The sequence below is a fragment of the Gossypium hirsutum genome, chromosome A10 (genome assembly GCF_007990345.1).
Source record: "Gossypium hirsutum isolate 1008001.06 chromosome A10, Gossypium_hirsutum_v2.1, whole genome shotgun sequence".
Lineage (NCBI taxonomy): Eukaryota > Viridiplantae > Streptophyta > Magnoliopsida > Malvales > Malvaceae > Gossypium > Gossypium hirsutum.
The window spans coordinates 109,133,064-109,204,203 of record NC_053433.1 but is presented as its reverse complement, the minus strand read 5'-3'; the positions used below and the strand labels follow the sequence as shown (position 1 = coordinate 109,204,203).

The window sequence follows — 71,140 nt, the reverse complement described above, 5'->3', positions numbered from 1 at the left end:
GAGGACGGCAACCGGTCCGGCAGTGGAGGCTTGGGGCTGAGAGAGAATTGGAGAGAGTGGGTTTCTGTTTTTTTTTAGAAGAGGAGAAAACTGATTTTTTTTAAGAAATTTTGGGTTTATATAGTGACCCAATACGGCACCGTTTTGGGCGTAAACTTATAGCACCAAAACGGCGCCGTTTAGGCGCCGACCCGAAGACCCGACCCGCTCCACTAAGGATCCGCTTGTTTTTGGACTGAGGGTCTATTTGCGCCCTCAGTCCCTCCGCTTTTGAGACCGGTTTCAATGAGGTCCCATTCCTTTTTCTCGCCATTTAATTTCGCCCACAAAGTTTCATATATGTTCCATTTTGGTCTCGTACGAAGCACAGCGTTTTGAAGAATGGGATATTTCCCTTTTTAATCCCCCATGATTTTCGTGCCTTTTGAATGGGTCCATCCTCCGACTTTTATTTTTAAATTTGGCCCAGGAACTTTACTCTTGTTTCGAATTTAGTCCTTTCCCATATTTAATGCAGATTTTATTATTTTTATTTTTAATATTATTTATCATTTTACTCATTATTCTCGTTATTATTAGCATGTTTACACTATTATTTAAAAAATTTTATATAAATATTTCATGCATATATTTATAGTTTTCTTATTTATATTATTGTTATTCCTAATGTATATTATGCGTATGTGCATTAAAATACTATACTATATTATACACACATTAATACTGTGTCATATATTTATCATCATTATATCCATTTTTTTACCCTTATTATATTTATTATTAATATTAATATATGTTTTATTGTATATCTTTAACATATATATACGAATACATTTATTGGTTTATGATATCATTGTTTTGTTAATTCATTTGTGTCATATTAATATATATTTATATACTCCATATTGTGCATATGTATATTAATATTATATCGTGTATATCATTTTATTATAGTTCTATATATTGTAAATATCATATTATGTTTTATCATGTATATGTTTTAATATATTATGTGTATATTTTGTTTCGTATGTTATGTATATATTATGTATATGTTTTTAAATATTATTATATATCTATTTTCAATATATATTTATGTAATTTTTTTTTATTATTGCCATTATTATTACTAATATGTATATACACTATGTAATTTTCATTATATTACGTATACATTTTTATACTACGCATATGCATCTTTTAATATTGTACTATTATTATTATCATATATATATATATCTATTTCTTTCATATATTTCTTATAACCTCTATTGTTACGTATATACCTTAACCCATATATGTATATACTTTTATATCATTACTATCGTTATCCTTGTCATTTTATTTTTCCATTTTTTATATCTATTTATTTATTTATTTGCTTGCGTGTTCGATTATTCCATTTTCCCCACGTACGTGTTTACATTTATATGATACTTAGCCTCGTTATTGTTTCATCTTTTATAACTGTTCATGTTATTGTTTTGACACTATCATCATATTATTATACGTGTTAATACTATAATTTGCTTTCATATTTTACTAAATCACATCATGTTTTTTTGATACCTTAAAATAATCCTTTTATAAAAGTGATATTTCGTATTTGAAAATTCGAGAAAATCGTGCCCTAACTTACTGGGTTTCGATTTTTCTCTTTTAACCTAAATCACCAAATATTCTTTTAAATCACAATACGAATTTTAAAAATGCTTATTTTCGGGGATGCGAGGTGTGGTGCCCTAACTTACCGGGTATGGCATTTTGTTACTTCGAAATAAGATTTTTCGCGAATAAAGGCGATATTTGGTGTTCGGAAATTCGAGGAAACGTACCCTAACTCACTGGGTTTCGATTTTCCTCGTTCACCCTAACTAACCGAATATCTTTTAAAACACGTTAATTTTAAATAAAAGGCAAGCTCGCTCTCAAAAATTCAAGATGTCGTGTCCTAACTCACTGGATGTGACATTTTATATTTTGAGACGAGAAGGTCTTTAACATTAGAGCATTTTCATAAAGAAGGATCGTATTTCAAAAGTCTTCAAAGTTTTCAATCTTCGATCTTAAGACATTAATTAATCAACTAGGTACCAATTTTGGGCGTATCGAGGGTGCTAATCCTTCCTCGTGCGTAACCGACTCCCGAACTCATTTTCTGATTTTCGTAGACCCAAAATTATCATTTTAGTAAATCTTTCTTTTATTAAAATGGTTAATTTAAAGGTGACCCGATCACACCTCATCAAAAAGGATTGATGGCGACTCCTATTTTTTCGTTTTCGTTTTCAAATCCAAGTCGATCCCCGTTTTTCAAAAAATGGTTACGACACATATCATATATAAAAAAAATTGTCTTTAAAATAATATTTATTATTTTATAAAATGAATCATTTTAGTCATTTTCCAACTTATTTAATATTCGGCTAGCTTATAACATCAATTCAATTAGATACATTATATATAATATAGATATTTTAAATGACTATAATTAAAACTAAATTAAAATAATGTAGAACTGAGAATTATAGTATATCTAAAATCAAACTCACAAAATTAAAATCTAAAATAAATTTAAGAAAATTCCAACGTAATATTATTTTTTATATATAAATATTCAAGTTAGTTAAGTTGACGAATATTATTTTATTATTCTAACTTGATTTGAAAAAAAAAATTTAATTGAGTTGAGTAAAATGAAATTCAAGTTGAGTAGAATCGAATAAATTTGTTCGAAATAAATTTTAAAAAATTAAACCAGGCATATTGAAATCTTGTTGACAATATGTCTAAATTCTAAGTTAAATAACATAGGTACTATATGTATCTCAATTTTTTTTAATAAGATAATTAGTATGATAAATTTGATTTGATAATTTATTTGTTTAAGCTTAGAATATTTAAAAAATTATAATTTAACATTTATATATTTAATATATTAAAAATAATTTTTTGAATATATGTTTTATAATTTTTTAGAAAAATATTTTATAAATATTTTGAATTTTACATGATTATATTTATTTTTTTAAAATTTTTTTAGAGGGGTCAATTTGCACATTTTCAAAACTATCAGAACCCAAGGGGTATTTATATCAATTATTTATTTGATTTGCAAAGTAAAAATAGACTCGAACTCAAAAAAACCGAATTACTTATTTGAGTTAATTCAAAAGAACAGAATAACTTAGTTCAATTAACTCGAAATTTGAAAAAAAAATATTTTTTTAATCAAATCAAGTTTTGCTTACCGCTATACTTTTTTGAGTTGGGTTATTTTTGTTTTTTTTTTATCAAACTATAGAATAAGATTTTAAATATTAAAATAAGTTTCAAATCTCAGTACTTTTAGTATATTTGGAATTTAGACATCATACTTTTTTTCAGAAATTTAATCTCTATATTTTTTAGATTACTAGCTATTGACACAGTTTTTTTATTTATAAAATCAAATAAGCTAAGCATTGTTCCCACTACTAATTTAAATTTTAGGATTTAGTATTATACTTTAATTTAACATAATTGTCCTTTTATAATATCAAATAATTGACGCTCTTAATTATTTCAGTTAAAATGCTTATGTCGAATTTTTTCTTAAAAATACTCATTTCAACTTATCAAGCCAAAATAGATTTTTTGTGTGTTAATATATATATATTTAAAATTCACATCAACATTTTAACTAGAATCATTAAAGATGTTAACAATTTGGACCAATTAATGTCATTGTAAAAGTAGATTGTAACGGCCTAATTTTCAGTGGTGTCGGAAATGATGATTTGAGATCACTAAATTCGACAAATAAGATTGAACAAGATAGTAATTTAATATTTATGATTCAAGTAAGAATTTAGAAGAATTTGTGAAATGGTGAAATTAGTGAATTAAAAGAATTTATTAGGTCAAACGGGTCAAAAATGAGGTATCGAGACCTCAAAGTTGAAAATTGAGCTATAAATATTTTTATAAATATTTATGGAGTGTCATTGAGTTAGTATTAAAGTTTCGTTAGAAAATTTTAACGTTTGGATGGCTAATTAATTAAAAAGGACTAAATTGAAAATAGCGCAAAATTTGTTAAATTGTGAGTAAATAGCTTAAGTATTTAAAAAGATGGATTTAAAGAGCAATTAGACCCAAAGGTTAATGGCTGGACGGTTTGGGTATGAAACAAGCAAGAAAACAATGTGAACAAGGGGAAAAATTGGACATAGCATAAAAGTTAATGGTTAAATAATGATGTAATTGAAAAATCTAGACATTTCTTCATATTTTCTCAGCCAAAACGCCATAGAAGGTCTGGAGAAAGCTGGTTTTTCATATTTTTACATCATGTGAGTTTAATTCTTACTTTTCTTGATAATTTTTATGTTTTTATGACTTTTACAATTAGGTCCACTTGTAGAATTCATTAGTTTTTGATTTTATGGGTGAAATTGGAAGTTACCCTGGATGGATAAGGGAATTTTATGATGAATTATTATGAAATTTAAGTTCTAATTTCATATTAAGGTGGTTTTATTAAGTGATTTTGATAGGAAATGATATTTAGAACCTAATTGTGAAAAAGTTGTGAATTGAAGGTTTCTGTTGAAATTAAGAATATAAAAGGTTTTGAAATAGTTTATAATGATAAAATAAAGTGTTAATTTGGAAAAATTAGTTCAATTGATGGGTGAATTGAGCAGGGACTAAATTGTGAAAACTGCAAATTTTGGGGTAAAAGTGAAATTTCAAAATTTGAATAGCATAAATTGTGAAGTGAAATAGAATTGAAATGGATGCTAATGAAGGAATGATTTTATAATTATAGATCAAGAAAACGAACTGAATCGTGGAAAGGAGAAAATTCAAGAATAGTCCCTGAATTTCTACGACTTTTGCAAATTAGTCCAGGTAAGTTCATATGGCAAAGTTCAATGTTTTGATATGAAAATCTTATGATTGTTAAAGTATTTTATTGTTGATGAATACTATGAATTTGCATTAACTAATGAATAATGTGTAACTAAAAGTACAAATTAGTAGGAACAATGGATTTGAGTGCTTCTATTCTGTGACCCTGATGAATTGACGAAAAATATGTGATAAGTGTGCCCGTTTAAGACCATAGCTGGGCTATGGCATCGGTGCAATGTGATAATGTGACTCTGTATAAGACCATGGCTGGGCTATGGCATCGGTATAATGTGATAATGTGATTCCGTATAAGACCATGTCTAGGATATGGCTTCGGTATGATATGTGAACCGTGTAAGACCATGGCAAGGCTATGGCTTCGGTGTGTGATGCGTAACAATGTGAAAGTCCATAGTTTACTATGGCAATGTGATAATGAAGCACTCAATTCCCTTATTGTTCCTTAAATTGACAATGAAGTAAATGAGAAATGGGCCTAAGGGAGTTAAATTGTGAGTAGCCATATGGAAATTATTCCAATGAGTTATTAATGAAATTGTGATTTGGAGGATGAAATAGTTAAACTAATAGATATAAGATTGTGTACGATATTTGATATGATTTGTGTTTTTATGCCTATGAGCTTACTAAGCTTCAATAAGCTTACTTGTGTGTGTTTAATATTTTTATGTAGATTGACTTGAAGTGAAGTGGGTAGATCGGATCAACACAACAGGGCACACTATTCAGATCAATTCTGGTAGTTTTTGTTTTATGTTTAAAGATTTATATGGCATGTATAGAGTTTGAATGAATTGAAGTAAAGATGTTATAAACTAGTTAACAATATTTGTACTAAAACAGTTTTTGGTAAGTAGCAGTAGTTTGACTTTGAAAAATCACTAAAAATAGTATAAATGGAATTAAATAATGAATAAGTTATGGAATCGAATCTTGATGAGTCTTTTTTCATATGGAAGAAGCAAAACAGGTATATGAACTATATTTTATGAGATGTTTAAATTTTTGTGAAACAGGGCCAGAGCGATTTCTGGATCCCCTGTTCTGACTTTGGAAATTCACCATAAATTTTACAAAGATAATTAGAAGTCATACTTTATATGTACAGATTCCTTATTGAGTCTAGTTTTATTAGAGATAAACGGCATAGTCATTGAAGCTCTGTACAGAGAGATATCTGATTCGTAATACACAAAGGTCAGAGTAGTCAAACCCTGAAACAGGGGAGATTTTAACTAATAAACTGTACTAATTGGCTTGACCAAAAATTCTAGAAAAAAATTGGTAAGTAGATATATGAGTATAAATTCGGGGAAAATTTACGGATTTGGATTTCGAGTTTTATAACTCGAGATATGAATTATTTAGCAACTATGAAGCAGTTGGACAGTTTGTCTGAAAAGTATGATATAAATTATCTAAATTTGGTTAAGTGCTCAAATAAGTTTAGTAGTGCCTTGTGCTCGACTCCGGCAACGGTCTCGGGTAAGGGGCGTTACATAGATAATTAAATTGTGTCAAATTAAAATATAAATATTAAATTCTAAATATAAACATGACCATTATATATAAAATAGAAAAACATAATAGTTGTACATGCGTCATGCAAGGAAACTCTTAGGGGGCTTTTGGTTCTTCAAATGTAATATTACGACCATTTATATAGGGTAACATTCCAGAATGAGATCTTAGTGTTTTGATTGTGAACATTCTAATCATCTGTTATTTCACATTACAAAATATTGTTAAGATGCTATAATATAGGATATAATTTCATTACAACCTTTTCATTAAGTTATTTTAGATTACGGGTACAATCTTAAATTTTGGACCAATTTACCCTTCGTTTTTATTATTTAATCAATTTAGACTTTTCTGTTAAATAAAGTTTAAGACTAATTAAAAATAAAATATTTTTTTCTTAATAGTGAATCAATAGATGTCATTAACTACGATTATAATTATTATACTTTATTTAATAATTTATTTATTATTATATTAATTATTGTTATAATTATAATTATGATTGGTGTTGTATCACTTTTCATAAATTATTATAACTATGGTTTGTAAATTTATTTCAATATCATATATTTACTTATTAATATATAAATTGTAATAAAAAGTGAAAGTTGTAATAATTTATCATAATTTTATAGAAATTGAGACAAAAAATATTCAAGGAACTAAACTTATTAAATAAATAAATTTTATAACAAGGACAATTGAGTAAAATGAGTTTATAGATAATCTTACATTCTATAAACCAAACACATAAATCTTACATTCTAGTCAAATAAACCAAATAAGGTAATCTTACATTCTACCCGTAATCTTATAAGGGTATTCCTTTTATGTATAGGTACATATTTTTTTTCCTTAAAATTACATTTTGAACATAAAAATCTATAAGAACATGGTAAATTTGAATGTGTATTTTTTTTTTAAATTCCACACAGCATTTTAATCAAAATAGTTGAGGATAATAATTATTTGGACAGGCTAATTCATTATAAAAGTAGAGGGTTAAATTATGTCAATTTGAAATACAAAGATTAAAGGTTAAAGTATTATGGAGGCCTTTGTACAAAGATTTGGATTGCATTTTGTCACCTCTATTAAAAAAAGAGCAAATTAACTTTTATACGTTAGATCAAAGAGCAAACTGATCATTTTGTTAAAAATTTCATCCAATCCATTTTTATTGATTTGAGAAAATATTTTATAAACTTAGATATTAAATTATTTGTTTATATTTAAGATAAATTACACCTAAATCACTAAGTTTATATTTTATTTATTTAATTTCAAAAAATTACAAAATAATTATTAAAATAATTAAAAAATTCATTTTATAATTTTGAAGTTAGAAAATGCACAACGACTAAAGCCAAAAAAAAAAAAAGTACTAGAAAATGGTTGGAACAGCTGGTGGTTTGAGCTTTGAACATCACGTTACGTTGAATATGGAAGAAATGGTCCACCGCCCTCCAATGATTCTTCTATAAAATTCCACCCTTTCCATATTCGCTTCTTCATACCTTATTCTCAGCAATTTTTCTTCTCCTTTTCTCTCCCGCTCTTTGAATTTCCAAACTTAAAAAGCTATGTCTCAGGTAACTTTTCTTTTTCTTTTTTGTTTTTTCTTATTCAGATTATCTCATTTTTCTTTTCGTTCCTTTTGGCTGAATTTTTCGAAATCTGTAGTTGGTTTTCTGTATGTTGGGAGAATTTTATCCTTGCTTTCTGGTTTCTGGGTCTTTATCTGTTTGATTTTTGGATTGAAAATAGAAGAGGTAAGACTAAAACTTTAGGCCGTCTTTTGGGGTTCTCCTTAATTCAAGTTCCGATCGTTATATCAAATTTTGATAGATTTGGTATTTTTGGTGTTTCAAGGGTTTTGGGAGAAAATAAGGTAAGCTATTGCGTTTAGAAATCTCTAAATGGTGGTAATTAGTATCTGTTAGCTTTGTTCATTGAATTAGGGCTCTCTTTCTGGTTTAGGGTTGAGTTGACCTTCTATTGATGTGTACAGGGAATTTTGTTTAGATAAAATTATAAAATTTTGGAGAGCCAAAGTTAAATTTCTTTTTGCTAAATAGGTTTAAATTAAAATTTTAAATTTAAAAGGGCTAAAAATGTAAGTTTTCCATTTAATCTAATACTAAAAAAAGCTTAATTAAACGTTTTGATTTTTTAGAGGGGCTAAAAAGAAAATTTCCCATTTAGCCAATGGGACCAAGGCCCTGCCTACCCTTTGCTAAGCCCCTGGCGGAGTGGGTGGTTTTTGTGGAAATTCTGCTTGTGTTGGTTGAACGACTTTCTTATGAACACTTAGCCAAAAGAGGGAAAGAAAATAAGTGGTCATGATTGGCTTCCATAATCTATATCAATTTTCAAAAACATCTAATCATATGTTTTGGCCTGGTTCTGTTTGGTTCATGGTCGTTGAACACAGCTTTGTAAGGTTCCCTTTTCGATAATGTTATAAACTGTGTATTGGTTTTGGTTGATTGCAGACTGTTGTTCTCAAGGTTGGTATGTCATGTGAGGGCTGCGTTGGAGCCGTGAAGAGAGTTTTGGGGAAAATGCAAGGTGTGTTGTAGATCTTGCTTTTGTTTAACGTCTTGTTCGTTTCTGCTGATCATAATGTGAAATCAATTTCAACATGGTTTTCCACTAGTCTCCCTCAGAATTACTTCCTAGGCAAGCATGTTATGTGGGACTAGAGAAGCCGGTTAATTTAAGATCCGATTGTTTTGCAGAAAATTGACTTTTGAATTTGTTTTCTTGCATTCTTCATCACAAATAATAGTTTGGTCCCAAAAATTTACCCATTTTTTGGAAAATGCCTTGTACTTTTGAAAAGCGTTGCATTTTCCGAAAGATTGATCCTACCAATCTGTTCTTGAAGCAAAACAGAAAAGAACTGATCTCTTATGTTCCTAAGAATTGAAGCTAGAGACTGATCCCCCAAGTGTACGGATTGACCCTTTTTATAGTAGAAAACTATAATATTTATACCCCTGTTTATTTAGTAGATGTGTGAAGGATTGGCTTCTTTCTTGCATTCAGGTGGGAAATTCTTTTCTCAAACTAGACATGCATAGTTACATATATATTGGCTGAAGAATTAGAATCATAATAATGAGTAATATTCATATTCAGGTGTGGAATCATATGAAGTAGATTTGAAGGAGCAGAAAGTGACAGTGAAGGGCAACGTTCAACCCGATGCGGTTCTGCAAACTGTGTCAAAGACTGGAAAGAAGACTGCCTTCTGGGAAGGAGAAGCTCCGGCAGAAGCCGAGACAAAGCCGGCCACGGCTTAAAATGTCTTAAGCCCTTATTGATTGATTGATTGATTGATTGGTGTGCTTATAACATTTCAAACTATCCTATGAACTGTAGAATTCTTGGATGATTGTGATTTACTTCCTGTGTTGGTACTAAAAATGGAAGATGATTTTCTTATGATATTTCCCTACTTTTTAACAAACAAAGGCCCGTATCAGGGTGAAATAGATAGTGGATTTTAAAGAATTATTGGCTGAAAATTCCACTTGATATTTTGTTTGTCTGTAGACGGTAATGGAATTGAATGGTCTTCAAAACTTGATACATACTATTATCAGACAACAATTCTAGAAAACGACATACATTGTCCATAAATTTTTTTGATATTTTTTATTTTTTATTTAATATTTTATCTAATTTAACTGTAAAGAAATAATAAATAAATTAAGACATTGGATATTTGGTAAAATTATATATTTAAAATATAAATATTTATAAAAATATATATTTTAACACACTCAAATTTACGTATTTACGTATTTCTACTAATTGATTTAATCTTAATCAACAAATACTAAACATAGCTACTTCTGGTCATACACTTTATGAGGCTTTTCAGTTTTAGTGTTAAATCAAAGGCAGATGTTGGAATTCAGTTTTTCTGCAACATCCCCATATTATTGTTTACTTCCCGTTTTGCCCTCGACTTGCTGCCGTGCGAGAACCCTTCCGCATCCTATCACACCCAAGGCTCTTTTAGTCGTTTCACATCACTCAACCCGATGCGAAATATCCCTTTAATACCGGTAGATAAAAAATAAAGAAAAAGAGAAAAGTAGAGGGCTAAAAACGGCCCAGTCATTGAATCCAATCAATAATCTTAACCGTCCATTTCATAAAATCAAGGGTTCCCATCTCTCGGCAAATTAATTTCCATTTCCAAATTATTCTTTTTCCCCTTTGGACAGTCTAGATTTTCCCTCTTCAGTGGTTTTTTTATCATATCATCATAAACCCTAGCAGCCTCCATCTCTCTCTTCTAAAAAAAAAAAGGACAAGATTTACGTGAAACTCCATAACTCTATCTTCCCTCTTTCTCTCTCTTCAATTTCTATTGAGAGAGACTTTTTTTTTTTTAAGTTTTTTCCTTTTTCTCTTCAGAGATCTTTGGTTTTTTTCTTTTGTTTAATTTATGGGTTTTTTTTTAATTTTTTATCTGGAGTTGAACGATCTCTGTTAGTATGGTATTGTTAGTCACTCACTACTCTGTTGTAGTTATCTTTTACCAGTTTCCTTCTTTCTTAAGAAAAACGAAAGCTGTTTTTTCCTTGTAGCTGAGTCAAAACGATCTGAGTTTCCCCGAGTTTTCGATTTGTTTTTTTTCTTCTTTTGTGTGTGAACTAGTTGAGTTATGGGTATGGGTCCGTTTCGTAAATGGAGGGTCATCTGTTGGCTGAATATGTGTTAACGTTCTGTTGGGTTTCACGAGGTGGTTGGTGGAGTGGGGGCTTTTTCGGGGTTGGTTTTTTGGTTTTTTTTGGGACTCGTCTGAGTCGAGTCGGTTACTGAGTCAACACGTGGAGTTGGTGTAGGAAAAGATCGTCCGAGGAGTTCGGTTACAAGCAGAAGCAGCAGCACTGGACGGCGATGCCTTCGGTGGGGATGAAACGGACCACAAGGGTTTGCAGGATGAAGAGCTCGGAGGCCCGGGTTCTTCGTTCCGGGCGGCAACTCCGGCCTGATTCCGGCGAAGTGAAGCCCAAGAGGCGCAGTAACGATGGCGTTGAATTCAACAACTCGGTGAAAAAAAACCCAAAGAATGAAGTAAATAAGTCCTCCGCCACTGAGCTAAATGGGAAGCCTAAAAGATTAGGCCACGAAGAGACTCCAAAGAAACGGACCAAGAAAATGAAAGCTGAAGCTCTAAATAATGGCACCACTGTAGATAAGATGTTTGGGATTGTTTATACTAGAAAAAGGAAGAGAAATGGGGTCCAAAAGTGCCTTCTTTCTGAAAATTCAAAGACTACAATCAAGTCCACTGCACTTGAAATCGATAAAGTCAGCTGCAAAATTGTTTCGAGTCCATGTTTTAAAGCTTCGAAGTCAGTTCGAAGCAGTATTCAGAAGAGGAGGAGTTCGCTTAGGAGAATGAGGGCTAGAAACACTTTCTTTAATGGAGCTCTCATGTCTGATTTGATTACTAGTAGGAGAAATGGGATTCCTTTTTCCTCAGTAGTTTCGAAAAACAAGCTTAGGAGTTCAACCCGCAACGGTTCAGCGTCGAGCTTAAGCGACATGAGCTCTTCCGTATCAGATTTAATGCCCAAGGTAGAATCGGATTCATCGCAATGCTCTGCCAATGTATTGATCATCGAACCAGATAGATGTTATAGGGAAGAAGGAGCAGTTGTGTCTTTAGAGCTCTCTCCATCAAAAGAATGGCTTCTTGTAATTAAAACAAAAAGGTCAAACAAGTATTCTCTCAAGGCAGATAAATTTATGAGGCCAAGCTCAGTCAACCGTTTCACTCGTGCTGTAATTTGGCCTGGGGATGATAACTGGAAGCTCGAGTTCCCGAACCGTCAAGACTGGGTCGTTTTCAAGGATCTTTACAAGGAATGTTGTGAGCGCAATGTGCCTGCTTTAGCTTGTAGGGTGATCCCTGTGCCTGGTGTTCGTGAAGTTTCAGGGTATGCAGGTAAACCCAGTGTGCAGTTTCGAAGACCGGATTCATATATCTCTATTGATGGTGACGAGGTATCAAGAGCCTTGGCAAAGAGGATTGCAAACTATGACATGGATTTAGAAGATGAGGAGTGGTTAAAGAAGTTCAATTATGAGTTTTTTCGTGGAAATGGGCATCTCCAGCATCTATCGGAGGATTGTTTCGAGTTGATGATTGATGCTTTTGAGAAGGCCAATTTTTGTAGTCCAGATGATCACTCAAATGATGTATCTGTTGCTGCTGCTCATTTGTGTGTTGATCTGGGTATTAAAGGAGTGGTGGAAGCTGTTCATGCTTACTGGTTGAAAAAAAAGGAGCAAAGACGGTCACCATTGCTTAGAGTCTTCCAGGTAATCTTTGTGGAGAATTTTTCTATGGACATAAATATAATTGTAGATTCATTTGGGAAACTGAACTCTCCTTCGATGTATTATATCATCATTGTACTATACTGTCATTTTGTAAATGAAGAAAATTCTAGCTTATGTCCCTAGTATGTGTATTTGTTTGTTGAAATTTTCAAGGAAGTTTAGCATGGAAAAGTGCCCTTCTTTTGAAAGGGTTTATTGTCCTATTTCTTGTTCTGATTCCCACAATTTGTCATGCAATGAGTTCATAGAATTGTATCTTATAGGTCAAATGATCTTTTGCTATAACAGTTGCATGCAATGATGCCATGCTATATTGACACAATTTAGAGGGAAGAAATAACAGATTGTGAATCAACCATATTTCAGATAGGATTAATACAAAGCACCTAAATATTCTTACTCTGAACTTTGTTTTATATTCTGTTTTCTATTTGTTGAGAATTTGGAATTTCTTTTCGGCTGCAATGGGAAGATATCGTTTAAGTGATTGGAAACGAAGTATTGTCATCAACTTATCATGCTATATACCATTTTGTTCCCTGGCATATCTTGAAATTTGAAATATGCATCCCTTCCGTCATTACTGTTCAGTCTCCTACCTCTTCTTTCTGGTGTTTTGGTAGATATATGATCAAAATGAATGTTGGATTGTAACAGGGTCATCAGGTCAAGAAGGCTCCCGTAGTTCCACAGCCTCTTCTACGTAAAAGGAGGTCATTTAAGCGTCAAGCTAGCCATGGGAGAGGCAAGCTACCGAGTTTGTTGCAAGGTATATTATATTGTCTGACCATAGCAGTCATGCTCAACTATACAGGCTCTGATCTGATTTTAACGTGTGAATGGTTTTTCATGTTTTGTGTGAATATGTAAGTGTTAATAGAACCTTGTTTCATGTTTTGTGGTATGTGCAGCCATGGCAGCCCAACATGATGCGGTGGAAGAAGAGATTGTGATGGTTAGAGTCGAAGAAGCTAGAGCTGCAGCAACCAGAGCGGTTGAATCGGCCATCCTGAAACGCCAACAGGCACAGATGCTACTTCAAAATGCGGATATGGCTACATACAAAGCCGTGATGGCACTTAGAATTGCTGAAGCCGCTAGCATTGGTGAATCCTCAGAAGGTGCAGTTGGTGAATTTTTTGTGGATGAGGTGCCGGTAATCAGCTAATATTTGATTTTGGCATCATCGGGAGGACAAGAGTAGTGTAATAATGTAAAGCTTTTTTTAATTGAATTGGAATGTACATTGTGTATTATTATAACTTAATATCATACCCAAAAAAGAAAAATTTTCGCCCAGATCTGAAAAAGGTGAGGAATTACAGGAAATTTTGAGCCCTCTGGTATGATCTTACTCTTTGGGGTTTGAACTAAGTTATTATTAATTTCTTAAAATATAATATTGATTTTAATTTAGCATTGATTGACTTCATATCATGACGTCCTTCCGGATTTCTTGGTGGCCAAGTTTATAAATGAGTTATACCTTTATATATTTTAATTATTACATTAATGTTAAATAGGTTTAAATTATACCCACTGGTTCAATTTTTTATGATTTTATAAATATTTCTCTTTTTTAATTTTAAATTAAAAAAAATTGTTAAATTAGGTCGTATTTATGTTTAAGTCTTCCTCGAATTATTTTCATATCAATATCATTAATATTATTAATAATCTTAAAAAATTTAAATTAAATCAAAATTATATATACACAGAAAAACAGTAGAATTGAGTGCTATATTTTGGGCCTTCGTATATCAAAGGCCGACGTAAATCCCAAGCCCATAAAACTGAAAATTAAATTTAAATCCGAAAACCTAGCACTCAGCCGAGCTCTCTGCCATTTTCATTGGGCACTCTTTCAAACTAACCAAAACGAGGCCGCCGGATTTTGGTTTCAGGTAAGCGACACTTTCACACTCTTTTCTTTCCATGATTTAAGATCTTGGGGCTGTTTTTTTATCCTCTTGAGTATCAGTTCTGTCATGGAATAAAGATAGCAAGATCTATTTTACCTATTCGATTAGGGTTTAGACCTTACTTATCTTCGTTTTTTTTTACGTCATTAATGTTTCAATCCTTTTACATAATATGGAACTGAAAGGATTTTGGGTTCTCTGGGCAAGTTAAGAATCTATTGTTTCGTTTGGTACAAAGTTTTTGGTGCCCTTAACCTATTTTACTTCGCTTGTTTCTAATACTACGTAAGCTTTTAGATTAGAAGATGGGTTTATTGGTTGGAACTAGACCCGTCAAACTTTCAATGCGGCTCGGGTTGGTTTTGGGTCGCGTTTTAAAACTCTTGGTTTATTTTGGGTGGATCATTTTAGGTTTAGGTAGTTTTGGGTTTTAAGATTCTCGGGATTTTGGGTCCGGTGAGGTCAATGTGGGTTCTGTTCACTTCAGGATAGGGTCATTTCTGTTTACTTAGGGTGAGTTTGGGGCCACGGTGCGGTACGGTGCGTTTAGTTTATTTTTTATCTCACGCTACAGTATCGCTACAGTATTTAATCTCACCGCCACCACTATTTTTATACTAACCGCAAGTAAACGCACCGCCCATCCGAACTCACCCTTAGTCAAATCATTTCGAGTTGGGTCGTTTTGGTTTAGGGTTGTTGCCCATTTTCCTCCACTTGCCTCTATCACTGTGTAAGTTTGGATTAGAAGATGGTTTGTCGGTTCTTCATTTGAATAAGATATTGGATCACTGGAAATACTGTTGTTATTATAGGAAAATGATGTTTAGAAGAATGATATGTTCAAGTTGTTTTACTGAGTTTCTAAAGACTAAAAGAAACTATAAATAATTGCTTCGTTTGATTCAAAATCAGCAGCAGCTTGTATTTAGAAGGATGGTGAGGGTCAGCATTTTGAATGATGCACTGAAGAGCATGTACAATGCAGAAAAGAGGGGCAAACGGCAGGTCATGATCAGGCCATCCTCAAAAGTGATCATCAAGTTCCTTTTGGTCATGCAGAAGCACGGTTTGTTTCAACATTCAATCTAATCTCTACCCTTATATTTGTTCCATCGATATGCTAACATTGGGATTGCAGGTTACATTGGAGAGTTTGAGTACGTTGATGATCACAGATCTGGTAAAATTGTAGTTGAACTGAACAGAAGGCTGAACAAGTGCGGGGTGATCAGTCCTCGCTTCGACGTAGGAGTGAAGGAGATCGAGGGTTGGACTGCCAGGCTGCTTCCATCAAGACAGGTTAGCCGAGAAACTAAACATCATAGTTTTATGCTTTCATAAGATTGTTTTACCCTATCCTACTGAGTTGTATACTGGATTTGCAGTTTGGGTACATAGTGCTGACAACATCAGCTGGAATAATGGACCATGAAGAAGCCAGAAGAAAGAATGTAGGTGGAAAAGTACTTGGGTTCTTCTATTGAGGGGATTTCTTTAGAATTAAAACTTTACGAATTATGTTTTTTTCCTTTAAACCTCTCAGTTAGCAATGCCTATTTTCTAAATTTTGGCACTCATCCTATATGTATTTTGCTTATGATGTTTGGAGATTTTGAATTGCTGAGTATTCATCCCAATATGAGACTCCAATAGCATTAGCATTGCTCTTTTCCCCCAAAAAATTCCCCCTTTTGTCTTACAATAATATGAGACTCCAGTTGTCTCATAGCATAGAAGGCACAGTTTCAAGTACTAAAAGGAGACGTTAAGAGTATAAGCTCGTGGGTTTTTGTTAACGATTGTCCTAATGATAATCTTAGTGGTTTCAATGCATTGAATTGAAGATACTACTTCAGACAGACTGTTTTAACTAACCTTAGTAATGCCTTTGAGATGCTTAACAAGTTCGGAGTCCGACGAAGGTTCATGAGAATGCTCTAAAACATCCCCACCAAAGAAAAAAGAGAAAAAAAAAGAATTAACGAAAAATGAAGTGAAATGATCGGAATAGAGAGAGAGAAGCTGAAAAGGATTATAGAGTGCAGAACATGGTATTGGTGGGTTGCTCTTGAAGCTGATCGACCGAATTACTAGTAGGGATTTCGGGTCGTAATGATGAACAATAAGAGAAAACAGAGCATTCCCAATCGCTAGCGAGAGTGACTGACAGTTTTCAAAGCCGCAACACTTGGAGGATTCATAGGAGATGAAGCCAGCCATAGCTGGAGAAGCAGAAAGAGAGGAAGTTGGAGAAGATTCAAGGGGTGAAGATGGCGGTTGACGGCAGAGAAACGATTGGAGAAGCATAATTGTCAGGGAGATCTTGGAGGCTGATGTTGGAAAAGAAGACGTCGATCGTGGTGGTTTCAACTGAAGAAGGATGGCGATGAAGAAAAAACCCCGAAGCTACGTGTTTAAATTTTGTTGGTTTTGGTTTAAAAACTAAAGCTGACATTGAAATTTAAATATTAGATTTAATTTTTTTAGAAATCCATGTCAGATTTTTGTTTGTCTGGGGTGATCAAAATGATCGAAATATGTAATGTAGGTGCTTAAATTGCAAGCTTCTTTTTTGGGTTGCCTAAAATGAAATTTTTTTATAGGTAAATTATACCAACAGTCACTCAACTTTAGGGTAGCTAATAAAATAGCTATTTAGGTTTCATTTCAATCATTTAACTTTTTAAAAATAATAAAACAGTCACTAACGTTATAAAAAAGTGACAAAACAGTCATTGACTAACAGTTTCTGTTACTGTCTTAACAGAATCGCCGATGTGGCAAGTTAATTAGCTGATGTGGCCAGTTAACTTGCCACGTTAGATGAAGAAATTGAAAAAAAAAACTCTAAAAAAACCCACCTAATAGAGAAGAAGAAGAAGAAGAAGAGCAGTCACTGAATCTAGGAAGCTGATGACCATAGTTGCTTTTTAATGAAATGCAGATGAGATAAACATTGACCTATTAACATTTAAAGCATTTGCCCCTCCTTCAGGTTGGTCTTCCATGTCAATTTCTTGAGGAATGGGATTCCCCTCCCAATTTACTTCAGTTGAAACTTTTACTACAGCTGTATAGCCACAATGTCTTACAATCACAACACCTAAAGTAGAAGTATCCTACAAGACCAAAACAAAAAGAAAAAGTAAATTTAGCAACGCATAGCCTTTTTCTCTGGTTCGTCGTAATCATCCAGCAAAAATTGTTCACTCACATGAACAGTTGCACTCTCATCAGCACTTATGCCTTTAAGTAAATTTCTCCAAACCAGCTCCTCCTATGGCATTCCTAGAACCTGACTCCCCTCATTTTTACAATCTAATTTCACACTTGCATCAGGAACATCTCTTGTCACCTTAATAATCAAATCTCCCACTTTTTCTTAATGCAAAATTGAAGCAGAAGGGCCATTTAAAGCATTTTGATTGATTTCAATGATGTTCTTGATTGCGGCAATTGCTTTAAAAACTAAAGTGTCAACAAATAAACTATGAAGTAGAAAAGCTTTCCTATCTCGTATTTGCCTCTCTTCTGCTGTTTTGCAAGGCATAGCTGCCAAAATTGCAAACCCTTCTGCCCATTGCCTATTGTTATGTTTACCATCTCTTCCTTGTCCACCTCCATTTCCTCCCCAATTTTCATCTTCCATCGGAAGTGGGGGAAAAACTGACGGATTATCCGCTATTGCGAGAGGAACAACCCATGTATTTGCCTGAAAACCATAAGGAAAGTTGCCAAACTGCAATTTTAAATACAAAAACGATAAGAAAATAAAACAAACGTGAGTTCCCAACCATATTCTTGTAATCCATATAAAAGATGCAGCAACTCAATGGAAGACTTTACATACTTTATTATGCTCAGTGAAAGCTTTCATAAGAGCCTTGTACGCCTGCAAGGTAAATCAATGATCCTTGCCATAAATAAATTATATACACAAAAAAACTCAAAGAAAAATGAAACATATTCAAGGAGATGAAATGGAGCTTACAGCATCAAAAACCTTGCTAATTTGCTGCAGAAGAGTGAATAAGGAGTGACAGAGAAGCAGTCGCTTTCCGACTGGGTAAAACCCTTTCCAAGAAGCAACTATGGTCATCGGCTTCTTAGATTCAGTGACTGTTTTTTTTTTCAATTTCTTCGTCCAACATGGCAAGTTAACTGGCCATATCAGCTAGTTAACTTGCCACATCATCAATTCTGTTAAGATTGTAATGGAAACTGTTATCCAGTGATAGTTTTGTCACTTTTTTATAACGTGACTGTTTTGTTATTTTTCAAAAGTTGGGTGACTGAAATGAAACTTAGATGACTATTTTGTTAGCTACCCTAAAGATGAGTGACTGTTGGTGAATTTACCCTTTTTTTTATAGTTTGGTGAGTATTTATGTAGTTTACTCTAAAAATTTATAAGCTATTAAAATTATTTTTAGAAGTATAAAAATTATAAAAAAATATTTTTTAATTTTTTTTAAAAATTAGTTAATTGCGAATATAGCATACACATAGACTATCATGCCAACAGAGTTAATAGATATTAATTTTTCTATCTATTTTGAGGTAATTTGACAAACAATATAAATTTAAGGGCTAAAAGAGATAAAATATTAAATAGAAAGCTAAAATGATTTCTTTTTGTAAAATTAGAGGACTACATAAGTCATTATGCTAAAAATTATCATCCCCAAATAAAGATTTATTATATTGGTAAATTTTTTTGTTGTGCTAAACAAAAATGATAATTCAACTACTAAAGTGGAAAAAACTGGGTGTATGTAAAAAATATTTTTTTTATTAAAATGCGATAAAAAAATATTTGTTTTATGTAAAAAAAAATCAACATTAACTATAGTTTAAGTTTTGCATTTAGTTCATGTACTATGTATAAGTTATAGATTTAGTCTTTGTGCTTTAATTTAGTCATTTTTAGTCCATATATTTTGTGAATTTTAAAATCAAACTTAATCAAACGATAACTATTAAATTTATTAAGTTTTATATTTTTAATATTTATTATCACATATATAACATAATGCCAACTTGCAATTTTTACATATTATTCACAAAAAAATCAATTATAAATTTAAAGAACGTTGATTGCGTCAAGACTGAAATTTTAAAATTCAAAAAATGCAAGACTTTAGGCATAGTACAATACTAATAGCAAAATTTAACTGGTCAGTATCGAAATTTCAATATTTGAAATATAAAATAACTAAAACTGACCATTTCGAAAATTTCAAGGATTAAAATTAACCAAATTAAAATATATAGGCTAAATCTACAACTTATGCAGAGTACAAGGATTTATAATAGAATTTGATCTTAAATATTGACAATAATTTAGATCGATATGTACAAATATCATATTTATTAAAAAATTACATGCATGACAAGTACAATTATATTGACAAACTTGATGATTTAATTATTAAAATGTTAAGTACAAAAATTATGAAGATGTATAAAACTTTTTTACACTGTGTAAATTTTCTCTTATTATTTTGGGTTTCATTTTATCTCTTATGATAAAATACGTTTTGGACACTGAATAACATTTATAATCTCTATATTTTATAAAAACTAAGATTAAGGGTGAGTATTCGATCGAATCGAATCAAATCGAATGAAAAAATTTTGAGTTAATCGAGTTGACGAATCATATTTTATCATCCTAATTTGATTCGAAATTTTCTCGAATCAAGTCGAGTAAGATGGAATTCAAATCAAATATATTTGTTCGAGTTAAATTTTAAAAAATAATTTCGGGTCCTTATAACCACTGTCACTTATCATAATGAAATTTGTCCACCTTAATCAATTTTTTTATTAACTTTATCACCTCATAATTTATTTATTAATCTTTTATATACGGGTTAGCTTCTTTGCTTGCTTAGTTGTTTCAATTATCTTCAGATTCTTGTCACTATGTATTTTAGAATTAAAAAATTATTAAATGTAAAAATGTGACTTTTTAATAAAAGTTATTTTAAAGATAAAATGGGAAATTGATACCAATATAAAATTTTAACACGAATATTTTATGGCATAATTAATAATTCAATTTTAATATAAATATTCAATATGACTAAACAATTCAACAATATAAATAATATAAAATGTGAAATTTAATTTAATAATATAAATAGTATATATAAATAAAATTTTACTATTTATGTTTAGTGATTTTTTTGGATAATTTTAATTTTTTATTTGAGAGTAAATGGTGAGAAGTAAAAGTTTAGGAGGAAAATAAAAAGTTTTGGGGAATAAAAATTTAAGGGAAAGTAAATGGGGGAGTAAAATTTTGGAGGGAAAACATTTAAAAAATTGGGAAGGGGGGATGGGTTTGGGGTAGATTGGGATGGGAAGGGAGAAAAAGTTTTAGGGGGAAAGTGGGAGGGAGTAAAAATTTTGGGAAAAAATAAAAAAATTTGAGTGTTTTGGGGAGTAAAATTTTGAGAAAAATTAAATAGGAGGGTAAAATTTTGGTTAGAAATGGATTTTGGGTAAATTGGGGGGTTGGGAAGGGGAGTAAAAGTTTTGGGGGAAAAGTGAGAAGGAGTAAAAGTTTTGAGAGAAAAATAAAAAGGTTTGAGAGTTTGGGATAAAAATATAAAATATTATAGTTTGAAATTAGAATTATTTGAGTTATTCGAATTCGAAAACTCAACTCGATTTGAACTCAAAATTTGAAAAAAAAATTCGAGTTGACTCGAATAATTCGATTAACTCAAATAACTTGATTCTTTAACTCGAAATTCGAGTTTTTTTTTATTTTTTAAGTCGAATCGAGTTTTACTCACCCCTAACTAAGATAGAATATTCTTCTTAGTTTTTGTGGTTAAACTAAACTCCTCTAGTCTTTTTAGCTCAACCGAAAACTCTTTTCGGTTCACTTATGCTATATTTGGTAAATAGTATTATTTTTACACATATTTTAATATATAAATTAACAATAAATAAATTTTAATTGATAACTTTTTACTACTCACATGAATTGTTTTGAGAAAGAAAAAAAGAATTCTTTTTCTTTATTTTGAAAAAAAAATTATATTTTACAGAACTTTTTACTCATTCTTCTATTTACTAAATCAAACGTGTACAAAGTATTTATGTTTAACTATTATAATTCATATATAATAAATAAACTCTTTTCTCGTATTATTAAAATTCCTCACTAAAAGCTGGTCCATGTTACACTACTACTACAAAACAAAGATTTCCCAAGGACCAATAAAGGAAACGATTTCAAAACAAAACGGTTCCTTTGTCAAAATAAGATCCTATAAGACTTTTTTTTCTTCGTTTTGTCATTAGGATTAAAAAAGTAATGGGGACCATAAATTTATTGGGAAATATGGAAAAAGGGGATCTTGAAAGGTTAGGTCCTTCTCCAACGTGGATGAACCTTCCTTAATTCGCTTAAGAAAGGGGCAATGGCATGCCAATGTCCCTCAACCTTGCCCAACACCCCTTTCGCTTTCTTCACAAATTACACTTGCAATGTAGACAGACACTTGGCTTTTCTAGCAATTAAAGGGTTTGAAAACATTAGGAAAGTACCCGAGAATACATCTACTTTCTTCCAATAATGGACTAAAATAAAGGATTAACATGTGAATTTGTCCAGAAATAATTACTTGTATCTATTTTTTTTTTAGTTGGTACTTGATTTTGTATTTCATTTAGTTTTTTAAAGCTTAATATGCAATTTACCCCCTAAACTGATCTAAAAAATATCAATTGATACATGAACTTGTCTAAAAAAATTATACTTCTTGAAATTGATTTATATTTTTAAAAGATTTTGTTGCTACATGTCATTATAAGAAATACCAATTAGCACAAACTAACGATGTTAATACTAAAAAACCAACCTGATGATGAAATACAAGTTCTAAGTACCAACTAAAAATATAATTTCTTTTTAAAGAAACCCTCATCCATGTTCAATCACAACTACAAAGAGTTATTTAAGTTAGGTAAGTTATATTCGCGTGAAACTACACATCATTTTCATTAGTTTTTCTTTTCCGTTATTAAGAGGAGGGAATATTGACCCACTGCTACATCCATTGTTGGCGGCAAAGAACAAATAGCATATACATATGTAATTTTGAGATCTATTTTCTACTGAATAATCTAAACAAAGGAATTTAACTTCAAAATTTTATACTTATCGTCCAGAAAGCCATTTCACAAGCTGCTGCCAAATTGTGCTCTCAAAGAGAGCAACATATAGCATTCTGTCATACACAAGAAGCCAGTCATTGCTTGTGCAGCTAAATATCCAGAAAACAAAAGTGTATATGCAAGTAAATCAATAGACTAGCTGAGATAGTAATCAAAAGGTTCAAAATACACCTGGGTCAAATAGTAATATGATACATAATGTGGTCCACTTTATTATTCCAGTAAAGGCATATTATTTCACGGCAAAACGCTTTTACCCATAGGCAATAGGACACAAGCAATTTGTCGACTCCAAAACAAGATCTTCCCATTTCTCTTTGGCTCCTCGTATAGCTGTAAGGTAAAAACATACTTTTATATATGGATCAATAACCTACAAAAGAAAATAAATGCTATGCCTAATATCATGTTTGCTTTGGAGTATGGTGAGAAATACCTTCATCATTGATGACTGATTACATTCTTAGCTCCTGTATTTTTCATCATCACCATCAACGGCAGTGAATATGCCCAAACCAAATGAGCTTCTCCAACACTCCAACCTTAACCAAAGTTATAGAAGCTCCAACATAAACCGACTGCGGGGGAGTGGATCGATCCATGTATCCTTCATTATTATGGTCCAGTTCACCCCGGTCCTCTATGCCTGCACTCCTGCCAGTTTACATAACTCGAGACTGCATTCCTTCATCACATTTCAAATCATTGTTTCACTGGCAGGGTGCAGGCATGGCCCAAGCCCCTCACTGGGGCCGGGCTAATCCAAAACTAGCATCAGGCTGATGTTGATGAGGCTGTATAATTCAATGATTTAAATACCAAAATCAGAACTGCAAACTAATGAGACAAACTTTGTTTTCAATTTTTGTCCCTTCGTATCCCTCCCGCCCACCTTTTTCCAAGACATAATGCAAGAAACCAGTCCACCGAAATAAATACCAGCCCCCCTAGTTTGAGAATTACAACTTAATTTTTGTGCATCTAACTACAACTATATTCTCTGTAAAACGTATAATTCATATATACATTTTAAAAAGTTAACAATTTTTAAAGTTGGGACAACTATTTCATTTCACCAATGTGTAAATTCTGTTTTTAATCGAAAACAAGTCTTACTCATTCCCCTTCTCTTTCATGTGCTTCTAATCTTCACTGCTTTTTCAATGGTGCTCTTGCTGTCTCCAAAACTGATTGTTATATGCAGGGATTTGTGGCATCTTCAAGCCAGAGTAGCAAAAGAAACCTAGGGATAGATCTAATTACCCCATAATATCTGATACACCCTCAAATACATAACGCCAATTCCTCTAGACATAATTTTAGAGGAAAGCATCTGGCTTATGATAGACTTTACTGTTTCCTTTAATTGGTCTACCTTATATCTCTTGAGTAATCAATGAATGTGCAATTAAGATATAGAAGACAGAATGGAAATGAGGAAGAGAAATGGCAAAGAGAAGGGGTCTCTAGGTGGGAGAACAGGTAATAATCATACTTAACCATGATTGTAAATTCTAAAAAGACTGACCTATTGCCTATCCTAAGTTATTCAACTTTCAAGATCCAAATTAAAAATAGTGGACGAAACAATGTTGTTCACTGCATATGCTGCAAGTGATGATGAAAAACTGAATGTCGCTTGAACCCCTTAAAATGAAGGGTTAACTAACAAACAGCAACTAAAAATGTGCATCAGAACGAACCAAAGGGCTGTATTTACCGACATTGGTAATGAGAGTTGAGAAGTTGCTATACCTGCGAAAACGGCTGGTGAACATGCTCATGAGGGTGGATAAAAGGCATTCCAGGACGCTGAAGAGGATACTGAGAAGAATGCAGATATATGGCAGATGTGGAGCGTGCTCCAACATGATTTGGATTAAAAGGAGGCATCATTGTTTCAGGATGACCATAACTGATTCCTGTAGCGGTTGGTGGAGCGACCCAGGGCCCAGGTATATGTTGTGGGAGAGGCCGAGGTTGGTGTTCAGTAGCTATTTGAGGCCGATGAGTGGATCCAAGTTGTGGAAATTCGGTGTTGTAGTTAATTGCAGGGGTGTACATAGGTTGCATTGTGTATGGACCACTATTGAACCCAAACCCAGGATCAAATCTTTGCATGTACCTGAAGAAAAATAATCACTACATAAAATTGTCTCATGAAGGAAAAAAGGGCTTTGCAATACCTAAGTAGCATATACAACAACAAATAGAAAGGAAATACAAATGAAATAGGTCAATCCAGCATTGATCTTAGCAGCATGTGAATTTAAATATATAATTGATATCGTTAAGATTTTTATCCAAATCTCACTTTTTCTCCCTCAATTTGAGATCGAACAAAATATTCCTACCATGCAAGACAACAGAAAACAAAAACCGCAGATCTTTTTATTGTTAGAAAACTTATTAAGGGTCCTAAATTATCAGTAGCTCTATCAAACTTGCAATTCATAAATAAAATGGTATCAGAAAAATATAAGGATGCTAATGTTTCGAAATGGAACATATAAAGAGAATTTATAAAAGGATAGAGGGTAAAAAGAAGATATTTAAAGAATAAAGATTGGCAATAACAACATTAGATCGGACAGAACAAAAGGTATAAATGGGGACTCATCAATCAAGACTCATTCACTCATAATTCAAAAAGAGAAATTGTTCTAAAGCCTTGTTCTATGAGAGCAAAACTCCCTCTCAAGTTACAATATAACTTTCAATATTAACTTCAATAAACCCTGCTAAGCTTTAAACTCCTGCAATAAATCAGAAAATATACTACCCTGCAGGAAACAAAATACTTAAACAGAGGGATATACCTATCATAGTTCCTGTCATAATCAGGGTCCTTGCGGTCAGTCTCGCGATCCCGAAAGATGGCCACCCTATTATGTGGTTTGCTCCTACCAATTGGCTCCTTCTCTGTCCTACTTCTAGCTGACCTACTACTACTTGAAGAGTATTCAATCAAACCACTACCAGAATTTACATCAGAAACCACTGAAACAGATTTCTCTTCCATATTTGGCATCCCTGAGGAACCATAGTAGTTAACATCCTGCAACCTTGGTTCACTTGGTGGTTTTCCACCAGAACCACTGCTAGAACTATTAGAGTTAAATATTCTTGCTCGAGCTCGGTTATACTCCTCTTTTCTTTCTTCCACACTTTTGGAGCTGTTTGACTTCATAGAATTTGAATTTGAATTGCTTACAAGCTGAGACCTTTTCTGTGGCCTCTGTTTAATTGCCACCTTAACAACACCAGGGTCTTCTGATGGTAAATTTACAGGGATGTCAGCCAGTCGTATGCGAGGAAGCCTACATTCAGAAGTCTTGCAGACAATGATTCTAGAACCAGAACCATCAGGTAAATTATTGTCTAATAAAACCATCGACTGCAATGAATAATGCTGTGCGATACGATGCGCAGCCAACCTTAAATATGATGTAGGCAGCTGCTGGAACTCAAATTGCTGCTGATTAGGATCACGGATAAATTTTTCAACATCTTGTTCCATCCTCAGGACTGAACAAAAGAAATTAAGAATTCTCAGTTCACAAGTAGATAAAAGCACTCTTGCTCAAATATTGAAACAAACAGCGCACTCATTCTTCAAAGAAACTATAGCAGTCAAAAGATTAAGTGCCAGAATATGATGCTTTAAAATAAAAAGAATGAAAGCCACAGCTATAAAGAAAGACTATAGTTTCCTCTTAAAAGAATGAATCAAAAAATGATAATAATCAAGTTCACAAGTGAATATTAAAATCAAAAGGGCATACTTTTTAATGCTAGAAAAAGCACATAAAAGAAACCAAAAAGCTTCCTTTGCAAGAAGGTATGTAGCAGATTCCTTGAAGAACTTAAAGCTTATCAAGGAATGAATAACTAAAGCATCAACTCTCACTGTGATATTAACTACCTAGTAAAGGAGTCATTCTTACTTAAAAGTCACTATACCGCTTATCATCCCCAATCAACCATATTCAAACTTTAGACTCTTTTCTTTCCCAAAAAAAAAAAAAAAAAAAGACTTCAGACACTTTCTCACATCATGCAGCCCTAACATATCTCTCTTGTTAGCCAACCTAAAAGTACCTATATGGAAGTTAAAAAAATAAAACTTGCAGAAGGCTTCAGCAAGAGAAGCTTTTAAAGGATGATTTTCCAGAATCCTTGCTCATGAAAATGTACTTTTGAAACAAATAGTACCAGGCAGCTCAAAAGAAATCATTGAAGGCTGCAATAATAAGACAATTTTTAGCAGATTTTAGTTATTAATTTTACAATTTTTACCCTTTCTGGCAATTCAGATTTACCGAATCCCAAAAGAAGTATTTAATGGAGTTAGATTTATCAAAAAGAATCTAGTCTTTCAAAAAAAAAATGGCTTTTCCTTCCAGAGAAGGTATATGATCAAACTGGCCTTACCAACTGAAGCAAAAGCTGTGTATTTCTGAACAAAAGTGGGAAACGAACTAAAATAATTTCCCCTCAACTATACAGAAGGAATATTTAGCAAATAATCTATAAAGCCTTGATTTCAAGATGATGTTCATCACTTCCAACTCTCAGTTTTAGTTAATTAAAACAAATTCCAGATAAAAAAAAGAAACAATTGCATAACAAAGCCCAGAAGTCATGGAACTCTCGTAGACTTATGACTCTTATTCCAGCAATGCGTTAGAAACCTTCCATATTCATCTTTTTTCGCATCATAATAGTGAACTAGCTTTGCATCCTAATTTTCTTTTTTGATGATCTAATTTCAAATATGATCCGCTTTCAACTTGTGCTATCTATGCATTCTTTATTACCCCTCCAAATGCATTCTTAAATAGCAAATTTTGAAAGGCAGACAATTTATTTGTGCTACTATAAAATGCTAAGAATCTTCTAAGAGACCCTTCATCATATCTAATAAAAGCTCTCAGAAAAACCTGACTAAGTTCAAGAGCTTCATTCTAGTCATTGGAACATAATGAGTTATGCAAGGGTCACCAGCCATGTTAGCATATCAAATTAACTATTACAATTTAACAACCTTAGCATATCAAATGTACAAATTAGAAAGTTAAGTACTCATTTGTAATCGAACATTACAAATAAAGCCTGATTAGAATGTTGCAATTTAGGATATTAATTATTAAATACCGCATAAGCATGCACCAACAACATGATTAGCTCCAAGAAGAATTCAATACCCAATTTTGTTTTTAAATCAAAGGTGTTCAGAAGCTACTAGGATAAGGTCCAGTGAAGAAACACACTGGTTAGACATAGGGAGAGAAAACAACAAAAGTAAGGTAAAAAAGGGTTAACAAACGGCTCGAATGTCCAATACTCCTATTATCTACCATTCTTGTTCCAAACAGAAATCCCTAAATCCAAGAACCCTAATGAATTTTCTGCAAACAGAAAAAAAAAATAAAAGAGACTTACTGGAAAGGCGCTCGCGGGGGTTTTGAATTGCCTCGCGGAGAAACTGATCAACCTCGTTAATGGCATCCTCCGAAACCACCTTCTCGTCCGGAGAACCAGAAGCAGAAGCTGAAGAAGTAGCATCGGGGAATTCCGGCTTGGATTCCTTGTTAGAAGAGAGCATCAAGCGGCTCATTGTAGCGTCTAAATCGGCCACCTCCCACGAGTCCGGCGCCCCGAGATCCTCCACCACAGAGCCTTCCATGGTGGGAAAAAAAAAAGAATAGCGGAAGTTGCTTTTCGCGGGCGCTATACCAATCGAAAGAAGGGGGGGAAATAGGAGCTAGGGTTTGAGGAGAGGAGAATCTAAAAGGGTGAGAGAGAAGCATAAAAGGAGAGTAAATTTCATGAGAAATTAATGATTCGATAGGGTTAGGGTTTGGAGATTTTGGGATTGGGAAAAAGTCGGAGAGAAGGACGGAACCGAAGCCATATATCCCAATTATTACTTCTATATTTATATAGTAAATAAAAAATTATTTATTATTCCTTTATTATTATGGTGGACAATAATAATAAAAAGAGGAAGAGGGGATAGGGTTTGGAATTTTATTACTGTGACTTTGATTTGATAGGTTACGCGTGAAACATTGTGTCCCACCGCACGGACCAATATCTCTTTTAATTGAAAATATATTTCTAAGGTTAGTCCCTGTACTTGTATAAATTTTGAGATTTGATCCCTGTGCATTAAAAGTTAAAATTTCAATCATCTTACTTTTTGTATTTAAAAATACTTATCCAATCATTAATGTCATCAGTAGTTTCTGTCAAAATTATTAATTTATCATGTTTATTTTCTATTAATCATATGTCACGTTAACAAATTTTGACAATTTTCAATTTTATTGACTAGACTAATATTTTTAAATCAAAAAAGTAAAATACTTAATTTTTTAACTTTTTAGTTATTTGGACTAAACCTCAATTTTGATCAAAGTATAGGAATCAATAACATATTTTATGTCACACCTGGTTTCTCTTGAAACCCGAAGATTTAGAACAACTAGGGGTTAAATTGGAAAAGACAGTAAGTTGGTGGCTTCTATTTGAAAATCAGGAAAAATTAGTAACTAAAATTGGATAAGGTTGAGATCCAAATTTTGTTCGATTGGATTAGAAATAGTTTCCTTAGTGAGAAACAAAATGATTATGGATGAATGGTTGTTATACGTCGGAAGGCCGCGCTTAAAGTGTTATTAATAGATGAGAAATGACTTCTCAGAGAGGATTCAACTCCATTCTATTTCATTTTCCTCTCTTCTTCGTCTTCTTCTTGTTGGGAAATCAAGTTTCTGAATGCAATGAAAAATAAGTGTAGGGAAAAATTGGAGTTTTAATTTTTTTTCCAAAACTAGAACTTGATTGTGATATCTAAAATAATCAACACTTAATCAAAATTATTTAATCAAAATTATACTTTTTCCATTTGTTTAGGATGAACGCTTTGATCGAGTAGTCTTCTCCGCTTTCCTCAATCTCATGTTCGTCGAGTTTGGACTCGCTTTGAATCATAAAACTTTCCAAAAAACCAAGTTATAAATAAGAAAAATATCTCTAGAAATTTTCTAAAATGATTTCTTTAGAGAATTTTCTCTTTACAACTTTATGTTGAATTTAATTTTGTGAATAATGACCCAATGCTTTCTTTATATAAAGAAAGTTTAGATAGTTCAACTATGATTAAATTTAATTGCTTTAATATTAAATTAATAAAATACTATTTTTTAGACAATATTCCGATTGAGCTTTATTAGATAAAAGAACGTAAAGGTCCAATAAACAATAAACAAACCAGCATCATTTTAGATGAAAAGTAAATAAACCAAAGAAAAACAAATGCTTTAGGTGAAAAAGTGTCGACATCATTTTGCCCAATCAAAAAGATCTGATTTCGTCCCGTCATTTCGTCTGCCCTTGCTTAGTAAAGACGTTTTCAGATTTCCGATGAAAAGATTTTACCTTCCCAGCTGTTAGTCTTCTTCCTTTTATCTTTTCTTTTCCATCGTTGCCTTCTTCTATTCGCAGCCTGTCTTCCACTCATTTTCCTCTTCTAAAGATTTTTGTACAGCCATGTATTTTCCTGCTCGATAGATCGTCTTCTCCTCTTTTGTCCCTGCAACTGGTGTTGTTATTATTTCCAATTAGATTATCTCCATCTCTGATCTACCTCTGCTTCAGTAATACCATTTCCGTCAGACCCAGGAGCAAGGTATGTACTTCTGTCCATTTTTAGCCCTTTCGTTGCCAGATTATGTGCTTCTATATTTGCTGTTCGTCTAACATATTGTAACTGACAATCGTGGAATGTTGCTTTCTGCTCTTTTATATCATAGATAATAGGTCCTATTTCCGATCTGTCTCTTTTCGAGCTTTTAACTTTATTTATAAATGTTAAGTAGTCTCCTTCAATGATAACCTGCTTTATCCCCAATTCTCTGCCCATCTTGACTGCCTGTAGACATGCGTTTGCTTCAGCCGCACAACTAGTGCAGATGTTGGTATGAATTATTGTGTTGGATACTAGAACGTCACCTTTGAAATTTCTGATTATTATTCCTGAACAGGATCTGTTCTGTCTGTTATCAAAGGCAGCATCGAAGTTTATCTTGAAAAAATCTTTTTTCGGGGGCCTCCATAACTCGGATTCCAACCTTAAAGCAAGATATGTTTTCTTAATGTCTTTAACTTCTTGTATATATCCCCGTATGAATCTTACTGTTTCTGCTCCAGGTCTCCTGTGGTTTTCATACATCCATTTGTTTTTAGCTGACCAGATAGCCCATAAAGCGCAGATGAAGGTCTGACTAACTTCTCTTGTATTGTAGAGCATGATCCAGGTAAACCATTCCATAAACTCTACTTGTGAAAGAGTCTGAGGCCATGTAAACTCTAAGTTTTCCCATATTTTTTTTGTGGCAGTGCAATCCCGGAAGACGTGTTCTCTTGTTTCCAGCCCTTGCAAGCACCTCTGACAAATGGCCTCATTTATTAGTCGCTTAGCTTTTAGGTTTACTAGAGTAAGGATAAAGTTAAGGGTGACTCTCCAGGCTGTAATATTAATTTTTGAAGGGAGGTCACAGCTCCAGAGTTTTTTGTAACATGTATTAATTTCCTTTTGCCTATAATTTTCATTTCTTTGTAAGAGGATTTTGTAACCGCTGCGCACAGAATACTCTCTAGATGCCTCGCCTCGCCAACTCAGAAAGTGTTCGTGAGTGTGCTGAGCCAGTGGAATTAACAAGATCTTTTGAGCCACCTCTTCAGAGAAGGTATTTAAAATCAGTTCTGAATTCCATGTTCTATTCCTATTATCAATAAGATCTTTGACTTTTGTAACAGTTTGCCTATTGACATTTTTTTTAACCAGCCGACTCTCCACATTTGGAACCCAGAAATCTTCCTCAATTTTGATACTTTGCCTATTACCCACTTTCCACTGTAATCTTGCAATCAGCAGTCCCTTTGCAGCCCATATACCTTTCCAAGTATATGATGGTAAGCTCCCTAAATCCGAGCTTAAAAAATCAGAATTCGGATGATACTTGGCTTTTAATGTTCTAGCTAAAAGGGACGTAGGGTTATCGATAAGTCTCCAGCCTTGCTTTGCAAGAAGGGCCAAATTAAATTTAGTTAAATTTCGGTATCTAAGTCCACCCTCGACTTTTAATTCACATAATTTATTCCATGAGCAACAATGAATTCCACGTTTACCTTGACCCTTCTGCCACCAGAAGTTAGCCATTAATTGCTCATTCTCCTTACATAATGATAGCGGTAATAGGAAACATGCCATTGTATATGTTGGAATCACTTGTAGCACAGCTTTAATGAACACCTCTTTTCCTCCTTGTGATAATAACCGATTACTCCAGCTATCAATTTTCAATTTTATGCAGTCTTTCAAGTGTTAAAAAGCCCTACGTTTTCCCCTTCCCACCAAATTTGGCAGACCCAAGTATTTTTCTGAATTATTGGACCTTTTAACCCTTATCCAATTGGAAATATCAACCCAGATTGTTTCCAATGTATTTGTACTAAAAAACACAGTCGATTTCCCATAATTGATACATTGACCAGAACACTCCTCATACTCTTTAAGAATTTGTTCAATTGTCTCTGCTCCCCTCGCAATTGCTTCCCCAAACAGTATGCAGTCATCTGCAAATAGAAGATGAGAGATCTGAGGCCCTCGTCTGCTTGCTTTAATTCCTTTGAGTCTGCCTTCCTCAATTGCGAGCCTAAGTAAAGTAGAAAGTTCTTCACTACATATGAGAAATAATAGAGGGCTAAGTGGGTCCCCTTGTCACAACCCTCTCTCAGGCGTAAAAACCATTCATGGGGTTCTATTAAGTACCACCTAATACGAAATAGTGTCAATAAAATGCATAACTCTCAACCCATTCAGCATTAAAACCCATTTTGAGTATCATTTTTTACAAAAACCCCAATTTCTACCCTATTATACATCTTGCTCATATCAATCTTAAGAGCCATTAACCCTTTTTTCCCCACCTTTTTATTCCTCAAAGTATGTAATATTTCATAAACTAGAAGGACATTATCAGTAATTAACCTACCCGGTACAAACGTACTTTGAGCTAGATCAATACAAGAATCCAGTACTTTTTGAAGTCTATTGGTAATGGATTTTGAAATGATTTTGTGAAGTATCGAACACAGGCTAATGGGCCGAAAATTAATTAGGTTATTCGGGTAGGCATTTTTTAGGATTAGTACTATGTTTGTGTGATTTAAAGATTTTAAATATTTGTCTTTATTCAGAACTTCCAGGCAAAAAGCACTAACCTCTTTTCCCACAATATGCCAAAATTTCTGAAAGAAAATAGCTGGAAAACCATCAGGCCCAGATGCTTTTGTTGGCCCAATACTATTAAGCGCTTCAACTATTTCTATCTCATTATATTCTGCTACTAGAATCTGATTCATATCCTCCGTAACGCGCCTATGGACACCCGAAAGAATATGGTTTGTATTACCAACCCCATTAGATTTAGACAACCGCATAAAGTAATCTTTGATAATGATCTCCATATCCATTCTTTCCGATTTGAGGACCCCGTCGCTATCTTCCAATCCACGAATCTTATTTACTTTTTGTCTTTGAGATGCTTTACTGTGGAAATAAGCAGTATTTCTATCACCCTCACGCAACCAGTTGGCGCTCTAGCCCTCTGCTCCCAATATAATTCCTCTTTTTCCATCTCCCAGTTTAGCTCCAACTTAACATCTATAATTTCAGCTAACACATCACCATCCCTATTCATGCCATCAAGTTTGACCAATCGATCCCACAATTTTTTCGATTTCCTATCATGTTTTACCTTGATGCTACGTCCCTATTTCTGTAAACCAGTGTGTAGGTGTTCCATTTTTCTTAAGACATCGCCATCTTTCTCCTCCCACAATTTTTTAATGACTTCGTCACATGTCGATTCGAAAAGCCATCATGATTCGAATTTAAAGTGGTGTCGACCATTATGTGAATTGTTAATCTCTGTTTGAACTAAAATTGGGTGATGATCAGAGAATGAATGAGGAAGATGCTGTACCGAATAGTCTTTGAACAGTTGGAACCATTCATTATTTGCTACTGCTCTGTCAAGTCATTCTCTAATATTAGTATCCTTGAAATTGCCCCTTTCCCATGTATATTTCTGTCATGTATAACCCGTATCAAACAAATCACATTTAGCTAATACCTTCCAAAACTCCTCCATCTGTCTCTCGTCTCTTATTGCTCCTCCTTTCTTTTCGTTTGCGTACATAATCTCATTAAAATCTCCACATACACACCAAGGTTCAAGGTTTGTATTTCGTAGCCTTCGAAGAAGGTTCCAAGATTCGTGCCTGTTTGACTGTCTTGGATTCCCATAAAACCCCGTAAGCCTCTATTTGCTTGAATTATCATTTCCATTGATGTCAACATCGATATGATACTCTGAATAACTACAAACATGAATCAAATGATTTCTATTCCATGTAAGGCATAGACCACCACGTGTTCCCAAAGTTGGGATGTCCATTCCATTCCGAAAACCACACTTTTTCCTAATACATTCCATGCAAATACAATCAAGTTTTGTTTCCATTATGAAGACCATTTGGGGATTGTAAAGTTTCAACATCTGTTGGAACTTTCTAATTGTCCCAGGATTTCTCAGTCCCTAGACATTCCATCTTAAGATCTTCATTGCTTTCGGTTAGCTTGCCTATTGGCAGCCATTGATATATCTTGCTTCAAATCTGAAAAATCCTGCGAAAAAACCTTCTCAAAATCAAAGGTTGCATGCTCCACCACGTGTCCATTTACTGCCTTGACTTTTTTCTTCATACCCTCAATACTGGAATATGGGTCAGTGTCGACTGGCTTTTCTTGATTAAATTTACATTTACCAAAAATCAGCTTAGGCATGTTTGTATCAAAAAACTCTTTTTTATCTAAACGACGTCAGCTATTCCGATAGTGATTTATTGGTTGCATTGCTACTCCATCGGTGGATTTCTCTATCTCCAGTTCATTTATCTGAATCTCTACGATGTCACTTTGATTCTGCTCTTCCTTCTCTTTTATGATTATCGATCCTTTTGTGGTGTTTAAATAAGTTACTTTATCTCTGCTCATCTATCGCTCGTTTCTTATCTCTTGGGTCTTTGGGTTGTTTCCCAAATCTTCCTCCGTCGACATTTTTCGCCTCTGTATCATTGTATCTGTATGGTGATTTCCATCCCTATCTATTTTCTCCTCACCTGTATATTGACATTGCTTCAATGTATTCTTTTTCAGGGACCCATACCATATGCTTTCTTTTCCTATTACAGCAGATTCAGCATTGAAAGCTATAGAGTAGGGAAGTTCATCTATTGATCTGGACCGATCTTCAGGCGAAATTTGTATGCAATCTTTAACCCCGTGTCCTAACCAACCACACCCGAAACAAAACGTTGGTAAGGTTTCATATTTGAATGGGAGCCAGATTTTTCTTTGTTTCTCTAGGAAACCAAATATACCTCTTTGTAGAGGTTTTTGGACATCTAAATTAACCTTAATTCGTCAACAGTCACCTTTTATTTCCGATCAAAGTACTCCCTCAAATGTAGATCCCACCGATGCATCAAATACTTTTTCTCAAACTCAGGAGGACATGGCCCAATCTTTAGCCAAAACGGAGATGTCATCAGTTTAATCTTGCTCCTCTCTATTGGTTCCGTTAGCCGATCTAGAATTAGTAACTGTTTTCGAAAAAGCCATGGGCGTCCTTCCAAAATCTGCTCAAGATCTTTCTCGTCTTTGAAGGATATCAAGAACAGGTTCTGACCCGCGATTAGAATTTCAAATTTCTTCTTTGTTTTCCAGATGCTCCTTAATTGCGCTTTCAAACTGTCTGGATTGTAAGATTTCTTTATCCAAACAGTACATAACAATGTCGGACTCTTGGACGGCCTGACTGACGAGTTCTTCACCGATAGCTGAATCAATTCTTCTTTAAGTAGCGCTAGTTCTTTCTCTTCGTCCATACCCCTAAATCACCACTCACCTCCTTCCCAACCACAGTAGCTGCTGTTTCTTTGGGATGCGCAAGAGAGCACTCTTGACTTTTTAGGGTTTTTCGTTAATAATATCTATAAAATACTATTAAAATAAGTACTAAAGTAAATTTAATATTAAACCTATTAAAATAATATTATTTTTGGAATAAGTAATCTGAAATCAATTTCTCTGATTGAGTTTTAAAAAGGGTGTAATGTTTTCACTATTGAACCACCGAAGAACTATCGTCGTTGACCATCCACAAGCCACTAGAATGTCGTCGTGGCAGCAGTCGGCATTGTTGTGTTCGGTGGTGTTATCACAGGTGTGACACCCTCACAGCACCTTTAACCGGTTTGGCTATTATACCCCTTAAATTTATTATACCTTCACCCCTACCTTTCATATATATAAATATATATATTAACATAAATCTCATTATAGGTTCTTATCATATATGCTCTTTTTGATATAATGTTTAGAACTAATCATAACCCCTCCCTACCCTTAAATAGGAGGATAATGTGTTTCAGCGTACTCGAACCCATGTCCTCCTATACTGGCAACAATGTCAATATTCATTGAGTTAAGACTCAATTGGCATATATATAATATACTTAACTTCAAATTAAATTTTAATTAGATGTTTGTTATTATTAAGTCTATATAAAATACTATCTTATAATAAAACATATTTTGATTATCAAAGGAAAATCCTTATACAATATTTTATAACAAATATAATTTATGCTATGTTTGTTTGACTTAAAATAAATTTGAAAAATGATTTAAATTTTTTTTCCAAACAATAGAGAATAGTTATACGCAGAATCATTTAAACACTAGAAAATATCAAAAATAAAAATAAAAAATATACATATAAAATAGAATTCATAAAATATAAACTCTTAAGCTTATTTAAGTCGCTTCTTCTAGAGTATTTATAATGCAACTTCCTTCTCTTAAAACATGATTTATCCGACTTAATTTACTCAATTCTATTTTAGTACCATTCATATTAGTTTGGAACGCTTCATTCTGGTCGTACCTATAACAGTCCGTTTTTAGTAAAATCAAAAAGTAGTTTCGAGACCACATATTTAAAGTTGAAAATTTTATTTTATTATTATTTTATGGTCTACAGTATGATAGAAATACCATATAAAAATTTCGTTAAGAAATTTTACCGTTTACATACTTAATTTGATAAAAGGGACTGAATTGCGTAAAGTGTAAAAGTTGAGTTCTAATAACTAAAGGTATTAAATAACTATATAATTTTAAATTGGAGGTCCTTATATAGTAATTAGTCATTAAGATTGTTAGTGGATAAGCATGGATTTGTCATCATTGAAATTTGAATGAATTATTAAAGTTAATTTTGGAAATCAGTGATTAAAGTTATAATTAATTAAATAAAATAAACTATATCATCCATTATCATCATCTTCCACCAAAAAAAAAAAACAGAAAACCTAGCCATGGAAGCATGAAACTTAGGCAAGCTTATTTTGCTCAATTAGGTATGCATTTTTGTCCTATTTTTGATGATTTCTATATTTCTAGGATCGTTGTAGCTTAATCTAGCTAGCCCGGGGATTAATTTGTAAAAATGTTAAAGTATTAGAGTTTTTTCACTAGTTATCATGCTTGAATTTTGAAGTTTGATGATAGAAAATGAATGGTTATTGTTAGATAAATAACTTTTGTAAAGAGATTTTTGGTGAAATTATCAATTAGTGGCTAAATTGACAAAGGTGATAAATTTATAGTAAAATTTGTGAATTTTATGAAATATATGGGTTGCTATTAATATGTATAAAAATCGGCTAGGCTTGAGTAAGGATTAAATTGCATGAATTTCATTTTTCAAGCCTAGGGACTAAATTACAAATGAATTAAAAGTGTATGGAAAAAAAAGTAATTTTGCTAAAATTCCATGTTGGATTAAATTAAATGAGAATTATATTGAAATGAGTTAAACTTATTTGTATAGATCCTATCAGACCTCATACAGAATTAGATCTAGATAAAGAAAAAATATCGAATTAGTTGTCTTTGTATCTACGTACACTCGTCGAGGTAAGTTAGTGTAATTAGATTGTATATTTATATGTTTTAAATTGAATTATATGTATGTGATTTGTATAATTGCCATGTACAAATACCAATCGCATATCTGACGATTACCGAGTTGCATTTGAACCTTGGGAATTCGTTGGATACAAATGACATGTCATTAGGGTTACCGATTTGGTTGAGGTCCTGCATGCGTTGCGAACACACCACAGCTTGTATGAGTTTACCGATTTGCAGCTTGTAAGAGTTTACCTATTCCCAGCTCGTATGAGCTTACCAAATCACAACTCGTGAGAGCATACCGATTTATAACTCGTATGAGCATACATGTATATGAATTGACAAATTACAATTCAGTTCACCTCATGTGTACTACCCGCGTACCCAATGATATTCTAAATGGTTCAACGGGCATAGTTCTGTAATGAGTTATTAAGAGTTCAATACGAACTAGTACGGGTATTTACATGAATTACATGGAAATGATTAATATATGATATATGGATACATGGTATAAATGTTACATGTATATGAAATTTGAATAGTGGTTGAATTACATGAGTAGCATGGTTGTTGAGGATATGTGTTTAGGCTTTTGGCCAAATTGGTTTGGATATGTTTTATATGCTTACCTTAAATGTGATTAAATGGAAAATTAATTTCTTTATTATACAAACTTACTAAGCTTAAATGCTTACTCCATGTTATTTTCCGTGTTTTATAGTAATTTGGAAGCTCGTTCTGGTTGGAAGCTTGTCGAAGCTATTTTACACTATCCATCGACTCTTTTGGTACTTTCAGTAAATTAATATCGGTAATAATGTCATGTATAGGTTAATTTAGCCAATGTTGGCATATAGGTGTTTTGTTGAGATTAGCCACTTGTATGGCTTGTGTTTGGTATATTTTGATGTGTATATATATGGCCTTATCATATTTGATGTGTGTTTGATATGGTAGAATGAAAGAAAGTAAAATGTGGTTTGAATATACATATATGTATTTGGTCATTTAGGTAAGTTTGGATACTTGATTGACATGTTTTTAAGTTGTCATTTGAGGTGTCTAAGGGTATATTGGTTGTATGTGGTGATATTTCATGTTTAAGACTTGATTTTGCCTTGTTTTGAATGCCTTGTTATGGCTTGTTGATGTGCAAAATGTTGAGTTAGGTTGGTGTCAAATTGGGTGAGAAATGTGACTTGGAAAATGACCTATTTTTGTCCACACGGGTAGAGACACGAGCGTGTGTCTCAGTCGTGTGTCCCCTATATATTCTTAAGAATGCAAGTCAGTATGCTCACACGGCCTAGCACACGGGCATGTAGCTTGGCCGTGTGACCCAAGTTAGGAAGTTACACGGGCACAGACACAGGCTAGGACACGGCTATGTGTCCTTATTTTGAATATCCCTAGGCCTAAGACACGGGCGTGTCCCTTGGCTGTGTGAGTCACACGGCCCCTGCAGCTTTGTAAAATTTCAATGTTTTTCGAAAAATTCTTTGAGTATCCGATTTAGTCCCAACTTGTTTCTAACGCGTATTTTAGGTCTTGAGAGCTCGTATAAGGGACAATATGTTTGATTTTGATTGGTTTTTGATATGAATATTATATGATATGAAATGTTTGAAATGTTTGTTTATTTAATCTATAAACTCCAGTAATGCTCCGTAACCTTGTTCCGGCAAAGAATTCGGGTTAAAGGTGTTACAGGACCGCTGTATATCAACTGATTTCGCTTGTATCGACTAAAATATAGTGTATTAACCAATACAAGGATAAATCATTCTAAAATATACTTTTAAATTCAAATTCAAATTTAAAATTTTTATTGTTTATTTTAGATTCATTGAATCATGCATTGATTATCTTATTGTTTAATCTATGGAATAATTTTTTTCTTATTTATTTTGAGTTTGTTTAATGATGGATTGTATTTTTGAAGATTATTAAAGAATATTTTATATAATTGATGAATATTTTATATTTGAAATTTATTTAATCTCATTATTTGATATTAGTAATTATTTTTATTTTTTAAAAAAATAACGATAGATCCAAAATGACACACTGAAATAGACCAATATCAATAGAAAAATTATACATACACTGATACAGCAATTCTTCAAATTTAACCTGTAATTATTAATGATAGGATGAAAAGCAACAATTGCTAAAGAATCCAATTCCACCATAACGTGAGTGATATTTTGTGGTTAGCAAGGATGAAGCCATCAATAATATATTGTCTTCTTATCTCCAATCACTTTTATTTTACAATATATTTACAAAAGAGACTTTTCTACTATACAATTTAGTCACTCCAGTACTAAAAAGAATTAAGCAAATAAATGCAATTGAAGCAATGTTAAAAGCTATCTAGTCAAAATTAAAAATAAATAAATAAATGCAGCTATGAAAAAATAGCCTTGTGTAAATGCACAATTCCTTAAATTTTAAGAAATTAATAATATAATATATAATATTTATAAAAATTATACAATATTTTAACAATTATAAAAATTTAAAAAAAAAGTAAAAAATCTAAAAATGTTTTTTTCAATATCAAGAGCATAAAAGTCAAAAGTAAAGAAATGGTCGTCTGCTTGAAGTACCTTAACAAGAACTTTTTTTAAGTGCACCTTACCGGTTTCCACCAATCTCAGCTCATATTTTAACTTGTATTTACAATTAGGTCTGGCGGTTGACTGGTGTGAACCAGTGTGGCAAAGCCTAGACATCCATGGCAATGGCCATGATCGCGAGCCTCAGCCCTGCAACTTCATCATTTTCGAAATTAATTGAAATCAAGAAACGCATTCTCGAAGGCTTTACCTCCATCAAACACGTCAAGCATGTTCACGCCGCGCTCTTCCGCTTTGGCCTTCACCAAGACAGCTATCTCCTGAACCTCGTCTTGAAAGCTTCTTTCAATTTCGATCAAACCAACTACACTCGCCTCATCTTCCATCAAGCCAAAGATCCCAACGTTTTTCTCTGGAACACGATGATTCAAGGCCTTGTTTCCACCGATTGTTTCCTCGATGCTACCCAGTTTTACGTTTCAATGCGTACCCAAGGCTTCTGGCCCAACAATTTCACTTTCCCTTTCGTTCTCAAGGCCTGTTCCAGGCTTTTGGATTTCCCTTTAGGAATAAGAATCCATGCCCTCGTTATAAAACTAGGATTCGATCGTGATGTCTTTATCAAGACGAGTTTGCTGTATTTATATTCTAAATGTGGATATTTGGATTATGCACGTAAGGTGTTTGACGATATTCCTGATAAAAATGTTATTTCTTGGACAGCAATGATTAGTGGGTACATAGATGTTGAACGGTATAGAGAAGCGGTTGATTTGTTTCGTAAGCTAATAGATATGGGTTTGAGGCCTGATAGTTTCAGTGTTGTTAGAGTTCTGTCAGCTTGTGCTCACTTAGGGGATTTGAATAGTGGAGAGTGGATTGACAGATGCATAACACAGTTTGGATTGAGCAGAAATGTGTTTGTGGCAACCGCTTTGGTTGATATGTATGCCAAGTGTGGGAACATGGAGAAAGCACGTTACGCTTTTGATGGGGTGCCTGTGAAGGACATAGTTACTTGGAGCACAATGATTCAAGGCTATGCATCTAATGGACTCCCAAAAGAAGCACTAGACCTCTTCTTCCAAATGCAGAAAGAGAAGTTGGCACCTGATCGTTACTCTATGGTCGGCGTTCTTTCCGCTTGTGCCAGGTTAGGAGCTGTAGAGCTAGGGGACTGGGCTAGTAAGTTAATGGACATAGAGGAGTTTCTGTCTAACCCTGTTCTAGGTACAGCATTGATTGACATGTATGCAAAATGTGGGAGTATGACTCAAGCTTGGGAAATCTTCAAGAGGATGAAAGAGAAAGATGTTGTAGTTTGGAATGCTGCAATATCTGGGCTTGCAATGAATGGACATGTTAAACCCGCATTTGGTCTTTTCGGCAAAATGGAAAAATCAGGTATTCTACCTAATGCGAACACTTTCATGGGCTTGCTTTGTGGATGTACTCATGTTGGTCTGGTTAACGACGGTCGACGGTATTTTGACAGCATGAATCGTGTCTTTTCTTTGACTCCTACTATTGAGCATTATGGGTGCATGGTGGATCTTCTAGCCCGTGCTGGCTTACTAGATGACGCTCATCAATTGATAAAAAATATGCCAATGGAAGCCAATTGTATTGTTTGGGGGCCTTGTTGGGTGGATGTCGACTGCACAAGGATACCCAGTTAGCAGAATATGTACTAAAGAAACTCATTGAATTAGAACCATGGAATTCAGGAAATTATGTTCTCCTATCAAATATATATTCAGCGAGTCATAAGTGGGATGCTGCTGCAAAAATTAGGTCAATCATGAATGAAAGAGGAATACAAAAAGTACCAGGGTATAGTTGGATTGAAGTAAATGGGACTGTTCATGAATTCCTTATGGGTGACAAGTCTCACCCCATGTCCGAAATGATATATAAAAAACTTGGTGAATTGGCCAAGGAACTTAAAGCAGCTGGTTACATTCCAACGACGGATTATGTGTTGTTTGACATAGAAGAGGAAGAAAAAGAGCATTTCCTTGGTTGCCACAGTGAGAAGCTGGCTATTGCATTTGGTTTAATCAGTACCGCTCCGTTAGACGTGATTCGAGTTGTTAAAAACCTTCGTGTATGTGGTGATTGTCACGAAGCCATAAAGCTTATTTCAAGGATTACAGGAAGAGAGATAATTGTTAGGGATAATAACAGATTTCATCATTTCATTGATGGTTCATGCTCCTGTGGAGACTATTGGTGAAATTATAGACAGATGTATAACAGGTGAGAGATAAAGAAACTTGAAACTTCCTCAGTTTTGTTGTAGTATCTCAATATCGAATGTTGTTTATATGTAATATTGCTTAGATAGGAACTACAAGTAGGGAGAAGCTAGAAAATTTTTGGGTGAGTGGTCGAAGTTAAGTTATATAATTTTATGAAAATTAAAATATAATTTCACTATTGTATTAACAAATATCTTTATAGATTTTAGAAGGGCTAAATTAAAATTTTATTATTTTAAGAGGGTATATTATCTTAAAATTTTATAAATCCAGTCAGACTTATTGAAGCCTAACAAGTTGTATACTATACTATTTCAAAAATCCTTAAGGTCATGTTTGGTTGGCATGAATAACTAAACAGCTCCTGGCTGATTCAATGATAAACAGGCATTCATTAGTTTGGTTCACTCAATCCTTCATTCAACGAAATCCCATTCAACCCCCATTCCATCTTCTCCAATAATAGCCATTCCCCACCAGAACCAAAGAATAGCAATACAGAGCCTCCACCGAATAAAGCAAAAAACATAACCTCGCATTCTTGCCCTTCACCACTCTCCCTCAGCAAACACCTCAAGCCACCACACCCCCATCCCTGTCTCCTCGTTCCCGTTCAATTATTCTCATCCCACGATAGAGTTTTTGATTTTGAGCTTTAAATCAGTTACAGAGTTTTTGAGCAAGAAAAAGAAAAAGAAAAAGAAAACAGAGATAGGGGAGATGAGGAAATCGTTCAAGGATTCTCTCAAGGCTCTTGAAGCTAATATTCATTTCGCCAATACCCTGTAATTTCTTCTTTCTTTTTCTCTTCCTTGATTTTTTGTAGATGAACATCATGATTTTTTTTTCTTTTTTGTAGATAGTAAGGGATTTCAATTTCAGGTTGGGATTGTATCTATAAAGACTACAATATTTTTCTATTCGCTAATTGCTCTATCAGTGCATCAGTGATTTCCCTTTGGATTTTTCTCTTGATTTGGGGTTTCTTTTGTTTTGGTAAGTTTAAATTTTCATTTTATCTTTTTTTTTGGGTTTGAAGTTAAATTTTAACAATAATGAAGTTCATTACTCTACTGCTTGAATTTACTTGTTTGCATATTTGTTAGAATGAGAACCGGATCCAAAGGTTGAGGGAAGCTCATCGTGTGCATTTTGTGTAGGTACTTGAAATATTAAGCCTTCTTCTTTAGTTGGGAAAAGATACTTGTAAATATCATTTCGCGTTTGTAATGAAAAATGTGTATAGATATCATTGTAGGCTATGTTTCGTTTTACTAGTGTTAAGGGAGTTTTGGGGGCTAACCATTCACGGGTATCACAGGAATGGATATTAAATGTGTTGTTGCTAAAATCCAGAAGGACAGAAACATTCCTCTTGTGCCAAAGGTTTTTCTTTTTCCTTTCCATTTGTAAATGCATACTATCTAAACTGCAAACTTCTTGTGCTTAGTTGTTTTTCTCTGTTATAAATATCACAAACATTTGCAATTTTCTAAAATTAAGCAAACATCTGTAAATGCATACTATCTAATCAAGCATTTTTCTCTTTTACCATCTTTTATGGATGCATTCCCCATTGATTTTTGCTTCTTGATATGCCAGAAATATTTATTATAATTCAAACCCAGTATGTAGAAAATAACAGATATAAACAAGAATTTCTGGTGAGCCGTGTAAATGCATAATGTGTATGTATTATTAGTAATTACCTTGCCTAAAATGAAATTTAGTAGCAAGTTTGTGTTACATGCATTTTAAGTATTGTATTGAAGGGTATAGGAATGCCGTTGTTTATTACTGTCAATGTAAACTTTGCAAATTTGTAGATTTATTAACTTATTCTAGCGCCCAAGGGACTAGGATGCTGAGGCATGCATATCTTATTGACTATTAAGTTCAGCTCATCATATGCTGTGGAAATATATGAATGTGTTTCTACCGTGGAAATATAACTCATGGTTCATGCTCAATATCGTTTCTGGTTTGAGATATTTTCTCTGAAGCAGCTGCTGCTGCACCTTGCCTCCTCTTTTTTAATGAATTTGATTCCATTACCCCTAAAAGATGACATAACAACACTGGAGTAACTGATCGAGTTGTCAACCAAGTTAGTATCTTTTTGCTTGCTGCATTTTATTATTTTGCCTTAACTTTTGATGTCTTTCTCATTGTTATTTTGGTTTCAAACAATTCCTAACTGAATTAGATGGTTTTGAAGTTTTGACTGGTGCATTTGTGTTTGTTGCAACAAGGTTAGTTCTTATAGAATCCTATTGTATTATTTTGATAGTATCTATCCTTAATCTTCGGTTAATCCCCACAATGTTGAGTTTGGTTTGTTATTATCTTCACCTGATTGATTTTGACATGAGATGCATACCCAAATAACATAGCTTTTCAAGTAGCACAAAATTTTTAAAAGAGAATAAGTTTCTTGATTTCAAGGTTTTCCATAAATATATGAGTTTCTTATTTCATGGTTTTCCTTATGAGTTGCATGGCTTTAATAAAAATTGACTTGAATTCTTCTCATAAGCAGTAGACCAGATCTGCTTGATGCTGCATTGTTGAGACCAGGTAGGCTTGATCGCCTCCGTTTCTGTGATTTTCCATCTCCGCGTGAAAGGTTGGATATTCTGACCTTTCTTTCAAGAAAGGTTAGTGATACTGTTTTTATGCCTCAGTTTTCTACGCTCTCTTTTATTTTTTTGTTTCATCATAGAAACCGAAGGTATAAAACTCTTCTTCAAGTCTCTTTTATTTTTGTTGATTGTTTATTTGTATGGTTGATTATTTTTTGTTTGTGTTCAGTGGATATTTGTATTGATTCTGCAACTTGTGTGTGTAGGGGAACCTACCAGTCGTATTGCAGGTCTCTTCTTGAAGATCCTTTGCTGGAATGCTTTGAGCTCGTTGATGATTTCAATTTTCAAGGTTTGTGGATTACCTTTCTCGTTTTATAATTTGACATTGGTCATGACTCGAATGCATTAAATTGGCTTTGGATAGGTTATTTTGTATGGTATGAGTTATTGAATTACTTCATTAAAGAACTCTATAAGGGGGGGTGTCATAATTTAATAGAAATGTGCTTCTTTGTGTCATGTTGTTTTCTATATATGTTAAGACATTTGATGCTGTTCAACTTGTTTTAGAGGAGTTTGGTCGAAGCATCGGTGAGATTTTTTAGAATTTTGATGTAAATCTTCTTGGTTCTGCATCAATCGCACTGGTATTACTTTTTCATTTTTTTACCTGGCTTGAAGTTTTATATAAGCATTCTGGGAAGGGTATAGGTTTATGTATTTAAACATATAAAATCTTTGAACGCTGAACATTTTCATTAAATAAGCTTCATGCTTGCCAACATACAGCAGGATATGATACATTTGCTGTTTTGATGCTACCATAAAGTTTAACAGTTTTGCGGAGTTCTCGGGTTCTGGAAATAGGATAATGCTTACAAGAACCGAGTGGATATACCTTAACATATGTTCGTATTTGAATTAGGTTCATCAAGCAGGATTGAGAGGTGATAAGATGGATGTTTTTGTTAAGGTAAGTCCCCTTGAAAATGATTTTAAAACCTCATATGTCTATGTGATTTTGACCATTCAAGTTTATGACAGGTGCAACATCCGGAATTCAGGATCTTATGATGACCGACATCCGTAACTTGCAAGCATTTGCACTAGACATTCAGAAGAATGATATCAAATTTGATCTGTTTTCCGTTGCCAAGGAAATGGAAAAACAGATCTGTATTCACACTGATGTTCCTTGCAAAACACATCTATCCTTTTATGTATTTTTTAGATTATGTAAATTGAGAGTATTGTTCCACTTGGATTTGGATTTCTTTTTTCTTCAGCATGTCGTTAATTATTTATCCTTTGGGTTGTCAAGATTGGATATGAGTTCAACTTTCTAAGAGAAGCCAATGCTATGAAGAGAATTTGCTACTTCTTATACGAGAATAACATAAAAAATTATGATTTTTTGAATAACATAAAATAAGGAATGACTTTTGAGACAAGGGGATTACGGATCTTAGCTCTTTTTGTATTTATGTCAAGTTTTCTTCAAATTTTTGAATAACATAAAGAACTATGAGTTTTCAAATTTTTGAATAACATAAAGAACTACGAGTTTTTGAATAACATAAAATCAAGGATTATGGTTTTTGAATAACAAAAGACTATGAGTTTCGATTTTTTATTTCACATATGAAAAGAACTAATGTTACTAAAATTTAATAATTTTTATGTAAAATTTGAATGTTTTTATTTCACTAAAAGATTGCTATAAATAATTAATTTATTGAAGAGTATACCTTATAATTAATTGTTGTTATCATGTTATTATAAAGGATAAAAAAAATAAAAAAAATATTTTTCTATTAAAATTGACTATTAAAATAAAATGTTATTAGAGGATTATCATATCGTATGATAAATTTATTTTTATATTGGTGATTGTGACCTAAGATAACGGGTGAGAGACTAGATTAAAGCAAATATATTAGGCATTGAAATATTCTTAATAATAATTTTATATAATATTATTAATAATTATATTAAGAATATTATTAAATTATATATTATTTTATTAAATTGTATTTAATAATAATTATGTTAAAATATGATTAAATTATTTATTTTTATTTTTATTAAAATATATTTAATAATAATCTTATTAAAATTTAATAACAATAATCATCTACCTACAAAAATTTTGTAAAAATTCTGTTAAGGGTATTTTGATAATTTAAGCCTTCTTTCTTATACTATTACAATATCTATCCCATTCAACCAAATACAAGAATTCTGTTATAACTCTATTCTATCTCATTCTATTTAACTAAATAATTAAATGATTTATTACAACTTTATTTTATTATAACTCTATTCAATTACAGCTTTATTCAACCAAATCTAACTTTTAACTATATTTTGTTTACATGGGCTGGGAATGGCAAACGTGGCCCAACCCAACCAACCGAAGCCGAGTACAAGAAGTTGATAAGCGCGAAGCATAAGCATTCAGCAAGGTCGGGAGAAGCAACAGCTATGCCAATGGAAGCTCTTTGTCCCTCACTAGCAGTGCCCACCATTTCTTTTGGAATCAACAACTCTCACAAATCACTGCCCCAACTTGCTTCCCTAAACACTAAAATCAGATTTCCCATTGCTGTTCAGAACCACTTCAACCTTTCCTTATCCAATTCTTGTATTTCTTCATCTAAAACTGAAATTGCAACCTCAGCTTCCTTTGTTTCTTCTTCAACAACTAAGGGCAACTACTGGATGGTGCTAATGGCTAAGCCTCCAGAAGGGTTCAATTCCAAACCCCAAATCATTGATTACTATGTCAATACTTTGGGAACAGTTTTGGGCTCTGAAAAAGATGCTCAGATGTGTATATACGACGCTTCTTGTGATACCCACTTTGGCTTCTGCTGCCATATTGATGAACAAGCCTCCCGTGAACTTGCTCGTTAGTGTTTTCTTCTTCATTTTCCAGTTTGTTTTCTTTAACTCTGCTTATTTTGAAAAGGGTGCTAACTTATTTTGCATCTCTACATTTGTAGGTTTGCCTGAGGTTTTATCGGTTAAGCCAGACCCAAATTACAATTCTAAGCAAAAAGATTACACTGCTTCAAACATTGAATTTATTGCTAACATAGGGAATTTGCAGTTGTTTCCTGCTGGGAACACCAAACACTGGCTTGTTCGAATGGACAAGCCTGGAATTGGGGTTGTCACAAAAGCACAAATGGTTGATTATTATACTCAAATAGTGACCAAAGTTTTGGGAAAGTAAGCATTTCCTCATTAAGCACGAAAGAAATTTGGGTTTTGTATCATAAGAGTTTATTAATTCTGGGGTGAGATGATTGTTTGTTGCAGTGAGAAGGATGCTCAAATGTGCATATATCATGTATCTTGGCAATCCCAATTTGGTTTCTGTTGTGAACTTGATGAGGAAAGTGCAAATGAACTAGCCGGTCTGTATGTGTTCTTGTAATCTGTATTTGTAAGGTTATAGTGCATTTGCGGTTTTGGACTGAATGCTTCCTTTTACCACAGGTGTGCCTGGAGTTTTATCTGTTGAACTAGATAAGAATTTTGAGTCAGAGAATAAAGACTATGGAGGTTTTCCCCTCGTCTCACATCATTTTCTCTCATTTAAAAAACTATTTCCATTGTTCTGATATAGACCTCTTCATTTACTATCTTTCACCAGCACTGGGTGGGAATGTTTTATAATAAGAACTAGGAGGAGATCCTTGTATATAGATGGTTTTCCAAATCCCAATAAATTAGTTTCGGTTTTGGATTTATTGGCTTGACAAGAATTTGGAAAGTTTATAAGAATTCAAAGGTTACAAGAAGGAAATATAATAATTTGAAGGATTAGTTTCATGTGGACAAAATTTGTGTGGGTGAGTAGATGGATAAATGATCTCTTAGTTTGAAGGAAATGCTCATATTCTTATATGAGATGATATATAATTTCTTATCATGTTTAGCCTGCAAGTAAGATAATCTTCATTTTAAGATTTAAAATTTTGATATGTAGTACTTTCCCCTCTTTAACTTTTTGTTAGCTTACAATTATTTTTCCCTCTATATTAACATTCAAACATTTCATTCTTATTTTGATCAAACATACATGGCTGTCGAAGTATCTGTCTTTTTCATTTTTATCTTTCTTTACTTCCAATACAGAGTAACAATTCTTGATTTCCAGGTAATAATCTACAAAATTCTACGAGTGCTAGTGAAACGACCTCCATAAGAACTAAGAAACTTTTCATAACAGGTAATTGTTGCTGCTAATCTAATTTTATTCTCTTTCCCCTATATGAATACAATCTTTGTTTCCCTTTGTGGTGGTTCTTGTTGATTTGATATCTTTGGATCATATAAACCGGAAAAGTCTTCTTGCATCATTGCCTTTACTAGTCTTTGTATATTCTTTCATGGGATTCAAAACTTTGAGGCATTGTGGATTCATTTTATACCATCGTTTCTTATTTGCTAATGGATGGTCTCTGGTGATCTGTTGTATTTCTCAAACAGGCCTATCATTTTACACTTCAGAGAAAACATTACGTTCACATTTCGAAGGTTTTGGTGAGCTTGTTGAAGGTATCTTTGCACGTTCCATGAAACAAGTTTCATGCAAAAAATGTAGATTTAGTTGCTAATAGTGCTTCTATTCTCAACAGTTAAAATCATAATGGACAAGATCTCTAAAAGATCTAAAGGGTATGCATTCGTGGAATACACCACAGAGGAGGCTGCAAGTGCTGCACTCAAGGAGATGAATGGCAAGGTATATAATTACGAATACCCCTTTTTATTCATGTACTTTCTACACCTTCATATCTGGCTTATGATTGAAAATATAAACAGAGGCTGCGTGCTTTCTTGTTTGCTTTTGTAGATCATAAATGGGTGGATGATAGTTGTCGACGTTGCCAAGACTAAACCGCAGAACTTCAGCGGAGGTCGTCCAAGACCGACAGTCCAACCAGAATGAGAAGGAAGTTGAAGCAAATACCCTTTTGGGAATCAGCAGCAATTTTGCAGAAAGGACTACCAAAATTTGGTACATTAAAATTACTAGAATTGATCAATAGCTCTTGGAACTGTTTCATCAATATGTATATATATAATTGACTTGGTAAATGGTAAATCCATGTTCAACCTTCTTAGCTACCGTAATTCTTCCATTCTTTTCTAATTAAGACTAATTCTTCCATCCTTTCCGACATGGCCGTGGCTGTCTAAAATATCTGGTAAAAAAATACAAGTTAAAGCATTATCAAGATGGAGATTTTTGGATTTTCGTTAATTGATTTCATTGCCATGGAATGTTAGAATGTTAGAATGTTACAATGTATATTTGCAACCCCTTGGGAGTAAAAATAATCAAAGATAATGCTGGACTTAGTCCCTGTTTCCTCTATTCAGCATTTGTTTTATGTGATTTTGATTGGATTTTAGTTATGGCAGAGTATATGATCTATAAACATGGCATACTATGTTCTTATCAAGGTGACTTAGTAGTAGTTTATACTGCAGGTGGACAGCTGGTTCAAAATGTTGTCTATTAACCATATCAAAGGCATTCTTTTAATTTGAATAAAACAAACTTAGCCAACTAAAACCAGTTGATCAAAGCACTTCTCAAACTTGATATAAACGACATTCACAATCATCTTTATTTATATATATATAAACGTGGTACATAGTTGGACACAACCGAAGAACAAGTATATACGAACATGACTGCTAAAAGTAAGCAGAAGTTTATAGTAAACTTGAAGCAGCATACTTAGTCAACTTACCTGCAATGTGATTTAATGCTGTAAAACTTGAGTGACAATCAACAATATTTAATCTTGGATTGGATTTGCTTGATGTGGTTACAAATGTTCTTCATGCAGCTGACAATCTTTTGAACATTTATATATTTTCGTTAATTTAGTTATTATATATTTTTTAACTAAATATGATCATTAATCTTTTAAAAATTAGTTAATTTTTTTAATAAAAATGTTAATTAAAAATGTGTGACAACTTGCATGAGTGTTCTTTATACTGATATGACATTAGTTGTCTTATATATCACATCAAAAAATACTTAACAAATTAAACAAATATTCAAAAAAATTCAAACTTAAAAAAATTATAAAATGTTCAAAAAAAAAGTTTTAGTCATTATTTTCATTAAAAAAATAATGACTCTTTCAAAAAGTTAATAGTCAAATTTGACTCTTTTTTAAAAGATTAAGAGCTAAATTTAGCTAAAAATAAATTAAAGGCTAAATTGACCAAAAAAAAAAACATTAAAAGCTAAATTTGATATTATGTCAAAAATGTTAAATTTTTTTATAGTATTCAAGAACTTAACTTTCAATTACAAGATAGTGAGAATTGTAGTAATTATAAATTTAAACCAATTATCATTAATCAATAATTGATTTTGTAGAGAATGATAAAACCAATTTTACATAACAAATACTAGAATTATATTCCAATTATTTAAATTTTTTTTTGGAAAAGTATAAAAATGACTTAAAATAAAGCTTTTCACTAATTTTAGTTTAACAAAAAAATATGGAATATTATTTTCTTACCTAGGTGGCTTCATTGTTTACACTGCTGGCGACCATTTGGATAAAATAAACAACTAAAATCGAAGGCTTGAAATATACAACATTCACAAAAAAGAAAAAAAAACCCATAGTAAATCCAGTAATGGCAAAACCTCGAGAAACAAGACCAAAAAAATACATTGTCTTTTTTTTTTGGGGGGGGGGGGGTTCTTTTTATCGCTTGTTAACTTCAATTACCTATGTGATAAATAGAAAGTATGATGTGGTACTCGGTGTTAAGATATTAGGTACTGTATTAGAATAGTAAATTAATGAAAGATTGAGATTGGTAGGATGTTAACTAAACATTTAATGAAATTAGAAATATGAATTGAATTGATATCGTGTTTTGATAATTTGAATACAAATTGCGATATATGAATATAGATGGTATGCGGAAGATTATGAGGTACAATTAAATGAGTTTGAGGATCGATAAGGAAAGATAGAAAATGAATTTATTTGTATTCGGAAGTGAAATCCTAATATCTTTATCTCTTTTTAGGTAAATTTTAGGAACGAATTTTCTTAATGTGGGAAAAATTGTAATAATCTGATTTTTAGTGGTGTTAAAAAACAATGATTTGAGAGCCCTATGTTTGACGAGTGAATATGTATGTCACATCCAAATTTTTAGACCCGCAAATATTGGGTGTATCTGAGCCCTAGAAAATTTTAGCTCTCACTAAGTAGTAAGCTTTGTGGACAACTCTCATGTGTTAATTTGTAAAGAATTGTGATATTGGACAACAAAACCTTAGTAGCTAACTACATTAGGGCCTAGCTAGGAATTGGATGAGAATGGAATTAAGTTGGAGTGTCATTTGATTTAAAAATTATAAAATGATAACAAAGTAGGGATGGTTAGTTGCATGTTAAGGGATTGGGGGAGATGAAATCGGTAAACTTTCTAAACCTCTTCCTTTTTACTGTAGCTTAAATAGTTAGTAAGAAAGGGGGTGGACGAATGTGGTGGTTCCTCAACCGTGAGTTGGAGAAGAGAAATATTCTTTTTAAATTTTCAATAAAAGCTTCATCTTTATGTTAAATTTTGTCATGCATGTAATGTTTATCATCTTGATTATTTTGAATTGTGCATGAGGAAGGAGAAAACAAATCCCGAGTAGGTGGAACTGGCCATTAGAGTGGAAATTTTAGTAAACTTCCCTTGAATTGTACGCTCTATCTTGTTTAATTAATTGTCGAGTTAAATTGAACTAGTTGTTGACCTCATTTAAGATGTCTAAATTTTTATGATTTAATTGTTAAATTGGTTGCTGTTAAATGTTCGTTTGGGAGCATTCAAACATGTCTGAAATTTGACAATTTTATTGTTAAAATGGCTATTGTTTGGTGGTGTGTGAAAGGCATTTAAACTGTCCAAATTGATGATGGATTTACATGTTAAACTTCAGGATTTTTACCATGATGAATTGCTGTCCAATTTGGACAAATTGTAATGGAAGTTGCATGACTGACTCTCATATTTAATTTATCCAAATCTTGTTGTCTGATCAACCTTATACATATTAAAACATAGCATTGCTATAGGAGTTTTGAATGTCTTGGTATAGATGTTTGAAACAACCCCTGAACATGTAAACTTACACTATTATTTTGTCCGATTTTTAACATTGTGTGTTGTCCGTTTAGGGACGATTTGAATGTGAAATTTGCTTGTGAGTATTTTGAATGTTGATCGAAACAACCATTGTAAGTGCAAATTATGGCATTGTTGGGGATTGACTCGATTAAACAACGAACAAGTAAAAATAACGGAAGAAATTGAGCATACAAATTTAACATGGAAAAACCCATTCAAAGAGGATAAAAAACCACGGGCAAAGATAATTTTACTCTAATGGCAAAAGAACGAAGACTACAACGATGGAGATAAAAACTAAACCCTGAAACCCGAAAAACAAAAAACCTTCAAAACATAAACACAAAATTGTCCAAAAGTGTTATGAGTTCTAATTTCTAAAAGGTGTATTTTCTAAGGTTGTAAAAGCGCTTATTTATAGGATAAATTCGTAGGTCAAATATATTATGCTAATAAATGTTAAATATATTATACTACTAAATCTTTTAGAAAGAAAATATATTTTATTTAACTTGACTTACAAGCAATCTTTTAGAATTTGTGTCACATAATAACTCTAACAATCTCCACATTGACATAAATTCTCAAAACGACATCTTTCCTAAAACCCGCCACTAGCCTATCTTAAACTATGCAGGGAATTAACTAAGTCAAACCTGTGCTTAGAAGCTTGAAGACTTCTAGCCTTCGACTTGTGCACTTCCAAATCAAAACTAACTCGGGTCTAATTTTTACGAACACAGTGCCCTAATTTTTCAAAACTTGCATCCAAAAGAGAACCTCTCTTCAACGAAATGATCATACATTTTCCCTCCTATGACCAAGATGCCTTCGCTCCAAATGAGTTGACTTCAACTCTGTAACGGACGAAAGATGTTCGATTTCTCTGGTCATTGTAGAACCTTCCAGAATATAAAGGTTTCCTATCCTTTTACCTTTTAACAAAACTAGAGCCCCACGAGACACTTTAATGCCACTTAACTCGATGTTGATTCTACAACCTTTTGAGTCTAAAATACTCAAAGAGATGAGATCCTTTCGTAAATCAAGGGCATATCTAATATCTGAGAATGTCCTAATCGTCCCATCGTGCATCCTAATTTTAACAATACCAATACCAATTACCTTACTGGATGAATCGTTTCCCATGCACACAACTCCACATTCAACCAAACTGTATGTGGAAAACCATTTTCTATTGGGACACATGTGGTAAGAACATCCCGAGTCTAGGAACCATTTAGACGTAAGCTCAGAGCATCTGCTCATTGACACTAACAAGAAATTATCACCACTTTCGTCGGCCAAATTAACACTAGCTACATCTTCCTCATTACTCTTAGCAACCCTTTTATTTCGCAGTTTATAAAAATCTACTTTGACGTGACCTAAATTCTTTCAATAGCGACACCTTTTATCTTGCTTCTTTGATGCTACCAAAACAGAAGCTTGTGTATCTGCCTTGCTATCTGAACCAAACTCATTGTCGAGTTTGTCTTTACTCAAAAAATGACCATTTGTATCCTCAAACCAGAGTTTGTCTCTACCATAAATCAGGGTTTCTTTGAAAGATTTGTATGAAGGGGGTAAAGAACAAAATAATAGCATAGCCTGATCTTCATCATCAATCTGAACCTCATTAAAAGGGTAATAGATTGACTGATGTGATCTCTAAGAAGCTCATCTTCGTTCATGTGAAATGTAAATAGACATTGTTTCAACACTAAATGGTTAGCCGGAAACTTAGTCTCATAAAGAGTTTATAACCTTTTCCACAAGTCGAATGAGGTTTTCTCCATCAATATCTCCTGCAATACTTTATTAACGAGGCACAATTGGATTACAGACAGGGCCTTTTCATCAAGCCTTTCCCATTCTGATTGATCTAGATTCTCAGACTTTTTCCCTATAACGATTTTTTTCAGGCTAGTCTAAATTAGAATTGTCATAATCTGAACTTGCCACAAATTAAAATTTGTGACACCATCAAATTTCTCAATGTCAAACCTTGTTGTTGTCATCTTTGAATGGGCTGATCTGCAGAAATTGAACTAGCTTTGATATCACTTGTTTGGGAATTGACCTGATTAAGCAACAAACAAGTAAAAATAGTAGAAGAAATTAAGAAATTAAATACACAAATTTAACATGGGAAAACCCCTCTAAAGAGGATAGAAAATCACAGGCAAAGATAATTTTAATGACAAAAGAACGAAGAGTACAAAGATGGAGATAAAAATTAAACCCCGAAACCGAAAAAAAGGAACCCTCAAAACATAAACACAAAATTCTCCAAAAGTTTCATGAGTTCTAATCTCTAATAGGTGTATTTTCTAAGGTTGTAAAAAGCCTATTTATTGGCTAAATTCGTAGATCAAATATATTATGCTAATAAATACCAAATATATTATACTACTAAATATTCTAGAAAGAAAATATATTTTGTTTAACTTGACTTGCAAGCAATCTCTTAGATTTTGTTTAACTTGACATGCAAGTAATCTCTTAGAATTCGGGTCACACAACTTTAACAGGGATAAATGCCAAGTGTATTTGAATTTATTAGGTTGTTTAAGGTTTATTTGTTGTATTTATGTTGTCCTATCTTGGACAAAACGAATGTACTACTATGGTTAAAAGTCATATATTTCTTGTTGAGATATGTAGTCTATATAATGTGAACAATGAGGTTGTTTGATGCAATTTTTGTACTGCTCGTATGGTGTCAAATGTTGTCCAATTTGTGGGAGTAATGAGGCTACCCGAATTGGATTAAGGATGCGGTCTGTTGGTGCAATTTTGGACGTCCATATGAGGTTTAATGTTGATCATGTGATGTGTGTAATAAAATCAAATTGGAAATTTTAAGCCTGAAAATTTAGTATAAGGTTGTTTGAAATGATGTTTGCTTGGGATATAATAATGTTGTCCAATATGTATAAACAGGGCCGACCATTTTGTGCATAATGGGATGGTTCTAATAAATGTATTAAAGTGTGGTTCAAAATTTGAATGTTTAATTATTGTCTAAGAATCAATATTAAATTGTTACTCGAAAGTGCATCACTAAGAAACAACCAAAATAATGTGTTTAATTATGAATTGAGTTACATGGTTGGCTACTGTCTGAATTGGTGTCTTAATTATTTTAAATGTTCATTTTTACGTTGTACAAATCTGGTTTATTAATATGAGTTCAGATATTTGGGATGTGGCTGTCCAAAGATTAAGTTAAAAATAACAAATTAATCTTTCATTAAAATGGCATTAAAGTATTAAAGTTAGGAGTTAGCATAGTTAGCTAATGCTGTCCAAATAATAGTGTATATTGTGCTAATTTAAATGTTGAAGATTATGATGTCTTAAGCTGAAATTAAAAGAATTTAATGACTATAATTATGTTGTCTTCCTGTTGTTGATTAGAATATAATATAATTAATTTTGTTGTCTTAAAACATAAATTGAAGTGGGTTAAATTCTGTAACTTGAACTGCATTAATAATGAAATTTTGATATCTTCAAGCATTGATTTGAGAGGAGAGTATGTCTATAATTTAGTTTGTTATGGTGTCATGATTAAAATGTATAATTTTGGGAATGATACAGAAAAGGTTGACATTAATGCATGAATTGAGTTATTAATTGCTGAATAAAATGTTATTTTTAGAAATGTAATTTGTATGTTGCTAATGATGAGCTTGATGTTGTTATAAGTAAGCGATTTAAGTTTTTTCATGTGGAAAATGTATTGAATTGATGCCCAAGCCTAGAACAAATCCATGTGCGTTTGATAAGGTTATTAAGTAAATCCATGCGCGAAGGTGAAGGTATGCTTATTAAGTTTTATCAGGTGCTAGTGACGTGTAGTCAAAGAAAGAAATGAGCGTATGATTGAAGTGGGGAAGAATTTTTATTAGTCTTGGGCTCTTAAAATGTTCAAGTTGAATATGTATAGCATAATAACTTCGAGTATTAGTATGCGGTAGATATATATATGTAGATATATCCTTTTTACTCAGGATAGTATTGGTTAAACTAATATTACATGTTTCAGTTTGGAAATACCACTAAGTACTTTTCTCAGCGTGTGGTTTGTTTTACCTATGTGCAGGTTAGGTTTACTTGGTGATTTTCTGAGCATCGACCTCAGCATCCCATTCACAATCCTAGTATCAGAAATATTGGTTGTTCTACCTTTAATTATAGTTGGCATGTACTTAGTAAGTTAGGTTCTACGGAAATAACATTACAATTAGACTTTGATCTTTATATTCTAGTACTAATATATATAAATATATGGTTGATCAGTTGTATGTTATTTGTTGCATATATAAATGAAACTTCTTTTGGTTAAGTATGTTTAAAGAATGTATATTTGTTTGATTTTAGTCACATTAATTGTATAATTTAGTTGAAAATTATTCATAGTTTCTTTGGTAACATTTGTAACACTGTAGCTTAGACCCGATGATCGGGCCAAATGTAGGGTGTTACATCTGACCTTTCTTTTGAGAATACAAAGCATGCCTCAAATTAGATATTTTGATACTAGACTTAGTTGCAAACCTTTTTTCAATAGTTTCCCGAACATCAAAACTAGTGTGAACATTGGTGAGATACATCAAGATTTCATCATAGACAAGTGGACAACAACCAAGATGCCAACAACTTATCCTGCTGCCTATACAACAATAGCTCAAGATTATCAACAAGCTTTCCATCCTAATCAACTACAGACTAAGAAGGAACACTAACAGTGCCAAAAACAAAACCTTGCAATTCATAACCTTCAAAAATTAGCATAACCTGGTGCTTCCACAAGAGAAAATTGTTCTCACCTAGTTTGACGGTTTCATGTTTTAGAAACTATTGAATCTTCTTATTAGCTGCAAAAAAGATTGATCCAGGCTCTAAAGGAGGTCAATTCATTTTTTCATCAGCATTGGAAGAGTGGTGTTGACTGCCCTCGTTCCCTAAGATAACTTCAGGTGCCAAAAAGAAGCAAAACAAAACCTTTACACTGAAAACAACTCGCACACCAAGAAAAACCTTGGCTCAAATACCATGTTGAAGTCTACCAATGAATAATAAGAAACATAAAGAAAAAATAATAACAAAAAGAGAATAACATAAATGAGTCTACTTGTTTTATTAAACTGACTTTAATAATCAACAAGGATTAGTCTAACAACTCCTAACTAACTCAACTGAATACTAGTTGATTACATTGAATAAACTGACCTTGATTAACTACCTTAACTAACAACTGCCTATAACATAATTACCTAACTGCTACTAGTTGCAACTGCTTCAACTGTCACTCTGCTGAATTACCAGCTATGCTGCAATAATGCTTTCATTCCCTAATACCTTGTAGCATTTTTCCTAACACTAGCTCTCTTTAAAATCTTTTCCCTATGATTTCAAGACTACACTAGACTTGATCATGGGTCGGGTCGAGCTAATTCAAAATTTTAGGTTTGCTTTTTAGGCTTCGAGCCTGATCCAGCCTAAAAAATAGGCCTAAAATTCTACCCAAGCTTGGTCTAAATTAAAAACGCTAAACTCGAGTCCGACTCGGCCTATTTGTATTAAATTTTTTAAAAAAAACAAATTAAAAAATATAAAAAATCAAATACACTAAAAACATTAAAATAAATGTTGCCCAACCAATTCAAAATTCATTTAAAAAGTCTTTATGCTTAAATGACACTAAGATAGTTGCAACTTAGAAAGCAAATGCCTCTAAAATAGTAGCAAATTTAACAATAAAACAAGAGTTATATAATATTCAAATAATAACAATAAAATACTAGCAATATAATAGCAAAACAACAACAAAGAAAGTCTAGTCTGATTCGGGTTAGGTTTGGCCTCAGTAAAAAATTCCTACCTAAGACCTAACCTATTTAGAAGACGGGTCTTATTTTTTGTTGAAGCTTATTTTTGGGCCTATATTTTTGCCCATTTTGGCCCGACCCATAATTAGGTATAGACTACACCTTAAATACTGCTTGCAATTCTTGCAATATGCTTCGACCAATAGCCCCAACCTATTTAGCCTTGAAAGCTATCACAATGTTTTCCATATTATTTTTCATTATAATGGTATTCATGTTTATTGCTTATCGAGTGTCAAAATCTAGTGTATCAATTCTAGGATATTGGTTATCTCCTTCGTACACAAAATACTCATTTAATTTTCTTAGGATATGTAATTCAAGGATGTTGGTTTTTTCTTTTTCTATATAATGAATTCTGAGAAGAAACTATTATAGATTTCAGTCTTTGTGTATTCTATCTTATGTTTGTATTCATTGAGCTTAGTGCTCTATAATTTCTAGTATTTCCATAGTATAGTCTTAGGATGTTGGTTATTCTTTAACTTATGTCAATTTTGCATAATGTAGTATTGTAAATGATGTAATACATAAGTGCTTAAATCTTTTATATTCACTAGAGTTTGACAATTGAAACCTAAATATTCCTTAGTCCATGTCCATTTTGTATTCTTGTTAGGGCCGAGATGGTATTCAAGTAAAGCTCTCTTAACAATGATGACTTCAAGATTCAAATTTAGTCCAAACGCTTGAAAAAAAATCCATTGCCATTTCTTCCAACCATTTGTTGGTTCTTGATACATATTTTTAAGAAATTAATTTTTTAAAATATTATAGTAAAAAATGTAACTACAATAATATTTATGGTAAACTATACCAGCAATCTCTAAACTTTGTTTAAAAATACTATTTAATCACTTAACTTTCTAAAATTACGTAATAATCACTAACATCATTGAATTGTTACATTTAGATTACCTTTTTTGTTAACTTTTAACACATTAATTCAAAAGATTAATAATTAATTTGACTTATAAACTATACCTAAAACATTAGGTGATGATGGGAATGAAAGCTCAACTTTAACCAAATTGGATGTGTCATATCCTGAATTTCTAATTAATAATGTTGTAAAGTTATAACAAAGATTGAGTAATTTGCTTGATGGTTGAGAGTTAGTGAAGTTGTCCTTGAAACTCAAGTTTGATTCCTCTCTCTTGTATAATTTTTATTTATTGAATTTTTGCCTATAAACCCTAGTAGTGTCGCCCCCCTTAATTGTAACCTAGGTATAAATGTTAAAATTTTCTATTCAGCTTCTTCTTTTCTCATTTTTCCTTTCCCATTGTTGTCCCCCTCCCTTCTTCCTCTCCGTTTCTCTCAATTTCTCTCTTTTCTTTCCCTCTATGCCACCTATAATACCCCAAAACTCTACTATTGTGCCACCTCATTGATCATCAACTCCTTTTGTTTCCTATTTTATTTTCTGCTAATCTTATCCTCTACCCCTATAGCCGAATTTTTTGCTACTATTTTTTTTGTCATTATTGCCTCCCATTTGTTTCACTTCTTCTGCTCTTTGTTTTTCCGTCTTCATGGATCTAAGCAAATAGTGTAATTGTAGAATTTTTATTTTATATCTAATAGATCTAAGTGCTTTTCTCTTCTTTTCATATTCTATAATGGTTGAATGATTCATGGCATGATCAAATCTCACAAGTTCTTTCATTTTTGTGTTTGATTGATTCAAGATCTAGATCCAAACCTTACAGATCAACCATAACATTGAGAAATCTGTTCGCAACTCTGTCGTAAGCCAAATAGAGTGAGTGTTAATTTTTAACTTTAAATATGAAATTTTCAGTTAGCAGCATTGCTTTGACCGAACCTTATATAGGTGTTAAGGGGCTTTTTTTTTAACATTTGATCTCTGTTGAGTACATATCTGAGTTGGAACTAGTTAAATCGAAAGCATAAGAGTTGCGAAAAGGTGATAATGTTCAGATTAACATAATCAGGTGTGGGTATTACCTTTGGGTGTTTTATTGTTTATTGAAAATAATGTTATGTGCATGTTAATCAATTATACATGTTGATTTGTGCATGGTCAAACGGTTATGAGTTGGATTAGAAATTGCCGATTAAGATAAGCACCAATGGCTATGGCTGATTGTCTACGGACTCTATTATGATTAAGCAAATATGTAAAGAAACCACTGATTGTATGTTTTCTGTATGGTATAACATGATATTGATTATTGAATGCATGATTAAGCAGGCCACTGCATATCATTGTGTTTATTGGATACATGCAAAGCATGCTACTAAAATGGGTAAACTAAAAGCATGTTAAGCATGTTACTATTTGTAACACCCTATACCCATATCCTACGCCGGGATAGAGTATAAGGCGTTACCTAACTTAAACTCATGCTTACCACTAATTTTGAGTCTCCAAGACTTGGAAAAATTTAAAACTTTCTCAAGCGTATCAACACATCTTTAATATAGGCCTACGAGACCCAAAACACCCATCGGAAATCATTCGAAAACAAATCAGGTTCTTCAGTCAATTTTAGAAAATGACACTTGACACAGGGGCACATGCCCTTGTGGAAGGGGCAACACGCCCGTGTGATCAATTTGACATGGTCGTGTGATTGGCCTGTGTGGCTTACACGGCCTAGGCAATATAGGGGCACGCCCGTGTCCAACACTCGTGTGGAATTAATTCCAAATGCGCACCTATAGGGGTTTTCACACGGCTTGGCATACGCCCGTGTCCTTCACACTGTCATGCACGCCCGTGTGTAAAAACCTGGACATTCTGTTTCTGACGTCAGCATTTCTTAAGGGTCACAAGGCCAAGGCACACGCCCGTGTGCTAGACCGTGCCATTCACACGGCTGAGACACACGACCGTGTGTTTACTATGACACATACTGACTTGAAATTTTTACGTACAGGAGACACACGGCTGAACAACACGCCCATGGTGCTGGCCATGTGTCACACACGGCTTAGACAAACTCCCGTGTGTCTATCGGTGTGGAAAAAATAGGCTATTTACCAAGCCTCTTTGCCACCCTTACTTGCACAACTTACACAAAAGCAACCAAAACTAGTACAAGACTACTTCATGCAATAAAATCAGCCACAATAGACAACATTTCATTTGTGCTTTCTACTCATCCATGAACATAACACCATTTGCGTATATCAAAATGAATATTAGCCATCATTGAAGGCTTAGTACAAAATGCGGAATTTATCCCAAGCCAACACATTTGGCCAAATTAATAACAACACAAAACACAAGTCTAATTCCCTATACATGTCATATTCAAAAATATAAGTCAAACTATACCGAATGCTTTGATTGATAGTGTGATCGATATCTCTGACTTCCGTTGATCCTTGAGCTAGATAGGCGACACTATAAGAAAAAGGAAAGGAAATGGAGTAAGGAGAGGGAGTAAGCATAAAGCTTAGTAAATTGCATATACATAATTATACAACAATACCTTGCCATTCATGAACAAGTAACACAATACACAAGTGGGCATAAGCAAAACTTACTTATCAATATTCAATACACATCACATAGCATATAATGTGGCTCACATTTTATACATACCAAATAGGTACCTGTATCACCTACAACACGATTATACTTTCCTTATTAACTAGAAACTAGAACATTCACCGTTGAACCATTCAAAATATTATCAGATATTCCATAGCCTCAAACGTGGGGTAAGGTGCCGATGCCATATCCCAGACACGGTCTTACACTAGCTCATTTCTCAAGTCAAAGCTATGTCCCAGACATGGTCTTACATTGACTATCATCTCGTAGCCGACGCATGTCCTAGGCATGTTTTACACTGGCTTACATCTCGAGGCCGATGCATGTCCCAGACATGTCTTACACTAGCACTTGTCTCAATGCCAGTGCCATGTCCCAGACATGGTCTTACACTAGCTCATACAAATGACCCAATCGTCATGGCATGAATATCCGATTTATTTCCCTAGGGTTCCAACGAGAATTCTACTATCTCTATTCTCATCACATTATCTCATTTCCACAAGTTAAGAAATTTATGCTATAATAATTTCGATACAATTCAAACACATATATTATCAATGTAGTTGTATTATTTACATACAACTTACCTCGGATTACAAAAAGTGGCGACTAATCGATTTAGTTGATTTGCTTGGCCTTCCCTTGGTTTAGGTTCGAATTCGGTATTTCTTGATCTATAATAGAAAAATACACTTATTTAATCACTCAATAAAATTAGGCAATCAAAAAGTCACTTCTTTGGTAAAATGACCATTTTGCCCCTAGACCTTAACAAAATGACCATTTTACCCCTAGACTCGAAAATTAATTTTTATCAAATTTCTTCACATCTTAAGCCTAGCCGAACCCTTTTTAATATTATAGCAACTCCAAATTCCCACTATATTACACATTTATCATCTACTTTTCAACTTATGCAAACTAGTCCTTTTTAGGTATCTTCATGAAAATCTTTTCACAAAAGTTGTTTATCACACCACTAAGCTTCATATTATTTCATAAAATTTCAGAAAACACCCTAGATGCTCTCATGGAAAAACCCTAGACTTTCAACCATTTTGCAAAATAGTACCCTCATTTGAAAGCTCATGCTTTAAGGGGTCCAAAAATGTAAAAATCTTCAACAAAAGGTATGGAAATCACTTACTTCTAGAGATGATAAGTTGCTAAAAATTTTAAGCTTCAAAACCCTCATATGGCTGGTAAATCAGTGAAGAAGAGAAATAAAGAGGATGTGGCCTTTGTTTTATTTTAAATATTAAAACTAGTCAAAATTGGTGACCAAAACTTACCTAATATTGACTTTCTCATCAATTTGTCTCCTATGGCCGGCCAAGCTATCTATATAGGGTATAATTGTATTTTAAAGACCCCCAATTTAGGTTCTCTATCTATTTGACACCTTTAGCTATCAATTCAGGACTTTTGTATTTTATGCGATTTAGTCCTTTTTCGCAATTGGGCTCACAAACGTCAAAATTTACTCACCAAATTTTTCGTACACTAATATAAACATGAAATAACTCCAAAATGATGATAAAATAATTTATTCGAATTCTTATTTATGGTCTCGAGACCACTATTTTGACTAGGCCCTAAATCAAGATGTTACATTTCTCCACTTTAAAGATTTTTGTCCCCGAAAATCTTACCGGCGAATAAGTTTGGGTACTAATCTCTCATAGTCTCCTCGAGTTCCCATGTGGCTTCCTCGACTCCATGTCTATGCCACAAAACTTTCACGAGTGCTATACTCTTGTTCCTTAGCTGTTTGACTTCATGAGTCAAAATATTGATAGACTCTTTGCCATAAGTCATGTCTGGATAAATTTCAACCTCGGTTGGCACAATCACATACAAAGGGTCTGATCTATACCGACGTAGCATGGATACATGAAACACGTCGTGAATCCTTTCCAATTTTGGTGGCAAATCCAAATGATAGGCAACCGGTCCTACTCTCTCGATAACCTCATAAGGTCCTATGAAACGAGGACTCAATTTGCCTCTTCTACCAAACCTGAGAACTTTTCTCCACGGAGATACTTTTAAAAACACTCCATCACCGACTTGAAATTCGATCTCCTTCCGTTTCAAATTGGTATAGGATTTCTGCCTATCTGAGGCAGCCTTCAAACAGTCGTGAATCACTTTAACTTTCTTTTCAGTCTCCTTGACTAAATCGACCCCGTGAATCTGACTCTCTTTGAGTTTAGTCCAATACAAGGGTGTTCAACCCCTTCGCCCATATAAAGCCTCATAAGGCGCCATCCTCAAACTTGACTAATAGCTATTGTTGTAGGCGAATTCAACCAATGGTAAGTACTTTTCCCAACTTTCTTGAAACTCGAGAACATGTCCTCTAAGATCTGAATCACTCTTTCCGACTGACAGTCGGTTTGCGGGTGAAATGCAATGCTAAAACTCAACTTTGTTCCCAATGCTTCTTGTAACTTTTTCCAAAACCTCGAGGTAAATCTCGGGTCCCGATCTAAAATAATCGATAACGACACTTCATGAAGCCTGATGATCTCAGATGCGTACAAGTCAGCCAATCTTTCAATGGAGTAGTCGGTATGCACTGTATAAAATGTGCCGAATTTGTTAGCTTATCCATAATAACTCAAACAACATCCTTTTTCTTCGGGGTTAATGGCAAACCCGTCACGAAATCCATAGTAATCCGATCCCACTTCCACTCAGGGATCGTGATAGGCTGAAGTAGACCTGAAGGTACTTGGTGTTCAACTTTCACTTGTTGACACACAAGGCACTTGGAAACGAATTCTGAAATGTCTCTTTTCATTCCCGACCACCAGTAAATTTTCTTCAGGTCGTTGAACATTTTCATACTACCCGGGTGGACTGAAAAACAACCACTATAATCCTCTTGTTGAATCTTCCGAATAAGCTCGCTGTCCTTGGGTACATAAAATCTATCTTTAAACATTATACATCTATCAGTACCAATACGAAAATCTGACTCGACGCTCGACTCACACTGAGTTCTCTTGGCTTGCAAATCACTGTCGTTATTTTGAGCTTCCCGAATCTCTTGTAGAAACATCGGTTTAACCCTCAACTCTGCTAGAACCAAACCATCATCTAATAAAGCCAATCGGATATTCATCGCTCTTAACCCAAATAACAATTTTCTACTAAAGGCATCGGCGACCACGGTCGCCTTACTCGGGTGATAGTCAATCACCAACTCATAATCTTTTATCAGCTCTAGCCACTTTCGTTGCCGTAGATTCAATTACTTTTGAGTGATCAAGTACTTAAGGCTCTTTTGATCGGCGAACACTCGACATTTCTTGCCATACATATGGTGTCTCCAAATTTTGAACGCAAATACGATGGTAGCTAACTCTAAATCATGCGTCGGGTAATTTTTCTCATGAGGCTTTAGTTGTCTTGAAGCGTAAGCTATGACTTTACCCTCTTGCATAAGCACGCACCCCAAACCATTTAAGGAGGCGTCACTATATATCACAAACTCCTTGCCCGACTCTGGTTGCACTAACACTGGGGCTTCGGTCAACAAGGCCTTTAATTTTTCGAAACTCTGTTGGCACTTTTCTGTCTATTCCAACTTAACATCCTTTTGTAGTAACCTTGTCATCGACGTAGCTATCATAGAGAATCCGTTTACAAACTATCTATAATATCTGGCCAAACCCAAAAAGCTTTGAACTTCAGTTACATTCCTCGGCGGTTTCCACTTAACAATAGCCGAGATCTTGCTTGGGTCAACTATAATCCCTTTACCCGCCACAATGTGTCTTAGAAAACTGACCTCTTTAAGCCAACACTTGCTCTTACTGAACTTGGCATAAAGCTGCTTATCCATCAAAGTTTGTAAAACTATTCTCAAATGCTCCGCGTGCTCACCCTCATCACGTGAGTAAATCAGTATGTCGTCAACAAAGACCACTACGAACTTATCCAAATATGACCGAAAAATACGGTTCATCAAATCCATAAACACCGCCGGGGAATTAGTCAAACCAAAGGGCATGACGAGGAACTTATAATGCCCTTATCTTGTCCGAAATGTAGTCTTCGGTACATCTTGCTCTTTAACTCTCAATTGATAATAACCAGACCTCAAGTCTATCTTGGAGAACACCGTGGCTCCCTTCAATTGATCGAATAAATCATCAATCCTTGGCAAAGGATACTTGTTCTTCACAGTTACTTTATTAAGCTGTCTATAGTCGATACATAACCTCATCGACCTGTCTTTCTTTTTTACAAACAACACTGGTGTGCCCCACGGTGAATAACTAGGTCTTGCAAAACCTTTGTAAGAGCCTAATTTTCAGTGGTGTCAGAACAGTGATTTGAGATCACTAAATCTGACAAATGAGTAGGAAATATTATTAATTTAGTGAGTATAAGTTAAATATGAAGTTAGGAAAAAAAATTTTAAAATAGTGAATAGCGTACTAAAAATAAATATTAAAATAATTAGAATCGAAAAACGAGGTATTAAGACCTCAGGAATTTTAAATCGAGCCATAAATATTTTTATAAATACTTATGGAGCGTTAATAAGTTAGTATTAAAGTTTCCTCAAGAAATTTTAAAGTTCTGATAGTTAATTGAACAAAAAGGACTAAATTGTATCAAATGCAAAATTGTGAGAAATGATTAAATAGCTTAAATGATAAAATAAAGAGGGTTTAAAAGGTAAATAGACCCAAGGTCTCTTTGGGCTGGACGGAAAGGCATGAAATCAGCAAGAAAATAAGGAGAATTAAGGGCAAAATTGGAAAATTGCAAAATTTACTTAATAAAGCTAGGATTAAAGTGGAATTATCTAGATTTCTCTTTATTTTTCTGCATTCTCATCAGCAAAAACACCATGGAAGAGTTCATTCAAGCTGGTTTTTCATATTTTTACTTCAAGTAAGTTAAATTCTTGATTATTTCTTGAAATTTTTGTGATTTTGTGACTTTTACAACTAGGTCCACTTGTTGAATTCATTAGTTTTTAATTCTATGAAAGAAATTGAAAGTTACTATGAATATGTGCTGGAACTATATGATGATTTGGCATGAAATTAGAGCTTTAAATTGTTTATATGCTGATTTTATTGAAAGAATTGAATAGAAAGTGAATGTTTAGGACCTAATTGTAAAAGAGTTTGAAGTTAAAGTTTCATGTGGAAATTCTGAATTTCAATAGTTATAAAATAACTTCTAATGTCTATGAAAAGTATTAATTGAGAAAATTATCTTAATTGAGGGGTTAATTGAGTAATGACTGAATTGTATGAATTGTGAAATTTGGGAAAAAATGGAAATCAACACTTTGCACTAAAACTGTTTTGGACAGTAGCAGTAGTCTAACTTTTAAAAATCACCAAAAATTTTAGAAATGGAATTAGAGGATGAATAAAATATGAAATTAAAGCTTATTGAGTCTACTTTCTTATAGAAGAAATTATGTAAGCAATGGAATTGTAAATCATGAGATATGATAAATTTTGTGAGACAAGGTCAGAATGATTTCGGGTTCCTCTGTTCTGAATTTGAAAAATCATAAAAAATTTGATAAAAACAATTAGGGGCTTAAATTTATATGTTTAGAATCCTGAATGAGTCTATTTTCAAGAGAAACAAACGAGGACATCATTCAAATTCTGTACGAGAAGATAATTAATTTTTAGTGAAGAAGGGTCGGAACTGTCAGACAGCAGAACAGGGGAGACTTCAATGAATAAACTGTATTAATTGGCTCAACCAAAAATTATGAAATTTTTATGGCAAGAAAACATATGAGTCTAGTTTGTGGGAAAATTTATGGATCTTAATTTCGAGTTCTGTAGCTCAATATAAAAATGATTTAGTGACTATGACACGGATGGACAGCTTGAATATTCACATAAGTAAATAGTGAAAATTATGGATGATGTTACTTACAAGTGTGTTATTTATACTAAGGATGTGGATGGAGAGGAGGAGGAAGAAAAGTAAATATATATATATATATATATATGAATGACTTGATCACATGCCCGATTATAATCGATAAATGTTGAATTAGAAATGATATAATGTTTTATTTGGAATATTTATTATTAAATTATGAATATCGTTATAATACAAAAATCGTACTTGTGAGTTTGTATAACTAAATTTTAGTGACCATTTATTAATTTTATGAATTTCATGATGTGTTATTTTATATGTATTGATGATAAAATCGCGAATAATGTAAAAACATGAAAATTGAATAAATGATCAAATTGAGCATTACAATTTAGTGACAAGATGAATTGAAGGAAAAGACCATGGTTGGACCATGGCAACAAGTGATAAGTGATAGCTTCGGCTACACTTATCTGATCAATGACAAGTGAAAGTGATAAGTGATAGCTTCGGCTACACTTATCTGATCAAGGACAAATGAAAGTGATAAGTGATAGCTTCGGCTACACTTATCTGATCAAGGACAACTTATCTGATCAAGGACAAATGGCAAGTAAAAAGTGGTAGCTTCGGCTACCTGATCAATGAAAAGTGGTAGCTTCGGCTACCTGATCATCGGCTACTTGATTAGTGAAAAATGGTAGCTCCGGCTACCTGATCAGTGAATAGTGATAGCTTCGGCTACAAGTGACAAGTGATTTCTGTGTAAGACCATATCTGGGATAAGACATCGGTGTGATATGTGTATAAAATGTAAGACCATAGCTGAGCTATGGCATTCTAGTGAAAAGACCATAGCTATGCTATGGCATCAGTGATTGTCAGTGAAATTCAGTGCATACCGGTACAGACCAATTCCGTAAGATGTTCACTAATTTGAAAAAGTTTGGTAAGTATTACATGGAATTATGTGACATAAGGAAATACGAGTTGATGAGACATGAGCATAAAACCCGATTGATGAATGAGTTCATTTGTGATTATATATTTCTACGCCTTGAGTGTATTATCCGTATGAATTGGTATTCCAAATGAGTTAATGAGAAAAGTTCTAGTATGAAATAATCTGAGTTCGAAATGAAATATCATGAAAACGTACCTGAAATACATTGGTATGTCTTGTATATGCTATTTGAATTCATGAATGTGGAAAGTAAATGTATGTGGAAATAAGAGATGATGATATCTGTACATGGAATTTATTGATGAATACGTACATCCAAATTTATATGATAGATTTTAGTGTACATTGAAATTGGGCTTAATAAGTGATTTGGCAATTTAAATCGTGATTGGCAGGAAGAGTTAGTGAATTGCATATTTATGAATTGTTACACGTATTTGTCTGAAATACGAGGAAGTGATAGTAATTTATACATGTAAATTTGAGACTATGATATATATATAAAAACATGGAATATGTTTGATAAATGTGTTCATTTATAACTACGGAATTATGTACCTCATGTGTGTTATTTGCATAAAGATGATATTTCAAAGACTTTAGTGAATAAAGCTTAAATACAAAATAGTATGAAATCGAGACAAGTTATGAAAATGCATTTAAATTATCTATAAGTGTTTCGTGCTTCTCGGTAATGCCTCGTACTCTATTCCAGCGACAGATACGGGTAGGGGTTGTTACATTTAGTGGTATCAGAGCTACGGTTTAGTCGGTTCTCGGACCGAACATAGCATACGTGAAGTCTAGAAATACATGCCATATAAATCTGTGATAGTGTGATGTGTATGATCCGGTCTAATCTTTATTTTACATATAGACAGAAATACTTTTCAATCGAGCTATTTCATAAATTGTTGAAAGTGACACTAAGGTGTCTGAGTAAGAATGTGTTTAAGATGAGTTGAAACTTGAAAATGTATGAAAAAGAGTTCATGATATGGATGTGATGAGGTACGAAATGAACTAGTCATAAATCGAGAAATATGGGAAAAGTGAAATGAAATGAAAGTTTATCTTGTGATGAGCGCATCTCTGTTTGTGTGACATTCATATGATATTATGTGCCTGACTTGTTTGATTAAGTAAATGCTATGAGTGAACTTACTCAAAATTCATGGAATGTATGTTTAAGTA

At 33.2% G+C, this 71,140-nt stretch overlaps 7 protein-coding genes across 9 annotated transcripts; 5 read left to right on the top strand and 2 right to left on the bottom strand.

The window, feature by feature from the left end:
* Positions 1 to 7,797: 7,797 nt before the first annotated feature.
* On the top strand, positions 7,798 to 9,894 carry LOC107896296 (copper transport protein ATX1). Its single transcript, XM_016821438.2, has 3 exons — positions 7,798 to 8,036; positions 8,940 to 9,015; positions 9,589 to 9,894. The coding sequence occupies exons 1-3, from the start codon at positions 8,028 to 8,030 to the stop codon at positions 9,750 to 9,752; spliced, it is 249 nt and encodes an 82-aa protein (XP_016676927.1). The 5' UTR covers positions 7,798 to 8,027; the 3' UTR covers positions 9,753 to 9,894.
* A 732-nt stretch (positions 9,895 to 10,626) lies between these two features.
* Positions 10,627 to 14,115, top strand: LOC107896295 (uncharacterized). The gene is made up of 3 exons (XM_016821437.2): positions 10,627 to 12,795; positions 13,474 to 13,585; positions 13,728 to 14,115. Exons 1-3 carry the CDS (start codon positions 11,365 to 11,367, stop codon positions 13,982 to 13,984), a joined length of 1,800 nt encoding a protein of 599 aa, XP_016676926.2. The 5' UTR covers positions 10,627 to 11,364; the 3' UTR covers positions 13,985 to 14,115.
* Positions 14,116 to 14,558: 443 nt separating this feature from the next.
* Positions 14,559 to 16,378, top strand: LOC107896294 (40S ribosomal protein S15a-1). Of its 2 annotated transcripts, none has more exons than XM_016821435.2 (4): positions 14,559 to 14,720; positions 15,657 to 15,807; positions 15,880 to 16,040; positions 16,127 to 16,378. In XM_016821435.2, the coding sequence occupies exons 2-4, from the start codon at positions 15,675 to 15,677 to the stop codon at positions 16,223 to 16,225; spliced, it is 393 nt and encodes a 130-aa protein (XP_016676924.2). In that variant the 5' UTR covers positions 14,559 to 14,720; positions 15,657 to 15,674; the 3' UTR covers positions 16,226 to 16,378. The 2 variants fall into 2 exon arrangements, with proteins under 2 accessions (XP_016676924.2, XP_016676925.2); XM_016821436.2 differs by having other exon boundaries at positions 15,654 to 15,807.
* Positions 16,379 to 17,337: 959 nt separating this feature from the next.
* On the bottom strand, positions 17,338 to 18,967 carry LOC121207671 (protein TSS-like). Of its 2 annotated transcripts, XR_005902798.1 has the most exons (4): positions 18,733 to 18,967; positions 18,592 to 18,633; positions 17,956 to 18,453; positions 17,338 to 17,860 (listed from the first exon to the last, which is right to left on the bottom strand). XR_005902798.1 is itself a non-coding variant. In XM_041078035.1 (3 exons), the coding sequence occupies exons 1-3, from the start codon at positions 18,838 to 18,840 to the stop codon at positions 18,124 to 18,126; spliced, it is 480 nt and encodes a 159-aa protein (XP_040933969.1). In that variant the 5' UTR covers positions 18,841 to 18,967; the 3' UTR covers positions 17,338 to 18,123. The 2 variants fall into 2 exon arrangements, 1 of the variants encoding a protein (XP_040933969.1); XM_041078035.1 differs by having other exon boundaries at positions 17,338 to 18,453.
* A 3,932-nt stretch (positions 18,968 to 22,899) lies between these two features.
* Positions 22,900 to 28,906, bottom strand: LOC107896293 (cAMP-regulated phosphoprotein 21). Its single transcript, XM_016821434.2, has 5 exons — positions 28,383 to 28,906; positions 25,757 to 26,465; positions 24,693 to 25,062; positions 23,374 to 23,731; positions 22,900 to 23,270 (listed from the first exon to the last, which is right to left on the bottom strand). Exons 1-4 carry the CDS (start codon positions 28,624 to 28,626, stop codon positions 23,681 to 23,683), a joined length of 1,374 nt encoding a protein of 457 aa, XP_016676923.1. The 5' UTR covers positions 28,627 to 28,906; the 3' UTR covers positions 22,900 to 23,270; positions 23,374 to 23,680.
* An 11,744-nt stretch (positions 28,907 to 40,650) lies between these two features.
* On the top strand, positions 40,651 to 46,803 carry LOC107896290 (putative pentatricopeptide repeat-containing protein At3g08820). The gene is given in 8 exon segments (XM_041078034.1): positions 40,651 to 42,272; positions 42,275 to 43,683; positions 43,758 to 43,894; positions 44,005 to 44,058; positions 44,220 to 45,555; positions 45,747 to 45,832; positions 46,409 to 46,456; positions 46,528 to 46,803. Coding segments are annotated over 2 exon segments (2,076 nt in total). The 5' UTR covers positions 40,651 to 40,795; the 3' UTR covers positions 42,874 to 43,683; positions 43,758 to 43,894; positions 44,005 to 44,058; positions 44,220 to 45,555; positions 45,747 to 45,832; positions 46,409 to 46,456; positions 46,528 to 46,803.
* A 1,129-nt stretch (positions 46,804 to 47,932) lies between these two features.
* Positions 47,933 to 50,673, top strand: LOC107896289 (organelle RRM domain-containing protein 1, chloroplastic). Its single transcript, XM_016821414.2, has 8 exons — positions 47,933 to 48,394; positions 48,489 to 48,717; positions 48,808 to 48,905; positions 48,988 to 49,053; positions 49,652 to 49,723; positions 49,984 to 50,052; positions 50,133 to 50,239; positions 50,351 to 50,673. The coding sequence occupies exons 1-8, from the start codon at positions 47,968 to 47,970 to the stop codon at positions 50,444 to 50,446; spliced, it is 1,164 nt and encodes a 387-aa protein (XP_016676903.1). The 5' UTR covers positions 47,933 to 47,967; the 3' UTR covers positions 50,447 to 50,673.
* The last annotated feature ends 20,467 nt before the right edge of the window (positions 50,674 to 71,140 follow it).

Coding starts and splice junctions, on each gene's coding strand:
- LOC107896296 (XM_016821438.2), top strand. Junction 9,016..9,588: donor AGTTTTGGGGAAAATGCAAG/GTGTGTTGTAGA, acceptor ATTCATATTCAG/GTGTGGAATCATATGAAGTA.
- LOC107896293 (XM_016821434.2), bottom strand. CDS start 28,626: ATGGAAGGCTCTGTGGTGGAGGATCTCGGGGCGCCGGACTCGTGGGAG. Junction 26,466..28,382: donor CCCCCGCGAGCGCCTTTCCA/GTAAGTCTCTTT, acceptor TCTTTTGTTCAG/TCCTGAGGATGGAACAAGAT. Junction 23,732..24,692: donor TTCACCAGCCGTTTTCGCAG/GTATAGCAACTT, acceptor TGAATTATACAG/CCTCATCAACATCAGCCTGA.
- LOC121207671 (XM_041078035.1), bottom strand. CDS start 18,840: ATGACCATAGTTGCTTCTTGGAAAGGGTTTTACCCAGTCGGAAAGCGA. Junction 18,634..18,732: donor TTAGCAAGGTTTTTGATGCT/GTAAGCTCCATT, acceptor TTTACCTTGCAG/GCGTACAAGGCTCTTATGAA. Junction 18,454..18,591: donor CTTTCACTGAGCATAATAAA/GTATGTAAAGTC, acceptor TATGGTTTTCAG/GCAAATACATGGGTTGTTCC.
- LOC107896294 (XM_016821435.2), top strand. CDS start 15,675: ATGGTGAGGGTCAGCATTTTGAATGATGCACTGAAGAGCATGTACAAT. Junction 15,808..15,879: donor TTTGGTCATGCAGAAGCACG/GTTTGTTTCAAC, acceptor TTGGGATTGCAG/GTTACATTGGAGAGTTTGAG. Junction 16,041..16,126: donor GGCTGCTTCCATCAAGACAG/GTTAGCCGAGAA, acceptor CTGGATTTGCAG/TTTGGGTACATAGTGCTGAC.
- LOC107896289 (XM_016821414.2), top strand. CDS start 47,968: ATGCCAATGGAAGCTCTTTGTCCCTCACTAGCAGTGCCCACCATTTCT. Junction 48,906..48,987: donor AAGTGCAAATGAACTAGCCG/GTCTGTATGTGT, acceptor CTTTTACCACAG/GTGTGCCTGGAGTTTTATCT. Junction 49,054..49,651: donor AGAGAATAAAGACTATGGAG/GTTTTCCCCTCG, acceptor CTTGATTTCCAG/GTAATAATCTACAAAATTCT.
- LOC107896295 (XM_016821437.2), top strand. CDS start 11,365: ATGCCTTCGGTGGGGATGAAACGGACCACAAGGGTTTGCAGGATGAAG. Junction 12,796..13,473: donor CATTGCTTAGAGTCTTCCAG/GTAATCTTTGTG, acceptor GGATTGTAACAG/GGTCATCAGGTCAAGAAGGC. Junction 13,586..13,727: donor GCTACCGAGTTTGTTGCAAG/GTATATTATATT, acceptor TGGTATGTGCAG/CCATGGCAGCCCAACATGAT.